Below are 72089 nucleotides of genomic sequence, written 5' to 3'. Positions count from 1 at the left end.
TGTTTGAGGATATTATGTGGGGGAGGGGAAGCTCAGAGTATATATGTGTGAATAATACAACACTTGCAAGACCTTGTTTAATGGAAAGTAATAAACACGGTATAAGAAAAACCGTTGTATTTTGTTTCCAAACAGACAACGGTTTTGTTTGAAACCATAATTGATTAGTACTATCTACAACGGGTTAGAAATAACCGTTGTCTTAAATATTTTCATTTTGTTTGATTTTCCTGCCAAGAAATAAAGCATCATTTTTATATACATAACAATGGCCTGAACCTTATAACTGTAAACGTCCAGAACAACGGTTTAGGTATAACCATTTTTATTTTATATTTCATTTTGTTTTATTTTACCGCCAAGAAATAAAGCATCATTTTTATATACACTACGCCAAATAATCGGTGCAACAACGGTTAAATAAGGTGATATACCGTTGTAGTATAAAATACGGAACCGTTATTACATCGACTGTTGTTATTTCATGACCACGGTTGTTTAAAAGGCGGAACCGTTATGAAATGTAAAAAACGGGTTCAGATAACCGTAATACAATATTAAGAACGGTTCAAAAACCGTTGTCTATAATATTGAAACTGTGGTAGTATTAGTCTGAATGCTCTACGGAAACATATGACAACGGTTTTACTGAAACACAACCGTTGTAAAATAGTAAATATGACAATGGTTTGTGCTTATTAAACCGTTTTAAATGTCATGAATTCGACAACGGTTTGTGATTTTTAAACCGTTATATTATGGATGAATATGTCAACGGGTTTCTATTTAAATGCGACCATTTTCAATAGATTTATTGACAACGGTTTTATTTTTAACCGTGATCGAATTTATAAATATTTTTAAAAAAAATTGTTTTAGCAAGTTCCAGCAGCTGCTGAAATGCTATTTTTTGCAGTAGCAGGTTCCGTTGAATTGCTACTGCACAATAGCATTTCAACAGCTGCGCATTGCAATATTTCAATCCTGCAACATCAGAATACTAGTTTTCTTGCCCGTGCGTTGCACGGATATTAAAATAATGTGTGGTAAATTTTTCAATAAAATGGAATATAGACATATAGTACATCGTTCATGTCTAAGACTTTATGTATGCCGCATGACCAACAAATAATTCCCGTTAACATAATATTGACTTAAGAATAAAAGAGTGTTTTTTTAGGAAAATAACACCAATATGTAATTTAATATATATGATACTTGGACTGATAGTTTTTTGAATTTGTTCATTAATACATGTTGTTTTTCAATTGGTCAAGGAAAACAATAATATCGACTCTACATAATCAACTCAATGATGAAACAAATCTCCTTCTTTCGAATAACAACCATAATTTAATCATTGCTGGATCAAATTGTAATTATGTAAAAACTTTTAGAGGTAGTTAGAATGTTATATCTCCCGGTCAAACTATAGAAGTACGTTTGAATATGAACCAAATTCCGACACAATACTACATGGCTAGAGCTGCTTATGACCCCCCCCCCTCCCCCTGTCTCTAGTAATAGTCTTGGCCCCCATCTTCTCATTTGAAACAAAAATTTTCACGCAGCGCAGACCCCTATTTTTCTTCCCTATTCACACACATGATCTAAAACAATCTCATCCCTTGAAAGATCGATCCTTTTCTCCGAAACTTATCTCAAATTTATCCAACCAAGTGAAAAACAAAACCCCTACTTCTAGAAAAATCCACCATCCAATGGAAACTAACCCTAGCTCTCGACAATGTTGTTTTTTTAGGAAAATAAAACCAATATGAAGTTTATATATATGATACTTGAGACTTAGAGTTTTTAGATTTTGTTCATTAATACCTGTTTGTTTTTCAATTGGTCAAAGAAAACAATAATATCTACTTTGCATAATCAACTCAATGATGCAACAAATCTCCTTCTTTAGAATAACAATCATAATTTAATCATTGTTGGGTCAAATGGTAGTTACGTAAAAACATTTACAGGTAGTTAAATGTTATATCTCCCGGTCAAACTATAGACGCACCTTTGAATGTAAACCAAATTCCAACGCAATACTACATGGTTGGGGCTGCTTATGACACCCCCTATAACAGTAGTCTTGCCCCCATCTTCTCATTTGAAACAAAATCCTTCACGCAGACCCCTATTTTTCTTCCCTATTCACACACATGATCTATAACAATCTCATCCCTTGAAAGATCGATCATTATCTTCGAAACTTCTCTCAAATTTATCCAACCAAGTGAAAAACTAAACCCTTACTTCTAGAAAAATCCACAATCCAATGGAAACTAACCCTTGCTCTCGACAATGTTGTTAGAATTAAGATTTTACTTTAATTTGGATTGATGGGGTCAAGATTAAGTTTATTAGTATGATCTTTTGAGGTTTCTTGTTATTATTCATGTTACTTATATGTTTTAATGCAATGATATTTTGCTGATAAATAACTTTATTTATTATCACTATCCTCGTTAAACTCATCACCCTCCACAAATGCACCCTCCCTCCACCCCACTAATTTACCCGTAAAATAAAACATTAGCCACTGTGATTAGTTATTACTACTTGAAACAACCTCCAATCCACTACCACTATCACTACCTTTCTGCCACGTTTTACATCTAAGAAGTCATAAATCACATTCACCTCCATGAAACACCAATCTTTACTCTAGATGATATGGATCCCCGTCTCCCTTATCGAAGACAATTTATTTCTCCTTCAACAAAGAGAAGTTTAAGAAGCAATCTTCCCTCTTATCTCTCTCTCTCTCTCTCTTTCCCTTCCTAGTCTTTTTCTCGTCCCCTCCCCTACCTTCATTCCAGATACTCAAACAAAGTGTTTGGGTACTATGTTTGTAAACTGAATAAGTTTGAATATTATATATACACAAGAAATTTTCTATTTATTTCATTTTGCATAAATAAATCTTACTACCTTCATCTCATTTTTATTGTCCTTTTTTCTTCAAATTTTATTATCTCATAATTATTATCCCCTTTCTAGATCTAGTAAGGAAAAACTTTAGTCAACCAACTCCTCGCAATCAACCTCATTCTCACTCAAAACAACCTTTAGCCCACTACTTAATCCCTTCGGTTCACACATAAAACGGTCTAAAATGCAAAGCTTTCATCTCTCTCTTGAAAAGTCCATCTAACTAACAGAAAACTAACCGCTACTTTCTGAACTTTATCATTTTTACATCCCGTAAAGATTAAGTTGAACATGACAAAAAAAAATGTAGAAACTTAGGTTTTGTTTGATAACGACAGATTGAACATTTTTTTTAGCATTTTGAGAGTTTTTCACTATTTAAATAACAAATGTGCTATTTTGAGTGTTGATCATCGACATATTGAAATAGTAGATTGTGGTGTAATTTCATGTTTTACATTATAACCTTTAATTAGTATATTATAAGAAAATAAAAATTGAGTTTTTTTTATCTCTGAGGAAATTAAAGATCAAACTTTATCTTTATCATATTTATAATTAATATTCTTCACTTAAAATATATAAATTTAAGCAAGTTCAAATAAGTTAGCTAAAAGTTATAAATCACAAATTGTACGAAGTAGTATAATCATTTTTTTTATTAATATGAAATAAATATCATAAACTTCATGAGAATATTAATGCGGTAGAGAACTATATAAGAGTTGGCAAGTACGTGACCCCCTTTTATATTTTTTTTCATTTATTTTTATATTTTTGCTAAAGGTGGTTAAAGTATCGTATTATGCATGACGAATATTAATTCGTATCTCTCCCTAAATTATAGTGATGATGTGCTCAATTTAAAAAAAAAAAATTATAGCATCAACAATAATTAGTTTGCTTCATATAATTGAATAGTACAGTTTTTTATGCATGTAAATTTGTCAGAAGAAAAGCTTGAGAGAGACGGTCTTCACTATGTTAGGGAAAGACTACTCTTACCCTTTTATGTGTTTTTCATGACTTTTTTTTAATGTTGATCGTTGCTTGAATTTAATCTTAACCTTATACATATTTCTATAATAAGTGTATCTAATTTACCTTTAAGCCTCATTCAAATCTATTTTATTATTCGTGGTACCATTTTTACTTTAAATTGTAAAACAATCGCACAATAAAGTTTTTCAAAACATTTACTCATTTGTCATAATATGATATTTCGATTTGCAAATTAGCAGCAACTTTGTTTATCTTTTAATAGTCCTTGAAAAAAAGATATCAAACTTTGTACTTATCAATAATTTGTGAATATCTTATTTAAATTTTGATTAATATACTTTTATATAATGACAAATGAATGTAAATAATATAATAATAAATTGTCAATAAAAGTTGAAGTGTATTGTGAGTGAAATAACTTTAAAATTAGTAGGAGAAATACTTATGACATTTGAAAAATAAACTTCGTATTATGTATAACTAAATATGACATTAGCAATAACAAAGACGTAGGGGCATATTTCAGCGTTCATTTTACTCTTTGCATGAGTAAATTCCATATAGTACGTATTATGCATGCACATTTGTCACAACCCAGTTAGGCCTAGGGCCTTTTATTTATTTATTTATTTATTTATTTATTTTTTTGGTGATGAGGGGTTGAATCCCCCCGGGCACATGCAATACCCTGCAAACCACGTGTGCCATGTAAGACATCCTTTAGGATGACAGGTAACCGCAGCACTCCCATGTAGGGAGTCGAACCTGGGACCTCTCAATTCGTTGCCATTGCAACGCTTTGAGGCACTCCCAAACTCCACTACACCCGTGTAGGGAGTCGAGCCTAGGGCCTTTTAGCCTCATAATACCTTTTTTTTTTAAAAATTGGAAGTTGTTATAAAATTGGATATTACAAATATATCAAAGGTTTTTTTTCCTTCTAATTTAATAAAAAGTGAACAAATACTAATGAATAATTTTTTAATATTAATAAATTGTAGATAATTAATTTATTTCCTGTTTCTAATAATAAAATTGTAAAATAATTAATTAATTCTCATTTCTAATCGGAAAATCATATTCCTAATTATAATAGAAAAAATTTAAATAATTATTATCTCCTAGTATAATTAGGAAAAAAAAGCCTTAATAAATTGTTAATTTATTTCCTATTTCTAATAGGAAAATTGTAAAATAATTAATTAATTCTCATTTCTAATAGGAAAATTATATTCCTAATTGTAATAGAAAAATTGTAAATAATTAATTATCTCCTAATTCTAATGCTGATAGTATAATTAGAAAAAAAAAAGGCTCTTTTAGTTATATATATTGATTACACAGATTGATCTATTCAACCCAGCATCAAAATATTATAAACAGGGTGACCAAAACTAAATACACATGGCTCTATATACACACATTCATAATGAGCGAACTATTGACACTCCAGTAATGAAAGAAAATAAGTGTCCCACTTATTTCTCATCTCGGCGAGGTCTTCCTTCGAATAGGTTGGGTCTTTGTTGTTGATAGAAGGTGGGAACTACAAATCAAAATATACTTAAATCAAAATAGACAGAATAAGTGAAATATTACACAGAATTAAACTCAAATTACGTTTGAAATAGTTATTAAAACACACTAACCGGTGAGGGTATGTCGATATACTTTCGGGTGATAATCTCCCACATGGACCGACAACGAGAAAAAAAGCGCGATCGTTCTTTGCCTGGTTGTTGTACAGGAAAATATTATATAAATCACATACAAATAAGTTAAATTAGATCAACCTTTGGCATAAACATAAATTAAATTATAGGAGTAATTATTAAGAATACACTTACTTTTATCGTAACAAAAGTTGGACTTGATGCTCCAATTGTTTGAAACACACTAATTCATAAATATATACAGGAAATTATAATTAGCATTTGGCTCAGTAATACTGATGGGACATTAAAAGGATCCTAGTCTTCAAAGGTCATACAATAACAATTGACATTATAATGTAAGGTTGTAAACTTACTCAGTCATCATCTTTACAAATCTCTCAGTGGGACTATGTCCGCAAGAGTCAATCCAGTACACTATGCCTTTTTGCACACCGACACGAATTTAGCGACCAATGCTTGCTATGAAATATTGAAAATTGAATGTTAGTTCATATACATGCATGTAAGCGTGTTAATAAATGAATAGAATCGTGATTCATTATAATAAACTACTATACATACCGATTCTCATTGTATGGGGCAAACCATAGGCTTTTGGGCGTCATCAACCGTTCAACAATTCTCTCGTTGTACTCTCTGTATGTGTATCTAAAGGACTTATGAGAGAACAATTCAGGTGACACGAATCCGTAGTCATGAAAACATAGTTCCTCTTAGCAATGTGTGTACACAGGTACCTATTACGTCAAATAGAACGAAGAATGTTATTTTAATTGATGATTTAAATAAACATCACTATTCGTAAAACCAAATGCCAAGTTTTAATTAAAAAACTTACTTCATCCAAATTCCAATGTGCATAGCATCTAACTCGTCAAAGTCGAGAAACTGACACAGTGATTCCCCATCCATATAAATAGTGAAACCGAAACCCATAACATCCTCTTCGATGTCAATCATGAGTACTTCCCCGACAACTAGCTTCCTTTCAGCCAGCTGGTACAAAGCTACGAATACTGGAGTACTCAATTTTTGCTTATAATCATCGGTCTAATATTTAGCTTTAAGAGGAACACCAACGTTTTATGCAGCAAGAGTAGATTTAACCCCGGTCTACAATTTAGAAAAAAAATTATATACATTACACGAGACGTCATCTATAATTTAAATAACCAAAAAAAAGGAAAAACTCACAATCTATTTTTCAAATTATCACTACCTCTTGAATTTTGGGTTTAGAGGCAGTCGAATCAGTGACTTTGGGTGTTGACGTAGTAGTCCTAATTTCAGCCATAATGGTTTCGTGTAACTCCTGAAAATGTAAAAATCCAAATACTTACTATATGTTAGATAAGGTTACCCTAATAAATTTAAAGGCGTTCATTATATAAAATGCGTTCTCTTTAGCATAACTACCCCGGAGATGTCAACAGTAATGAATTCTTCAGGCCATTGCACAATAGAACCCACGGCATCTTGCAAAAGCCAATTTTCACTACATGGTACTATTAGAATACAATACTTCTCCAGATATAACTCGGTCACTTCCACTTCCCTCCATCCCTCACGGGGGGCAATACCTTCAACCTCAACTTCCCTAGCAACAGCAATTCTGCTCGATGCCACTATAGAGGTTTGGTAGTAAAGAACACAAGGCTTCTTGCAAACGATCTTCACATTTTTAATTAATTAGTATATATACATGCACTACTTTAAATAATAAATTTAATTAATTAGTATATATACAGCAATTATAAACTAGTCGTAGTAGCTAATACCTCGTCAAAACCCGGAATTGGAGATGATAAGAACGTGTCTTTGGCTCCCACCTCCACGTCCTTCTCCCCTGCCTTCATGGCTTCCTCTTCATCTCCCCCATCTTGATCCTTTGCCGTGTCTTTCTCACTTCGCATGCCCGCTTTTTTCTTGTTCTCCCCTACTTCCTTTATGACTTACCGAACCATAACCAACTCTTCTTCAGATGGCTTATCCCCTGTTTCCACCATTTTGAGTATCAACCTAGCCATTGTTTGTAGCTGTGTAGTAGAAATAAATATGATTAAAATTAGTATAATTTCAGAATATATATATATATATATATATATATATATATATATATATATATATATATATATATATATATATATATATATATATATATATATATATTATGTTGAAGAAAATACGTATTTATATACCCTATCATCACCACTCATTGTCCTTCGAGTATTTTTCCCAAAATACTTAGTGATACCAACATGCGTCGATACCCCTCTCACACGACCTGGATGCTCTGTTTTGCCGATTGCCCTAGCAAGAATGTCATCGCGTCCTTCAGGCTTCCATTTTTTTCTTGTACCTCCTTCTCACAGATCCTCTACATGCACATAAAACCATTATGCAACTAAATTTTATTTAAACTCACAATTATATAACCGACCACCAGTGGTAGGAGTAACACATTTATTCAAACTTACAATTTTCTCTTTGACGGCCTTATCATATGGAGTTTCTAACTTTCCATTCTTAGGAGTGTGACCGGCCACCCAAGCGTCGTGACGATTGACAGTTCCAAGCTTCTTCTTAATCAATCTATAACCACCTCTGGAGCCATGAAAGATGCTCTCTTTCTTTGAAATGTTCTCTTGGTTCTGTATACTCATAGTCTTCATAAAATGAATTGTATCGAGTAACGTACGCATATTTCATTACTTATTAAGTGATTACTAATAAAGTGATCCCAATGAGTCGCAGATAAATTACCTTATACTTATCAGACTGCCTATAAACATTAAAGTTAATCCAATCTTGCTGGCTGACAAACTTATACTTCTTCTTTGGTGGTTTCTTGTTTATCTGCCCGGTCTTCTTGTCGAACAAGTGGTTCTGAGCAACCTTTAACTTCCATGCTCTAAAGGAATCCCTTATCTTTCTTTTTAAGTAACCATCATGTTCTTGGGGGACAGTGTAAGTTGCCTGCATATATGGTGAGCATATTTGGTTAGTTTCGGCTAATAGCACATACTCCCTCCGATCCAGACCAAAGGTAACATTGACTTTTTGGCACTATTTATGGTCGTAAGGAATCTTCGATATTATTCTTACTCTATAAGACAAAATATATTCATGTGAGATCTTGTTTGATTCATCGTCATGAATGCTATAAGAATATCAAATTTTTATAATTTTTAATAAGGTGTAACTAAAGATATTTACGTTGTAAAACGTGCCTCGACAAGTGTGAAAAAGTCAATGTTACCTTTGGTCTGGATCGGAGGGAGTATTGAATACTAAGATAATTTCATCTTACTGCATTTATTATTGTATATACATACCTTTATTCTCCCTCATAGCTTTTCCTCCTTGTCTTGACTCAACTGATTGATATGCAGCAAACCGAGAGGCACATACTCTCTTACACAATAACCAATCCAAGTCGCGAAATTTGCAGCAAAATCACCATCTGGCAGCCCCGTTAATGGATCCCATTCAATTTTATTTGGTATCCCTCTTTTTATTGCTTCTAGGGAAACCCTATGGGTCCTTCGCCCAGTATCCGATTCCAAATTATTCTCATCAGTTGAATCTTCTTCGTTCGACCTTTTCCCATCATTTCTTTTCCGCTTTCTACCCATATGTAAACCAGAAATTAACAAACTACTATCTTTAAGCATTAAGTCGACATAGCAGGAGCACCATCTCAAATAAATGATCACATAGTATACCTAAAAATATAGTTTGTTTAACACACAATATACTTAAAATAATAGGTGTTGTTTAACACACAATAAACCTAAGATAATTAGGGGATAATATCACAACTAAGAAAATAAAGACATTAAGTTAATGAGACGAAGAAGTAGGGTTTATTATTACTTCAGGTATGGCGATGACGGAGGGGACGGCGACGGGGATGGCAACGGCATAGGCAATGGGGATGGCAACGGCAGAGACGACGACGACGGCAACGACGACTGCAAAGACGACGGCGACGGAGAATAGTAGTGGTTCTAGGGACACTCAGTGTTCGAGGGTTTTAAGTGGGCGAGGAGAAGGTTTGCATGTGTGTTGTTTGAATATTTTATTGAAACTAGTAAACACGGGTTAAGCGAAACCGTATTCTGTATTTTGCAATATGACCACGGCTGATTATAAACCCGTAATTGTTTTCATTATATTACATCGGTTGGTGCCTAACCGTTGTCATTTATCTTTCATTGTGTCAAGTTTTTCCCTCCAAAAAAAAAGCATCTTCCATATTTGGTAATCCGTATTAAGTTAGTACAAACTTCTTTCCTCAATTAGGCAACTGGGATAGCAAGTGGGGGGAAATGGAAATTTGAGACTAAATTATACACAACCCAATGTAACTTCTTTTCTCAATTGGTTTCCTAAATACAACCCAATGAGCAATTAATAAACACACATTGTTCTTTTAACCTTTCTCGTAATGCATCCATTTTCTTCTCGCTTTCAATATATCTCGGTTGACGCCACAATTCCCTTAATCTTTTATTTTCTACTTCTTTTGACAACTTACGATCCCTCTGCACCCATGAACTCACAATATTTGTACCTTGGTTCAATAAAAAATAACTGAACCGTCTGTGCATTGGTTCAATAAAAAAATAATGAGTCGTATCGTCATATCTTACATTTATTTTTATTTTTTTTAATATATTAAGTCATATGATCAAATAATTAATAAACGGTGCACGTTGAAGTTAGAACGTCACGATTGGCAACAGTTGTAGGTGAACTGTTGTTAATGAATAAATTTACAACGGTTGTTGTTGTAGGCTAACCGTTGTTAATGAACCAATTTACAACGGTTGTAGCAGAACCGTTGTTGATGAACCAATTGAAAACGGTTGCAGGTGAACTGTTGTTGATGAGTATTACGTAGCAGCAATCTGGATCTTAATTATTAATTGATCTATGGAGTTCAAAAAATGGAAGCAAATCAAATAAGCATAACTCAACACTTTCAAAATGATCATTTCATTTAATTTTAAACCAAAGACATTACAACAATTAACAGAAATCAAAAGATGTATAATAAGCCGGAACAACCCCGGTTAAGCATAAAAAGCGCTTCTCAACCTGCCACCAGTCACGCCACTCTGGTATACCGCTAACTTCCGGGTCATTGGCTTCATATTTTGCAATAACAGATTGAATATATGCAAGGACACGAGTTGCATGTGGAGATAAGGTTGGAAGAATACAACTCAACATATCTCTGGCTGCAGCCAAGTTGCGAGTAACAGGCCGACGAGGGTATGAAGATGATGATGATGATGATGAGGCTTTGTTGAAAAGTCGGACTGCTTCACGCCTCTTAATCCAATAATTCCGTTGATGTTCAAGGGATGCTTTGATTAATGGGTGTTGATCGGCGGGAAGCCCGGCGAGAACCTTCACATCATCTTCAATCGTTTGTGTAAGACCATACAAATATTTTAAGAAGGGAATTAATTAGAAGAAAGAGATATTGTAAATTATGAGGAAAACATTTTGAAGATAGTGAATAAACAAAGCTCTCAAAACAGAGAAAACATTTTCCAATAAATTTTAGTGTATATATAGGGGATTTAATATTTTAACAATAGATAATGTTATACGAGTATTTAATAATCAAACTGCTATTAATATAGTCCTAGAATTACCCACGACTTGTCATGTTGCATCCTGCATGAGTGCATTCTTATTACAAATATATGTGGTAAGAAAGTAGTAGTAGTTAGAACAAGGAAATAACAAACGACACCAGAAAAGCTTGGCAAATATATCATGCAATCTTGATTCAACTCTTTGAATTAACTAAATGAATCACCCTATGCCAATATGTCCATTTCACAATTAATATGCTTACCTCTTACCAATTATACCTTTTCTCATATACTATGTATACCAATCATACCACATGTTATAATGTAAATCCAACAACATAAGAGACTAACCAAGATTTCTCCAACATTACCATATAATACAATGCTACTCATAATATGCAAATGATGTAAAACACACACAAATATGCACACATATTATTAAAACCGAGTAGGATTAACCTACCTTTTTGCAATCTTCATAAGCTACTCAAATCCGACCCGATTCCGTCTCATAAAACTGTCTCATCCTATACAAACCATACAATACTATCATAAATACATCCTACACTATTATATACTACAAAACTCCTTATCATCACCCATTAATTACCCATAAAACATACCCTAATTACTAATTAATTAACCACCACAAAATCCCCAAAAGAATAGGGTTTAAACTAATTAAAGAAAAGGGGAAATTAACAATAATAGGGTTGTATTGAAATGGAGAGAGAAAGCTCTTCCTTCTCTCTAGGTTTTCTAGGGTTTTAGGGATTGCTTCCTGCAAATGGCAAGGAAAAAAATCATCAGAAATCCAAGTAAACCAAAGAAATCCAAAGTAAAAACACGACTTTCCTTTAGTAATTGCTCATATTTAAATTTAGATATGGATAACACCAATCCTTCGATTGAATTGGAGAATGTTACTTCTGAAACTGTCCCGCTGATTGAAACTTCAAGTTCTGCTACTGATTCTGCCCCAACTGATGAACATTCGAGTGCTACTACTGCGACTGCTCCGATTGTTGATAACTCGAGTGGTTCTGAATCTAGGGTTCCAACTACTGAAGATGCAAAAACGACCAAATCTGTGGGAGAATTAGTTGGTATGCCGGTTATCAATCTTGATGTCATAGTTAAAAATGCTCAGACTAAATCTGATGAAGAGCCAGAAGCTGATGAAGAAGGTTGGACAAAAGTTGGTAAGTCACGATCCCCTTCCTCCTCCCCTAAATCAGTTGCTGGTATGTTGCAATTAACCCTTGAGGATATTCTCCCTGAGGTGGAATATTGGTCTACGGCCGTAGTATGCTACGTGTTAGGGGGGAATCCTCCTTGGGAATTGCTGTCGGGTTTTGTTAATCGAATTTGGGGACAATATAAGTATGACAAAGTATCCTTCTTGCCCAATGGTGCTTTTTTGGTCCATTTCCCTACTTTGGAATGTTGGAATCTGGTTCTACAACAAGGATTCCCCATGTTTGACAATAAACCTCTTATTGTCAAACCGTGGCCTGAGAATTGCAGTTTGGCCAAGGAGAAAGTGAAATTTGTTCCTATTTGGATTAGGCTATGCGGATTGGGTTTAAAATTCTGGAGTGCCTCTAGTCTGGGTAAATTAGCTTCTTTGATAGGTACATTTAAGAGGTGTGATAAAGCTACCATTGAGAAAACCAGACTGGGGTATGCTAGAATAATGGTAGAAGTTGAGGTTGGCCAATTGTTTCCTGAGAGAATTTTTTCAAAGATGAAAAAGGAGCTGAAGTTTGTGTCCCTGTAGAGTATGAATGGAAACCAGATATTTGCTCTCTGTGTAAAGGAATTGGGCATGACAAGGTTGCTTGCAAGAAGAAACAAGAGGTTAAAGCTATGCCTAAGAAGATTAGACAAGAATGGAGACCTGATGCTAAGCCAACTAGTGGGGTGCAAGCTCAGGCTACTGCTGCAGTTGTTACCACTGCTAGTACTAGCACTGGTCCTCCTACCTCTTTAACTCCAATCACTGGGGTGACTAGGCTGGTTAGGCAAGAGCATCAATCTCCTACATCTCAGGTAGCTCCTTCATCCCCTACTTATGCTGAAGTCCTTAATAGTCCTACTAAACAATTGGAAGGGAGACTGGATAAGCCACCTGGGATTATTAATGGATAACATTGGAAGCTGGAATGTGAGGGGTATGAATAAGCTTACTAAGCATCTAGAAATAAGAAGGTTTCTTCATCAAAATAATGTAGGGTTATTTGGCTTAGTAAAGACTGAAATAAAAACTCATGATTGTACTGGAGTGTTGAATACTCTAGGTCAGCATTGGAATGGAGTATCTAACTTTCAGTATCATCCTGGTGGTAGGATTATGCTTATTTGGATTCCTAAGGTTTTTACTGTAGTTATTAATACAATGTCTGATCAACTCATATCAGCTACTGTTACTGAGGTTGCCTCTGGACATCATTTCATGTTTGCAGTAGTTTATGGTTCAAATGAGGAGGATGAAAGGATATCCTTGTGGGATGATCTTATGAAGATTAAGGATAATTGGAATGGCCCTTGGAGCATTTGTGGTGACTTTAACAACCTCTTGGACTTTAATGAGAGATTAGAAAGGCCTGTTCATTGGAATGGCATTGCTGATTTCAGGGCTTGTGTGGATTATTATGAGATTCTGGACATTCAGGCTCAAGGTGCTTATTTTACATGGAATCATAAGCAGGAACCTTCATCCAGAGTGTTCTCTCGTCTTGATAGATTTATGATTAATGCTGATTGGATGCAGTTGTACCCTGATTCTTATGGTTTCTTCCTGCTTGAAGGCTTATTTAACCATAACCCTTGCATCTGCTATAGAAGAGTGGTTAGGCAGAAACGTCCACATTTCAAATACTTTAATATGTGAGGGAGTTATCCACATTTTAAAGACATCATTCTACACCACTGGAGTAAGAAGATCACAGGTTCTTGGATGCTTCAAGTTGCTACCAAGCTCAAGAACCTGAAGAGACCTCTGAAAGAACTTAATAGGAATAGGTATTCAGATATTGAAAAGGCAGTGGGCATTGCTAAAATCCAGCTTGATGACATTCAATCTCAGATGCACAAATATCCTGGTAATACAAGGCTTATGGAAGAGGAGTCTGCAGCTGCTACTACTTACAGACAGTTGGCTACTGCTCATTTTAGTTTTCTTAGTCAGAAAGCTAAGGTAGACTGGGTGAGTGAGGGTGATGAAAATACCAGATTCTTCCATAATCAAATTAGAGCTCGTCAAATCCAAAACAAAATTCTTCAAATTAATGACAAGGAGGGGCAACTGCACACTGATCCCCAAGGTATTGAGAATGCTTTCTTACTTTATTACACTGATCTTCTGGGTACTACTAGAACTACCTTGCCTGTACATAAACCTACTGTCAGACTTGGGCCTGTAATCATCACGACCTTAAAGTGTTCTTCTAAAACATGTCACCCCGATGAGATTAGGTCTACTATGTTCTCTATTCCTGCTTCTAAGTCCCCTGGCCCTGATGGATTTACTAGTCAATTCTTCAGGGATTCTTGGAAAATTATTGGTAAAGATATTATTGGTGCTGTTACTGATTTTTTTACCTCTGGCAATTTATTGAAGCAGTTGAACACTACTACATTGACCCTTATTCCAAAAACTAAGAATCCTGTTAGTGTTTTGGAATACAGACCTATAGCCTGCTGCAACACTTTGTATAAATGCATAGCTAAAATTCTGTGTTCTAGACTTAGTGAGGTGCTTTCCCATATTGTTGATAGGAGTCAAGGAGGATTTATCAAAGGTAGAAACATTGTGGAAAATGTTTTAATTTGTCAAGATTTGGTCAGACTTTATAATAGAAAAGCTGCATCTCCTAGATGTTTGATTAAAATTGACCTTAGGAAAGCTTATGATACAGTGGAGTGGGATTTTATTCATCAAATATTGACTGCCTTGAAATTTCCTGCTGACTTCACTAAACTGATAATGCTCTGTGTTACTACACCTACTTACACTCTCAATGTCAATGGACAATCCTTTGGTTTTTTCCATGGCAAAAGAGGTTTAAGACAAGGGGATCCCATATCTCCCCTCCTCTTTACCCTTGCATGGAATATCTTTCTAGAATACTTAATGTGGTGGCTCAGCAAGAAGGGTTTCATTTTCATCCCATGTGTGGTAAAATGCATCTCAACCATCTCCTTTTTGCGGATGACCTACTTATGTTTTGTAAAGGATCTTCTTCATCTATCATGTGGCTTCTTAAAAGCTTCTCTACTTTCTCTGCTGCTTCTGGTTTAAACCTCAACAAGGACAAAACCAATATATATTTCAATGGTTTTAAAGGTGAGCTCATCTCTGATATTGTTAACATCTCTGGCTTCAAAGTTGGGTCCCTTCCTTTTAAATACCTTGGAGTTCCCATTTCCTCTAAAAAAATAACCAAGTTTGAAGGCAACAAGCTCATTGAACGAATTGTGGCCAGAATCAGATCCCTTAGGGCTAGACAACTTTCTTATGCTGGCAGTTTGATCTTAGTGAATTCTGTATTGGCTACTATGCAATCTTATTGGGCCTCCATCTTCCTCCTACCCTCTGGCATTATTAACAAAGTTGAAGCTATCTACAGGAATTTCCTTTGGGGGGTAAGGATGCCTACCTACGTGCTCCTAATGTCTCTTGGGAGAAATGTTGCACCCCTAAGGAGGTAGGGGGTTGGGAATCAAGAATGCTAAGCTTTGGAATAAAGCTCTTTTGGGTAAGTATACTGCTTGGTTGGCTACTAAGAAAGATCATTTATGGGTTAAATGGGTTAACCATGTGTATATGAAAGGTAGTGACTGGGCAAAGTATAAAGCACCCCTAGACTGCAGCTGGGCTTGGAAAAAAATAGTTCAAATCAAGGATGTTTTCAAAGCTGGGTACATCAACAATACCTGGCAAAATAATGCAACTAAGTATACTCTTGACTCTGGTTATCAATGGCTTCAGCCTCCTGAGCCAAAAGTTCCATGGAGATTTATTTGTTGGAGTTCTCTTAATGTGCCCAAAACCTCCTTCATTTTCTGGGCTAGATCACATAATAGACTTCTTACACGAGACAGATTGATTCATATGGGCATTTGTCAAGAGGGATCTTGCTGTTTATGTGAAGCTGAGCCTGAATACCTTGATGCAACAGAAGATCAGAATCTCCTTCCCTGCCAATGATATGATCAGATGGTTCTCTTCTAGGGTGAGACTGAGTGTACTGCAGAAGATCATTGTTGGTGCCTGTTATGTCGGACTCATCTATGCTGTTTGGGCTGCTAGGAACAAGGCAAGAATGCAACAACAAATACTTCATCCAAGAGTGATTGTTCAGCAGGTCTGGAAAAAAGTCTTAGAGCGTTGGAAAAAACGGAACAAAAAGCCTCTCAAACAGTCAGATCAACAATGGTTGGATACTATTTTGTAGTTAGCTGAGGTTTTGCTTCTTGTTTCAGTTGGTTGTATATGGATTGATCAGAAACATTGTATACTTTGATTTTTTGATTAATATACTTACCCTTCACCAAAAAAAAAAAAAAAAAAAAAAAAAAAAAAAAAAAACTAATTAAAGAAGGGTAGATCTTAACTTACAAAGTAGAGTAAGGAAGGAAGAGGATGAACAGTCCACCAAAACAAGCTTGAATCCCATGAGAGTGTGTTTGTGAGAGTTTTAGAGAGAAGGGGAGATTTTACAGTAAGAAGGAAGAAGGAGTAAATGATTTGGATAAGATAAGGTGTAATCCCGAAAATGGTGTTTATCGGGTGTAACAACCCGGATTTTTAAAGACTTAATTAAGAGATAAAAGCGGAAATAAACTAAGTCGTTTCTATAAAAATGAATCCAGATCGTCATGGATCACTTACACATGACTAAATAATTTAGTCGAGAGGTTTAATTACAAAATTTAAACCATCATTTAAAGCTCCTAACAACCCGGATTGCCCTTTAAGGGTGTCTCCATCTAACTCGTGCTTGGTACCTGAAAAACATTTAAACAAAAGTCGCTGAGCGACAGTAACCTAACCATTCTCCTATCATCACCTTAATCATCCAAAAGCAGGCATGCGAATGGAAATGAAATGCATAAATAAGAATCACGTAAAGCATACATCACATAGGTTCTCTTATCACAACATTCTTGATATTCAATGGTACCTCAATATTACTCAATTATATTAAGAAACCGTTTTAGTCATACCATAACACTTATAGAAAGTGAATACGAGTTAAGCACATGTGAGCACGACAAGTTCAATCATCAAACATGTGACATTGTTACCTTGATATTTCTTTATCATACAGTAACATTATCCACCATATAAAAATTACAACGGTAAATCCAACATGCATCATGTGAGTAAAAACTGTAGTCATTTCTTTAAAAACATTTGTTTTCTAACAATTAAGCACGGGACGTGACTACTAATGTCACACGCATACTCACGGCTTGCATCTCACCTTAAGTACGAATGTGAACATCAATCCCGCCAATCATACCGATTCTAGGAGGTTTACATCTCACCCCTAGTGCTCAGTAGGACCGGACGACTAAATTGACTTGGTTTAACAACCAGAACCGTGGGGAAGAACAGACTGCTAATGGATGGTCTCAGAGGTCCCATTTAAGTGACATGTCCCATACACTTCGAGGCACCAAGACAATCGCAACCGTCAAGGTCTGCACACGATCGCAACCGTGAAATAATAATTGCCAAGATATCTGAAAGGTAGTAAAGCTGATCAAGCTCCTGTCAATATATGCGCATATACCCACTCCACAACTTCTTGGAACACGCAGCTCCTCAGTGGCAGCTGGTCGACTACTATCCTAACGACAATCCCTCCACACGCAGCTTCGGGATGTGCTATCCATACTTGTATAGCATAAGCTCTCTAAGCATTCTTCCGTCACGTCGATCCCTAAACCTTACCAAGGTAGCGCCCAACATGTAACACGAAAGACTCACAAGTGTCTCATAGAGACGATGATACGTCGATATGCGGACCATCCCGACATACCGACAAAACAACGGCACTTGGCTCAGAGGTCCCATTCAAGGGGCATACCCAAGTAAACCGGGGAAAGATTCCATGGCTCAGAGGTCCCATTTAAGAGGCATAGCCAGGTTACCGTTTACTGATATTCTGGTCTCAACGGTCCCATTCAAGGGACATGTCCCAGAGTGCTAGAAACTTTTGAATAAGAACGTAAACATACATAAATTCATCTTGCTTTATCTTTTCTGAAATCTTTAGGATTTGGCAAATCTTATTTGGAATTTATTATTTCTAAATTCGTTATTTGAGGAAGGTATTTAGATTTTTACTATCGTAAGCTTAAGTTTAAGCTTCGTTTTTAAAGAGCTTATTCAAACTTCTTTTTAATAAAAAAAATTTGTTATTTAATAAACATTTTATGTAAAACATTTGAAAATATTATCAAATCATTTTAAATATTTTTACCAACTATAGGTGTAAAACTTTTATAGAAGATATGAATTAAGACACTTATTTATTAAGTAACTTTCCTTGTAATTGGAGAAACGTTTAAATCATGTAAACCATTTTGGTTTTGGAAAACACTATCGAATGTTTTTAATTTTCAAACATTCAAAAGAGTTGTTATTAAACTTTAATATTTAATAAAATTTAAACTTATCAATTCTAGCCTTAATCGTATTTAAAGAGTAAAGGTAAAGTTCTTTTAGGCTAGTAGTTAAGAGCTAAAATGCTTTTACTCATATAAAAGTTAACATCTCAATAGACTGCGTACTTGCAAAAATCATAAGGTAATCATATCGGAACATGCATCACACGACAGTAAATAAATATAGCCAATTAAGATATTATTCATTTACATTTCCTAATCATGTTTCTAGGTGAGAAAATAGGACAACGATAAATCATTTGTTATCATGAAATTTTAACATACAAATCCGACTAACTGAGTAATTAACTAGCGCATATGTATATTTCATGCCATTGTTAATAATTTAGCGGTCTAGTATTTCTACTCAATATTTAATTGTCAACAAGTTACATAACTCATATTTAAACATATTCATTCACATTAGCATATCGAGTTTTGTAAAATTAAGGAGGGATAGAAGAAGGTCGGGTTACCGAAGTTAGTGAAATAAAAGGATGTGTTTATTAATCCGATTTATTAATAAATAATCGTTATTAATAAAGTCACAAGTCCGTCTTGAATCCGTCATTAAAGCAAGAAAAGTCCAAGTCCGAATCCCGTCAAGCAAACCTTGCATAACGAAAGTTTAAGTTAGTGAATCGGGTCAGGCCCGAATCTTTATTAATTGCGTAAACATAAACGGAGTTCAACGTTTTCCCCCAAATTGATTTGGGTTTTACGCAAACCAAACTCACCCCTCACACTACCAGCGTGAAGCGGAGAAGACGGCGACAGAACATCAGGCAAGGCGGCAGCGGTGGCTCTGCAGCACGGTTGAAGAACAGAACAGGGTGAGGCAGATCAGAGGACGGAACAAAAGAAAGATCGAAAAAGAGAAGGAGGCTCACGGCGGTGGTGCTGTTCTGATGATAACAGAAAGTGACGGCGGCAGCAAGGGAAATGTCCTCTCGGTGGTTTGAAAGGAGTTAGAACGGAATGGGAGGGGAGCAGCGACCCTATTGAACAAAGTCGAGGAGGACAGGGAGGCACACAAGGAAGTTGGTGATGGTCAGAGCTCGGGTGACCCGAGTCTGGTGTTCCGGTGATGGTGAATGCCGAGGTGATGCACGAGTGAAATATCAGGTACGATTATTGAATCTGATGGTGTAACGAATGGTGGTCGTGGGGTGCGGGGATGCGGCATTGGTGTCGATCTGTGGTAAGAGGAGTGGAGGGTGATATGCAGGTTAAAGATGAGTCGTGGTGACAGAGGCGATAGGCCATTGTTTCGGTTTCTGAAACAGGGGAAAGCAGAGGAACAAAAGGTGGCATAGGTGGTGGTCCGGGCCGTACTCAAAGTGGTGAGGGTGAGTGGCGGCGGTGGTGAAGGCGGGTTGGTGTCGGGTTGATGTTCTGTTACACGAACAGGCGTGAGTGTTGGTTGGTAACGGAATTGGTGTTGACTCGGATTTGGCCGAGTGCATTGCAAAAGTTGAATGGGTGATTTGATGATGTTCATTACCAAAACGAAGATAAGTTGATGATAGTTATAAGGTAGATGATGACGGTAATGAAATGGTGAAGGAGATGGTAAGGACAAGATATAAGCAAGGGAAACAGATACATGTGAAGTTATACAGGAGACATGTGAAACTATAGAAGGCATGTGAAGGTGTACAGTGGGAATGACAAAACTACATGCAGGGGAAACAAGAGGAGCGAGGTTGACAAAGCCAAATGTATGATACACTACAAAGTGAGTAATGTAAAAGTTTGGAGTGATGTGAAGAAACATTATTGAATAGGGCAACGATTGTCATCGTATTTTTATTTAAGACAAGCTTTCGATTATAATAAAAATTAACGAAATAATTTATAAAAACGTGTGTTCATAAATTTAAATTGAGAACGAATTGAGATAAACGTAACTTAATATAATTGGGAAATTATAAAAGTAGTTTTTATTGTAATTAAATCAAATTAATTTGTAGCAGTTTAACACGGGTGTTACATTATGTAAATCTTTTAGATCAAAGGTAAAATTAACAAAATTGTTTGTACGATGAATGAATAATTTAAATTAAAATGGAAATGTGACGAAAACAATTTTAAAATATGTGTGGAAAATTATAAAAGCAGATCTATATATAATTAAGTCAATTAATTAGTAGTGGTTTAACACGGGGTGTTACAGTAGTACCCCCTTAAAGAAGTTTCGTCCTCAAAACTTGAAAAAGAAAGTCGAACTTTAAAACAATCAACATTTTAAACGAGATTCAAGTATGGCACCCATTTTGAACAATCTAAATTTACTACACTGTGAGAGTGGAGCAATGAAATATAATTTGAAATATTTTTATTTGATCATGAAAAAACTTCATTTTTGAAATTGATATTCCAAATAGTAAGAAGGTACTTGAAATTGTTTGAAAAACTATAAAGGGTTTGAAAAGATTGTCAAATAACACCTGAACAAAATTATTAAATTCCAATCAGAAGAAAATGAAGGTTAACGACTCTCAAGGTTTTCGAAAATTCGATGACAGAGAGACCTATTAGGAGGAAAGGTATGCAACATACACTGCACGGAAAAAGGTTCAACCAAAAGAAGAGGAGATGTATGAAGGATAGGTGTAAACAAAAGCGGATATGAAAAGCGGCTGAAAGAAAACAATATATATACGTATATATACACATGTCAGAGATTTAGAAGAGGGGGGAGGGTAAAGAGAAGTTAAAGGAAGTATCGACGATTTCATAAATAGGACAAGTTACGGTTCTATCATCGTTCATTCTTCTCTCTTTACTATTCCCAACGGATCCCTACATCACTCTACTCCTTCTTTTTCCAACTAAGACCGCCACAAAGAACCCCTCCTCTACAAAACACTCAAATTCAAACATCTTACTCACTTAATTCCTTCTTTCCATAAACATCTTTCAAGTCCCAAAAATTCATAATCATTAATCATGGCTACTCCATACGACGAGCTCCATGAGTCAGTTAAGAAGTCTCTCGATGAAGTGAAGACTCTGCTTAGTTGGTTAATGGTCCTCTTTGTTGTAATGGTTGCTTTCTTTGTAATGCTTGTGGTAAACCTATGTTAAGAAATTGGGTAATAACCCGATCCAATAAAACGATGCTTTTAATACAGTGAAATCTTTCCTATCTCCAAATTACAATATTCCTTACACTCGAATCCATATATTCATATGAGCAATTACTCCTTAAAGTCGTAAAGTAACACCTCGAATTCCCATCAAATAAACTGATTATAACATAATTCCTTTAGTAAAGAAATTAAGTGGAAGGGAGTCATATTCTTAACCCAATTAATCATCACTTTAACTTGTCCTCTATTATGGGATTTATACCAATACCCGAAGTGGTTACTACGGAAGCCATTATATCCCAAAAATTTCGTACACTAAAATCAATTAATTGTGTACAATCATACTTCTCTTAAGAAAACTTCTTTAACATGTTAGTCCCACAATAAAAGTTGTCCTGACATTTTTGGACATATACCTATTCAATTGTCGCCAAGTTGAAACTTGAATTTCGACCACAAAATTTTCCACAAGTTCAAACAAACTCTTATTCAGACGTATGTTTTCTAAGTCATTAGTTCCATTATAAATAGGTGGTAATCGTGTCATATATCACACCACTCTCTCTTTTTATAATTCTCCTTCAAATCCATCATCTTTACACGAAATGTCTTTTACCACTGATGTCAATATAGTTAGGCACTATGAGAGTAAGATTGGGGACATAGTTCAACAAATCCCCCTCTTTTTCATCAGACTGAAGGTAGTTCTTACAGAAGAAACTATTTGGAATCTCCTAAACCATGCTCCGGCATTAAGTCTCTTGGGAAACATTCTATGGGAGGGTCCCGATCCACATCTCTCTCCAATAACTCCGGCCGAGGAGGTTACCAGGGGTAAGTCTGACTTTATCATACTCCGTGCGTACAATCGCTTATTCCCACAAATTAGTTATAATGAACTCAACCTTCTTGTCCTGTTACAGAAATTATTCGGAAGAAAAGTGAAGAGTTAAAACAGCTAGAAGATGAGGTTGTGGAGATATGCAAGCGACTTCAAAAGATTATGGTGTGGAAAACAGTGGTTGATTTGTGCACTGGATGGGGAAGGATCTTTGTCGGTCCATATGAGGATACTAAGCTTCTCGATATATACACCGACCGAATGATGGAGGAGGCTGAGGAAGAAGCGATGCAAGCTGCCTCGTCATCTTCAGAAGACAGTTGTAACATTGGGGCTACATTCTATTAGGGTTAAGATCTTAATAAGGCAACCTGCTAAAAAGTAGAATAACACTTGTATTCCTTCCAATGTTATGAATCATCAGGTCCATTACTGCAGTATTACCATGATATCCCAAATCAAAACTTCTAATTCTCGCATATCCACTAGTACTGAAACTTGTGTCCTATAAATCCTTTACACACTCAGTTGAGTCCTAAATCTTTATACATATATCTCCAATAGGTCATATACGTCCACAATAATAGTGAGTCACTACATCCTACAACCTCAATTAAACCATTGTGGTAGGTATATCCTCAAAGTAGTTACTCCTTAAATATAACACAACTTTAAACGGTTACTCTTAAATAATTATACTTTACTGTAAGGGGTCTTGTCAGCCGAATTCTGACTTTCCTACTACCAAGGTTGATTTCTTACTGACTTAACCGACTAACAATCCACCTTCATGACAATCGTGACGCTATTCGTTCCACTGGTCACTCAACTGTATGGTTCACCTCACTAACTTCTGAACAAGCTACCGCACACGAGCCAGTAGTAATATATCTTCATACTGTGTCATTCTGACTCCCTAAGAACATCGATTATCGCTAAGGCTAAAAGAAGCATTGATTTGCTCATATAAAGGTCTTAGATCACTCCACGATTTGGCACTACTCCATTTTCTCTCCCTACTATAGACATTTAACCCTAAGAAAATATGCCCCGTAGAACTGCCATTGAAAAGGTTAGGTCTTATGAAAAGAAGATTGATGATATTGTGAGTGAACTTCCGGAGTTCTTTTCTCGCCTAAAAGTGGTTCTCGTTGATGTCATACTCGGCAGGCTGTTGAGCTTGGATCCTGCATTAACCCTCATCGAAAGTATCTTAAGGGGTGGTATTGATCTTCGCTTGACTCCGGTGGTCTTGGCTAACGAAATCACGAGAGGTAAGCTATTATGTAAAATACTTAGCAGCATATTACGCCAGGGTATGACCTGACGCTCGTCCTTTTTGAACTTGTTTCAGCAACCGTTCGTATGAAGCGTGAAGAGCTGAAGAAACTGGAGGGCGAAGTAGTGGAGTTCTTCAAGCGTCTGGAGAGGGTGCTTAGATGGACTGCTTTGGTCGATTTGTGTCAAGGCAACGGAAGAGTCTTCGTGGGTCCTTATGAAGAAACCATACTCTTGGACGTGTATATTGACCACTTTTTAGAAGAGGCCTATGCGAGCACGGCATCATCGTCTTCTCTTGAGGATTAGTAACAAAGTAGTACTATGGCTAACTCTTGTAGGAGAGTTAGTCTTCTTGATGTTCTGTACGAACTTACTAGTATTATCGTTATTAAGTTAGTTGTTTAAAGGCTTGTTTGCTTTTGAAAGCATGTTTTAGAACAGATGTGAAAACAGGTAAGTTGGATGGTTAGCAAAACCTATTGTTATGATTAGCAACAATATCGCACATAACAAACAACATGCAAATACAAAATCAAGGGTAACGCAAATAGCATATCACAATTACCTTGCAATAACATCAAATATGACGTGCTAGGTCTGGAGCTGGTCACTAGACATATTTACCCATGCTAATCATTCTACCCCAATAATTTATTTAAACGAATCCTACGTGTTTCTAAGTGAATCTCTCATTTTAGTGATCTAAATAATTCTACTCATTTTAATAAGTCTTACCCAGGCGCGCTCCTCGTTAGGTAAACGAAGTTTAGTCCTCATTTACGGTCACAAGGTCGCTCTGATACCAACTGTAACAACCCGGATTTTTAAAGACTTAATTAAGAGATAAAAGCGGAAATAAACTAAGTCGTTTCTATAAAAATGAATCCAGATCGTCATGGATCACTTACACATGACTAAATAATTTAGTCGAGAGGTTTAATTACAAAATTTAAACCATCATTTAAAGCTCCTAACAACCCGGATTGCCCTTTAAGGGTGTCTCCATCTAACTCGTGCTTGGTACCTGAAAAACATTTAAACAAAAGTCGCTGAGCGACAGTAACCTAACCATTCTCCTATCATCACCTTAATCATCCAAAAGCAGGCATGCGAATGGAAATGAAATGCATAAATAAGAATCACGTAAAGCATACATCACATAGGTTCTCTTATCACAACATTCTTGATATTCAATGGTACCTCAATATTACTCAATTATATTAAGAAACCGTTTTAGTCATACCATAACACTTATAGAAAGTGAATACGAGTTAAGCACATGTGAGCACGACAAGTTCAATCATCAAACATGTGACATTGTTACCTTGATATTTCTTTATCATACAGTAACATTATCCACCATATAAAAATTACAACGGTAAATCCAACATGCATCATGTGAGTAAAAACTGTAGTCATTTCTTTAAAAACATTTGTTTTCTAACAATTAAGCACGGGACGTGACTACTAATGTCACACGCATACTCACGGCTTGCATCTCACCTTAAGTACGAATGTGAACATCAATCCCGCCAATCATACCGATTCTAGGAGGTTTACATCTCACCCCTAGTGCTCAGTAGGACCGGACGACTAAATTGACTTGGTTTAACAACGTAACCGTGGGGAAGAAAGATCGCTAATGGATGGTCTCAGAGGTCCCATTTAAGTGACATGTCCCATACACTTCGAGGCACCAAGACAATCGCAACCGTCAAGGTCTGCACACGATCGCAACCGTGAAATAATAATTGCCAAGATATCTGAAAGGTAGTAAAGCTGATCAAGCTCCTGTCAATATATGCGCATATACCCACTCCACAACTTCTTGGAACACGCAGCTCCTCAGTGGCAGCTGGTCGACTACTATCCTAACGACAATCCCTCCACACGCAGCTTCGGGATGTGCTGTCCATACTTGTATAGCATAAGCTCTCTAAGCATTCTTCCGTCACGTCGATCCCTAAACCTTACCAAGGTAGCGCCCAACATGTAACACGAAAGACTCACAGTGTCTCATAGAGACGATGATACGTCGATATGCGGACCATCCCGACATACCGACAAAACAACGGCACTTGGCTCAGAGGTCCCATTCAAGGGGCATACCCAAGTAAACCGGGGAAAGATTCCATGGCTCAGAGGTCCCATTTAAGAGGCATAGCCAGGTTACCGTTTACTGATATTCTGGTCTCAACGGTCCCATTCAAGGGACATGTCCCAGAGTGCTAGAAACTTTTGAATAAGAACGTAAACATACATAAATTCATCTTGCTTTATCTTTTCTGAAATCTTTAGGATTTGGCAAATCTTATTTGGAATTTATTATTTCTAAATTCGTTATTTGAGGAAGGTATTTAGATTTTTACTATCGTAAGCTTAAGTTTAAGCTTCGTTTTTAAAGAGCTTATTCAAACTTCTTTTTAATAAAAAAAATTTGTTATTTAATAAACATTTTATGTAAAACATTTGAAAATATTATCAAATCATTTTAAATATTTTTACCAACTATAGGTGTAAAACTTTTATAGAAGATATGAATTAAGACACTTATTTATTAAGTAACTTTCCTTGTAATTGGAGAAACGTTTAAATCATGTAAACCATTTTGGTTTTGGAAAACACTATCGAATGTTTTTAATTTTCAAACATTCAAAAGAGTTGTTATTAAACTTTAATATTTAATAAAATTTAAACTTATCAATTCTAGCCTTAACTGTATTTAAAGAGTAAAGGTAAAGTTCTTTTAGGCTAGTAGTTAAGAGCTAAAATGCTTTTACTCATATAAAAGTTAACATCTCAATAGACTGCGTACTTGCAAAAATCATAAGGTAATCATATCGGAACATGCATCACACGACAGTAAATAAATATAGCCAATTAAGATATTATTCATTTACATTTCCTAATCATGTTTCTAGGTGAGAAAATAGGACAACGATAAATCATTTGTTATCATGAAATTTTAACATACAAATCCGACTAACTGAGTAATTAACTAGCGCATATGTATATTTCATGCCATTGTTAATAATTTAGCGGTCTAGTATTTCTACTCAATATTTAATTGTCAACAAGTTACATAACTCATATTTAAACATATTCATTCACATTAGCATATCGAGTTTTGTAAAATTAAGGAGGGATAGAAGAAGGTCGGGTTACCGAAGTTAGTGAAATAAAAGGATGTGTTTATTAATCCGATTTATTAATAAATAATCGTTATTAATAAAGTCACAAGTCCGTCTTGAATCCGTCATTAAAGCAAGAAAAGTCCAAGTCCGAATCCCGTCAAGCAAACCTTGCATAACGAAAGTTTAAGTTAGTGAATCGGGTCAGGCCCGAATCTTTATTAATTGCGTAAACATAAACGGAGTTCAACGTTTTCCCCCAAATTGATTTGGGTTTTACGCAGACCAAACTCACCCCTCACACTACCAGCGTGAAGCGGAGAAGACGCGACAGTAACATCGTGCAAGGCGGCAGCGGTGGCTCTGCAGCACGGTTGAAGAACAGAACAGGGTGAGGCAGATCAGAGGACGGAACAAAAGAAAGATCGAAAAAGAGAAGGAGGCTCACGGCGGTGGTGCTGTTCTGATGATAACAGAAAGTGACGGCGGCAGCAAGGGAAATGTCCTCTCGGTGGTTTGAAAGGAGTTAGAACGGAATGGGAGGGGAGCAGCGACCCTATTGAACAAAGTCGAGGAGGACAGGGAGGCACACAAGGAAGTTGGTGATGGTCAGAGCTCGGGTGACCCGAGTCTGGTGTTCCGGTGATGGTGAATGCCGAGGTGATGCACGAGTGAAATATCAGGTACGATTATTGAATCTGATGGTGTAACGAATGGTGGTCGTGGCAGTGCAGGGATGCGGCATTGGTGTCGATCTGTGGTAAGAGGAGTGGAGGGTGATATGCAGGTTAAAGATGAGTCGTGGTGACAGAGGCGATAGGCCATTGTTTCGGTTTCTGAAACAGGGGAAAGCAGAGGAACAAAAGGTGGCATAGGTGGTGGTCTGGGCTTCGTACTCCAGTGGTGAGGGTGAGTGGCAGCGGTGGTGAAGGCGGGTTGGTGTCGGGTTGATGTTCTGTTACACGAACAGGCGTGAGTGTTGGTTGGTAACGGAATTGGTGTTGACTCGGATTTGGCCGAGTGCATTGCAAAAGTTGAATGGGTGATTTGATGATGTTCATTACCAAAACGAAGATAAGTTGATGATAGTTATAAGGTAGATGATGACGGTAATGAAATGGTGAAGGAGATGGTAAGGACAAGATATAAGCAAGGGAAACAGATACATGTGAAGTTATACAGGAGACATGTGAAACTATAGAAGGCATGTGAAGGTGTACAGTGGGAATGACAAAACTACATGCAGGGGAAACAAGAGGAGCGAGGTTGACAAAGCCAAATGTATGATACACTACAAAGTGAGTAATGTAAAAGTTTGGAGTGATGTGAAGAAACATTATTGAATAGGGCAACGATTGTCATCGTATTTTTATTTAAGACAAGCTTTCGATTATAATAAAAATTAACGAAATAATTTATAAAAACGTGTGTTCATAAATTTAAATTGAGAACGAATTGAGATAAACGTAACTTAATATAATTGGGAAATTATAAAAGTAGTTTTTATTGTAATTAAATCAAATTAATTTGTAGCAGTTTAACACGGGTGTTACATTATGTAAATCTTTTAGATCAAAGGTAAAATTAACAAAATTGTTTGTACGATGAATGAATAATTTAAATTAAAATGGAAATGTGACGAAAACAATTTTAAAATATGTGTGGAAAATTATAAAAGCAGATCTATATATAATTAAGTCAATTAATTAGTAGTGGTTTAACACGGGGTGTTACATCGGGTGCTGCACAGTGGCACTCGATCAAGTGCCACTCACACACTCGATCAAGTAAACACCCTACTCGGTCTACTGCAACCCCACTAGGACTAGTCTAGGTCACACTAGGTCTAGTGTACGGTCATTTCTTCCTTCCGAGTAGTTCCAACCAACTTTGAGGCCTCCTCACGCATCCCAAGGTACTTTCGCGGGTCAGAAAGAATCTGGATATGTAACACCCCCACTTAGTTAGGAGCCTTTAGCTAGACATTCCCAAATAAATAGGACTGTTACCATCTCGGTTTCCCGAGGTAGTGAATAACAAAGACCAACTCACCAAAGTACTTTAAATTAAAACTTAATGATTACATGTTTATTACAACTTAACCAACTAAAACTTAATATAAAATAATTACAACTCGCAGCGGAAATAAATAAAGTGATTAACTAATCCAAGTGATCTAGACAACAACTATGGTCCAAGTCAAGCTCACGTCCCAAATGCTCCCAAGTCAGCTAATCTTTAGTACCCGTCAAATCTGCTCCCCATTATGGTTCACCGCAGGTGTTCACGAATACACTGTCAACCACGAGGTTGAGTAGGAATAAATACTAACAACAAAACATACGATAACAATCCAATTACGAGCTCCTCCATTTTACTTAGCACACTCCAGCCAAGCTCTACTTGTTACACTAATCTCCCGCCAATCCTTGGTCGGGACAGCCTCAACCCGAAGGTGAGTAAACACACACTACATTACCAACAGGTAATGTCTGCCTCAACATATAGTTGAGTAATATCCACCAGATGGCCTGCAGACCAATCTGGGGCCTGCCTCGAGTAAACACGATAAATATCGTCTGCCAGAATAAATCTGTTCAACCACTCCACATTACTATAAGTAATGTCTGCCAGAATAAATCTGTTAATACTACAACAATTCACCACCACGATATAACCAACATATACAAGATAATTCTCCCTTCCAACAACTTCAATAATATCAACCAACAAAATTCTCATATGCTCAATTCATTTTAATATAAGCCATCCAATAAACCAAATATTATCGAGTAAGAGTTGAGTAAGATTTATCCCTACCTGATAAGCAATTCCAATTAAGCAGCTCAAGCAATCCAATAAATAAAGCAATCCGAGTAAAGAAAAATCCAATTAACACGGCTTCTCACAACTCCGTCACCTAGACAAGTAATAATTATAACTACTAATTATTTACTTTATTAAAATAATTCAATCAATTATAAATTAATTACGTTAATTATATTCTCGTATAAATTATTACGTAAAACTTGTCTTAAATATTAATTACAGACAATTAACCAAATACCCCATCCAATTCATCATGACCCTCTTAATAAACTACTATCTACCAATTGTAAAAACACCCAAATACGTATTCTATTACTACATTCCTAACAATACTAAAATTTTCAAGTTTGGAGGATTATCAATATAACAAGTTTAGAATTAGCCAAACTCTACAACTAATGTCACATGATAATCTATACGACTATACATAATCATCAAATTCTCTTATTATCTTTTATAAATTATAATCAAATTATTAGTGTATATAAACTGTCTGACCATTAAACTTTGAACGTCCCCCATCCCTAAAACTTGAGCATGACCCTAATTTTTAATGTAATGCATCACGTTAATTATATCACACAAAATATATTCTACAATGAGATCTAATTTCTGTTTTTTTTTTTTTTTTTTTTTTTTTTGCTTTTTCAGGAAATAATGAAGGTAATCATTTGAACATCGAAATTGAATCAATGCGACAACGTTAACAATAAAATTAGTATTTTTTTTCCTCTCTATTACCATGTTGATATTATTATTGAAGGTAAGTCGATAATAGATATTTACGCTGTGTCACTGCATATTCACAACTATCCATAGAATTAAATAACGCCAAACGCTCATTATAATGCTACGTAATGATTTCCTTACAAATCTTATAGAGTAACAAAGTATTTATTGCTGCGTAATGTTTTCGTGATTAATCTTAAAAAGTCAAAAGTGAAATTGTGGGTTATTAGTGTATGGTTTATTAAATTAATATGTTAATAATAGTAGGACGGTTTAAGCCGAATCTTATTTATTTATAACACAAACCTATTTTCATAATAACGAGTTTTAATATAATGTTTTATGAGACGGGTAGACTACACTTGACCGGGTAGCTTAATTATTAATGGAGTAATCGGTTCGTATAATATAGAACACGTATTGGTTAAAGGAAGTTTCTTTCGAGGGATTATAGAGAGTTTAATTTTTTAAACGACTTCGAGCAATATTAATAATAAGAGATTAATAAAAATATGCAGCTTGAGATACAATTAATAATATTAGAGTTCCACTCTATCAAAAAATCCCGTACCTTATTAATCCTATTCATATACAAACATGAATAGGTAGAGATTGTATCGCAGTGGCGTAGCTACTGCTAGGCCAGGACCCTGGTTGGTATGTTAAAATTTTGTAGTCATTACTATAATCGATTCTACAGATGGTGTAGTGGTTGCAATCTTGGCTTTCATCTGCACTGTCCGTGATCGATTCCTACTGGGAACAATTTTGTTTTATTTGTTTTTCCAAAAATTTCCCTTACCATCTTATCTATTGGGTTTTTGAGTTCACTAATTATTTCAGCTATAATTAGACGTCCTTTTTTTTAAAACCAATTGGACTAATTTTTTTCCCCTAATAAGACTTGATATTTTGTGCATAATGACTTTATACAATAATAACTAACTTTCACTTAAAGAGTCTTAAAATTGGCGTAATTATACTCATTTCACACATTTTAGTTTAAGACGACCTTACATAACTAACATGATATTACAAATTGATATTTAAGATAATGATAAAAATATATACTTGAATCCTTAAAAAAAAAAAAAAAATAAATAAAAAAAAAAAAAAAAATACATAGATGAAAATCACTTAACCCCATGTGTATCTTTAGTTTTACAAAATAACAAGTTATCAAAATAAAAGACCTTATATTTCTCGAAAATTAATTTTAAAATTCGGCCTCATATGTTATTTTATCCTGGCTACGTCCCTGATTGTATGGTTGGTACTTCCATATAGATGTATACTATGTGTATTAATCAAATTCCTAATAACACGAGGGCAACTGCAAATCAATAGAATGTTCGTATTATTCATATTTTCACTGTTCAGTAAATATGACTCTAATATGTGTTTTTTGGTTGTAGGTTTTCCATATGGCATGCTTCGTAATTTCGTATATTAACAAAAAAAAACAAATTTGATTTATTTGTAGAGATGTATATACATTCTATACTGAGTATATGTTATTGAAAGCATTTTATTTCAAATCAAATCTGTATTACCTAAGCTTAACAAAACGTTATTATTAAAGGAATTTTTTTCGAGCGATTATAGAGACTCCAATTTTCACGAAACTCTTACGAGCAATAAAGATAGATATCCAGCTATTTAAATTAACAACTAACAAAGAGATAATGAAGGACCGTATGATTAATACTTTAATAGACTACTATCAAGAACATACTTATTAGTTATTATAGCTATAGAGTTACAGTTGCATTGTTGTGTCAGTCTTATATAAATGGAATTGTCATCAGCTCCACAAATCGCAACTCTTTGTTTAGTTTGTATGATTGTGGTTTTACCTAAAAAAAATTCTCATATCATAAATTTATACTACTATTGTGTAGATAATTATAATGTTTAGTTTTGTGTATGATTCATATCATATTGTATTTGGTGAATCGAGTCATACTATGATTACAAATTTATTCTATCAAAATTGTTTAAAATTATTAAAGAGAGTCATATTTCACCGAGCTACTTAAATAAATTACATTAAAATAAACTATTAAAACATGCAATTGATTAAATCTATTTGACAATGATCGACTAAAGTACAATATGGTATTCCTCTCGAAACAATTATATTATTTAAATTGTAATTGAGTTTCATACAACAACTATTACAATTTGTTATATTAATCTCTATAATATAGATCTAAATTAGGTATATAATACAAAATTTCAACTAGGTAAGCTATATATGTAAGTTCTTGATGACGATTTTGGAAATTTGTTGCCAAGCATATTAAAGAATACAAATTATTAGAAGTTTTAGTATATAAAAAAGTACCGTTAACTTATTTTTACCCAAGTAATTCTCCGTAGAGACCAACTTACACCAAAATTGCGTGAGATTTACTATTAAACACGCTAAAAACTAACTAAAAACAAATTAAAGATAAAAGTAACCATCCGTTATACGATAGGTCTCACAGTAGAATTACTGTAAAACCGTCCCATATTAGAATTAGTGTATTATTCGACTCCTTTCATCTTCCTAACATCAACCTCTTAGTAATGGATTGTGAACATTATTTTTTTATTTATTTAATTGAGAATCATATAGATCCTTAATAAAGCACGGATAGATTGAAAGCCATTACTAACAGGCCCGTGCATTAAATCTGTAATCACAATTTTACGCAAAGACATAAACTCAACCAAGTAGTCAAGCACCACACATATACACACAACCAGCAGAACGTCGAACAACCCGTCACACTCAGTAGCCCCGATCATGACACACAACATGCCCAACACCTTACACCACCACCTAATACCTCCCCGGACTGCTCCCTCTGCCGCCAACACCACCACGCCACTGCCACCATCACTAACCGCCACACACAACCGCTACACCACGCCCTAACACCCCTCAACAACTAGCAATACCCAACAACAACTCAACATACAACATTAACCCACACCACCAACACGACAACACCATCCCAATTGACAACCACCACACGCGCCACCAGTAACCACCCTCTATCAGCCACACTAACCTCCCTAACCACGGCCTCACCATTACAAGCTACACACACACCCGACACACTCCCCTGTTTTTCCCCTGTTTTAACGCAACTCCAGTCAACCACCACGCTAACCACCACCCCAGACCAGCCTACGACCACCACTATCACCGACTAACCCCCACGAACCCAACCAACCGAGGCTCGAGTCAAATAAGTCACGGGTAGGTGTATAAAACCGGTTTTAGGCGTAAACGACAACCACCCTTTTCCCGCAACTCCGGCCAAGTCACCGCCAATACACATCCCTGACCACCCACAGTGGTCGACAAAACCTTAGTTTCTACCCTAACCTACACCCAGGTCAAGACGAGTCAATACGGGTTCAAAAATCATATAAAACGCATAAGCCAACCACCAACCAAAACCCCCTTCGAACTCCCCTTTCCCGCCGGTCAAAGGTGGTCAACGGCGGGTCCGGTCACTCCCTGGTATCCCACGGTCAAGGTCACGGTCTCGGGTCAGTCCACGGTTCTCTAATTAACGAGTTATATTGCTAGTTCTTCCTTCTCTTTTCACCTTTTCTCTTACGTGAATCACTTGTGTTTTTATGATGAATATGTAATTCCCATATTATTATTATTATTATATTGTTGTAGGTTTGTCATCTATTTATATAGGTAGGTTAAGGTTATATGGAAAGGAAATCAATTAGGAAAAATATGTAATTCCCATATTATTATTATTATTATTATTATTATTATTATTATTATTATTATTATTATTATATTGCTATTACTATACTAATGTTATTCGAGTAGTTCCCGAGCACACCACCCAGAAAGACACGGTCCAATACTCAAGCCCAACTCCGTCTTTGCTTTCTTATTTTATTCACTTAATTACCGTCTCAACACAACTATTATTATAAATACGATTATTACTAATTAATTAATTATTTGAATTACATAAATTATTCACTTATCAACCTTTATAATTACGGGTATTACAGGATATTCTGATTCAAAGATAGTTTTACTACTATTTAATCAATTTAGGTATATATTTTGTCGATGATACTAATGGGAGGATGCACGGGCTTTCCAACTAGTATTTTAACAATAGAGAATGTTATATTTAATAATCAAACTGCCATCGATATAGTCCTAGAATTGCCCACGACTTGTCATGCTGCATAGATGCACGGGCTTTCCAACTAGTTATTTAACAATAGAGAATGTTATATTTAACAATCAAACGGCTATCGATATAGTCCTAAAATTACTCACGACTTGTCATGCTGCATCCTGCATGAGTGCATTCTTATTACAAATATATATGGTAAGAAACTAGTAGTACTTAGAACAAGGAAATAACAAACGACACCAGAAAAGCTTGGCAAATACACCATGTCACTATCGATTCCTTAGAATAATAATCTAAGTCTATCTGCTAGTTCTTCTATCATCATGCAATCTTGATTCAACTCTTTGAATTAACATCATCACTTCTAAATATCTCAACTAGTTCATCCCACTCACTACTATCCTCTTCTAGCGGGGTTTCGACTACGCTCCTCGATGCAGCTTCGTTTTCTTGACTGCAACTTAAGTATTGATCACTTACCCTACTAGGACTAGGACTGCCATTTTGAGCTCCCATTTCATTCTCATTCTCTAACACACCAATTTCCTGAAGAAATTCAAACAAATCAATCTGAGGCCTCTGGTTACGGCTATCACCTTCCGAATCAACCTTCTTGGAAACTATCTCGACTTTGCTACCGATATTATTAGTTTCGGATTTCCTACCTATGCCGATATTCTTGATTTCTTGGAGCCTTTGATGGATAACTTGAACATTAGGGTGGACATTTATGTTGAGCAGACCAGTAGAAGATGGCGACATTGACACAAAATTGTTTGAAGGAAAAAACTTGAACTTTTGGGATTTGTTGAGAGGGTTGAAGCTGCACCTTAAATGAGGTAGATTCAGATACGTATCGGGTCCGTAAAGTCTTCTGGCAGCTTCATCATAAGCCATGGCAGCTTCTTCAGCAGTGGAGAAAGACCCGAGCCAAAGACGAGTTCTTTTCTTGGGTTCACGGATCTCGGCAACCCATTTCCCCCAAGTCCTCTGTCGTACTCCTCGATAGGTGCAGGCGGCATTTTGAGGGCCGCCTTTGCCTCTTGTTGGACCCTTTTTCCATGGCGATTTCCTCGGATTTTCCATTCTGAGTGTTATGGACAAGATTTTAGAGTGAAAACGTAGTAGTGTGTTGTACGTGAATATGGAGAACTCTCTCTAAAAGGCGCGGGGTATATATAATATATACAATACAAAGTTTGATTTTAATGCTATCACATTTCCAGAATTTGAATCCAGACCATGTGACTTTCAAAAATTCACAATGTCTAAGTAATAGAGTAGAGCTATCACGTATATATATACAAGTACAATACAAAGGTATTGTAGTGTAAATGTAATACAAAGTTTCACGAGTGGTAAATTCACATGATTTCCTGCAAATCTTGTCCTGAAATCCGCGGTACATTATTCACCAACTCACCATTATCCCATGTTTCCCAATTCCCCAAGGAGCCAAAACATCATTTTGCCTCCCTTCAAATTTCTAACTTCACAGATTAAAATTCACAAGCCTCTTGCAGGTTGCACTACCTTATTATTGTCTCACCACCTATTTAATAAGGTGCTACAATTGAGAATCCAAGAAACCCTCTGACTCATGCTAGGTTATATTCCAATTAACTCGGTACATTTGATCAAAATTCCCCTTCAAAACCTTTCAAAGCACGATAAGCATTGTGATCTAATGGACAATTAAGTAATGTAACAAATAAATCACACTACGATACCCCAATCAACGGAAATTCAGAAATGGACATGGTATGTGAGATTTCAAACACAGTGCATTATTTGTACCCGCATAAAAAGATTATAAAGCATTATTTATATAATGATCTGATACGGTCATACAAGTACTCGTTCATTACAGGCACCAACAAATAAAGCTAAACTAGCAGAGACATATCTAAGATAATCTGAAACTTACCTCAATCACATCGACCATGCTCTTATATCTCCTTCGACAGCCACATGCTCCTAATGTGGCGACATTAGAACATCAACACCAGCATTGTTGCTTGATCCCAAGCCCACATTAACCACACCGGATTCGTTTGATTCCAAGTCAACATTAATCCAACGGCATTTTTTGTAAGAGTAACTCAAGTTTCCCGACATATGTTTCCAGGCCAACGCAATCGCTTTGTTGAGTTCGGGAAGGATCAGAGTCGACACTATTGCTCTGCTCTCCAGATTTCTCTCTCTTGATTTTATCATAGTAGAGTTTAAGTGCATCATCTGTAGCTATGGCATCCACTTGATCATGTAAGTTCAGGAACTCTTTTCTTACTTCCTCCTCTTCAACAAGCTTTTTCTTAACCTCATCTGGTAAATGGGCTAAAGCGCTTCACCCAGGCACAGTCAAAAGATAAAAAGTGAGATAGTCTTATATGCAACACCCACACATTATTGATTAATCCCATAAATAATAAATCCATTATTGAACACATAAACTTCTACGTGACAATGTTGAAATCTGAAATCAACTTGTTAAGGCACTAACCGATTAACCCTAGAATCAAATGAATACATAATTATATACGTATTTAAGTTGGTCTCCCATATTAAATTGTTTGTACAAGACACGCACAGATAATTAAATGAGGAACCCATAGGGGATTGGTATGTCTCACATGGAGAGACTGTCTCATACAAGACTCATGAATAGATAGATTAGGTAACTAAATCAAAATTTTGAAGGCAAGCACAACAAAATTGATATTGGCATATCAGACCAGACCTCCATTACCTGGTGACCCCCCTAACAATGCCCCACTTGTAGCCAACCATCACGGAATCCTTGAATCCTAGATTAAAGCCCTCTTGTGCAGAATCCTTTTGCCCCTCAATTATACCTTCCCGATATCCATCCTACAATTACAACATAGAAGAGCATGAGTGTATATGAGAAGTTGAGCAAAGGAAAGTACACTATAACCAAATGATTGCAGCAAGTGCACATATTTGAAGCATACAGTATAGAACTTGTCTCGTCGTAGCTTCCATTCATTATGTAGCTCAAGGTCATTATCGCAGTTGTCATCAAACCAAGCCTCTTCTGATGAGCCATCAGCATGTGATACTGGCAAGCAAGATAGCAAGTTTTCCTGAGCTTCAAATATACATGTTTAATTCTAGAATGAGACAAAGATGTTCTACACATAACACAAGAGATACATGCAATCAGACTGAGAGTCTTGACTTTATCTTTTTAGGCACTCGGGATGAAATCAACTTTAGGTTCTTTTTAAAACAGAGCTGGTTTCTAGCCGTTAGCATTCTCATGGAGAACATAGAGATTTCATTATCTCCATTCTCAAGCCCTCCTCTATAAGGAGACCACCACCTTACTATTCCCTATAAATGAACAATCATCTTATATGCCCAAATGACTCCGATAGAAATTATTCTGGTTTTGGACGTTTCGGTTCTATCCCACATTTTAGAATAAACTTGCGACATTGAGCGACTGGAAAAAAATGCCAATTCACCCTCAAACCATCATTTTTCATCAATAATGAGTCTATGACAATATCAATTGGAACTAGAAATACACATGAGACTAGTCCCAAGCAATAATATATAGATACGCTCAGACTAAAGAATCTCAGTAGAAGACTGAACTTAGTTTTAAGAGACGTGAGGCGCATTGAGGTGAAAGGGGACCACTGACCAGGTGACAAAGCACTAGGCGCTCGCCTTATAGACACTATGAACAGTTTCTAGGAACAAATTGGTATTTTCGAGATAAAGTTTTGTGCAAAATTTCCTTCATAAATGTTAGGGATAATGTGCAAAAGAGAAGGGCATAATAAATGAAGGTGAAGGAAAAAAAACTACTGAAATTGTACAATAGTACATCTTATTGGTTGTGGCTTATCTATAAGGCACACCGAGGTGTTTTGGTAAGTGCCTCACTGAGCCTTGGGATTAAGCACGTCCAAGGCGCGCTTTTTTAAACTAAGGGGCTGACTATTGTACATGGCAGGGTTACCAGATTCGTAATACGAATTCGCGATTCGCTCTATTTAGCGTATCCGATACGTTGAGCGTATTATAAATAACACAATTCGCTAATATGTATCGATTCGCTTAATGTACTGAACAAATAATAAAAATTAAAAAACACTTAATTAATAATAAAAATACTCAAGAACCATATTGATTACCTAGAAAAGGGACAAATTACAATATTAGAAAATGGTCTCTCTTATGAAAGTTCTAGACTTTTACGACTCTACTTGACTACTTTATGTCATTATGTCTATTTACTATCTCTAGAGCCAACATTAATTTGCCTTACCGATCTAATCTAACGGCTCATATCATATAATCAAACCCAAGAAAACCATTTAACTTATCTTCATCTTATTCACAAATCGAACAATTTAAAATATTAAAAAGAAATTCATCTCTTCTTCAACTTAGCATTAACAACTACAAGTCTTCTTGTTTGATACTCCATCCTTGCCCTTCATCTCAATTTTCCTTTGAATCATTTCCACCATTAAAATCTCAAAAATCCCATACTTTATGTCAGAAATTAAGATGAAATTAAAGCTAAATCTACTAATTTCACATCAAAATGGGTAAATAATTGTAAGTATCTCTCATATACTTTACTTTTTTCTTCGATTTTCCTTGTTTTATTAATGTAATTCAGTTCGCTCTTTATGGGCGTATTCATAACGAATTGGACCGTACTGATTCGCTTTTGTATCACGAATTGATACGATCGTATCGACTCGCGATACGGTTGGGGGTGGAGCGTATCCGGTAACCCTGGTACATGGTACATGGTACATGCAAAAACAAATTAAGGGTAAGCGTGTAGACACATTTTAGCCAACTTAATTTAGATAGAAATCCATGCTTCTACGGACCATGTCTACACATGCTACCAAGTTCGGCAGGCAATATCCAAAATCAGCATTCATGTTTGTGTTCAGCAAGCTATTATTCAAAAGGCAAAGGTATCACCATAAGAATATTTGCAACGATGGAAGGTTAACATACTATCTGTAGGTAAAGATGTATCTCCATCTCCATGACCAATTGCAGAACTGTCTTCTATATGTGAAGATGAACATGCGATAGCTTGAGTATCCTCCATGTCTGTTATGCAAAAAGAAGACAGAGCCTGATGGTGCTGCACGTCTGAACGGTACAAAAGTTCTTAGAATTTATCTCAAAATGCAGGAAGAAAAACAACCAAAAGTATTCCATAGCACTAAAAAGGATTATCACACAGCATATAGTTCAAAACTATAGATCACGCCTCCCAGTTTACTGGGACTACCATTATTTCTCAGACTTAGCTTGAAACTTGAGACTCTTCTACATCACATTTTTCACTCATTGTTATTCGTTAAATCCATAGTCTAACATGAGGTGGACATGGATACGCGAGTCTAAAAATTTGAGCTCTATTTGGATTAATTTGATGCATCTTTATTGTCTTAAGCAACGCAGCTGATGGGATGCACATTACAGAATCCAGTGGAGTATTAGAAGCACAAATGCTAGTAAATCAGCAACTTTGCAGCTTAAGTAACGTTATGAACGTTTTCGGGGATCAGCATCCTAAGCTCTGTGGCATGTCTGTATGGTCAGCTCACCTACGCATGTTTTTATAGTTCCAGAATCGTTTGCCAACTATATATAACCTAGCAATACGAGGGACACTAAGCCTAACCATACCTACTGTGTGATAGAATAGCGAGAATTAAGAGAAAGATTATTATTATTATTATTGAGAACTTCATAACATTACATTCATGAGCCGAGTACATTATATACTAACATTAAAAAAGGTAAACTAACCTAATTTGCTATAACTAGCCGTCATATATGCAAGTAAATATGGAGGGAATAATTACAATGATACATTGACTATAACTAAAAGATACATAAAAGATATGATTGTAAATATTGATTCTAGGCAGTATTCTCTACACTGTGTTGTTGTGCTCTCAGGCCCGGTTCTGAGGGTCGTCTAGAGGGGCGGCGGCCTAGGGCCCAAGCTAGAAAGGGGCCTATTGTTCATAGTTTTAAAATAATAATAGTGGTAGGAAAAGAAAAAAAATCTAATTTAGTAAAAACGAAGCAATGCTTTTCTAATTTCTCACCCTGACTCTCTACCCTCCTTTTTTTTTCGAAGACCCGAATTCCCAACTCTTTTCTTCTTTAATTGGAAATTTAGAATTAAAAAACTCATCTTCTAATTCCTAAGCAACGGTTTCTTAATTTCAATGGCCCAAGATATAAGATATATGATCACTGATTAACTGATTTAGTCGATCATAACCTCAAAGCTTTGATTGAGATGGTCTTCAAATGTGGTAGGGTGAGGCTCTTGATAAAAGTTAACGCCTTAATTAAGAGTTAATCTTCTTCCACTACCATCACCCTTAATCCACCTTACACAACCCCAAGAACTGCAGCAAACCCACTATTAATGTTTTGCCGCAACTCCTTTGATCAACCACCGCCAAAATTATTGGCCACCAGCCTCTTGGCCAAATTACCACCAAAATTGCATTATCTCACTACTAAAATTCGACCACCACTCCTTTGGTCACTGTTAAAATTCGGCCACAACCCCTCATGGTAGATATTATTTTTAAGCGAAAGCAGCAAACCACTTGCCCAAAACCCGGCATGGCTCATCCCAAAATCCACAAAGCCTCTTCCGCTACACGAAAGAATTGCATTATACCCACTCCAAATTATGACACTATCCTTCTCTCACTACCAATTTCGGCCACCATCTTCTTATTCTTCTACTGGATTTACCCCAAAAGAATAAGAGGACAATTATCTAGAGTAATTAATGCATTTTTTTGTAATTGGAAAGGTATACGCAAAAATAAAATTCAAACACCACTGATTTCAGTTGCATTAACTAGCACATGTACATTATCCCTGATTTCAGTTGCATTAACTAGCACACTCTTGGACAAATCATCATCAGTAAAATCAGATGAAACATATGAAATTAAGAGCAAATTAATATCAATTGAATAGCAAATTAATACAGTACTAATTTAAGGGCAAATTCGTTTGAATAGAGAAAACTGAATAGCAAATTCGTATGAGATTCAATTCAATTAAAAACAATAAAAAGATTAAAATCATACTTACTAAATAATTGATGGATTTATCCTTCTTGCTGGTCGTCGTCTTCGCCGGTCACTATCGTCGTCGGCTGCCGTTTAATCTCAGTTTATGGTTAGAGGTGCGTTTAGGGTTAGAGCCTAGAGGTTGGTTTTAGGCTCAAGGAGAGAATTGGGATTTTGGTAAAGAAACAGTGAAATATGAGAACATTATCGATTAGGTGTTTCGAAATTCAAATCTGGGTATCCGATAATTCTTAAAAAAATGAAATATCCTAATTTTTTATGGTCTTTTGATACGTACTTGATTCTAAGCATTAAGTAGTATCTAAAGTTTTGTTATCTCGAATTCTAATTTATTAAGGCAAATTTAACAAAAATAATCCAACCTTTAATATGTCTCCCAGAAATAACCCAACCTTTTAACTTAAACAATAATAATCCAACCTTTGTGTTTTTGTCACAAAAATATCGTCCCAAAATCTCACCTAAAGTAATTTCTACCTAATATTGAGAAATGATATTTTGTAACGGTTTGGGTTTTTCTAACGTGTGCCCTTAGGGCACACATTAATAACCCAGATATGGCAAGATTATCAACATATTCACATGAGATACTCAAGTATATTCTCATTTTTACCATATTTAATGAGAATATGTTGATAATCTTGCCATATCTGGGTTATTAATGTGTGCCCTAAGGGCACACGTTAGAAAAACCCGGTTTGTAAAATAGTTTCATAAATCTTTATATAAAATTTATTTTGCGATATCATACTTAAAAAAAATCATAACCAAAAAATTTGAAACATTATAATTTCCTTAGTTATAAATGGAAAATTAATAAATAAAAATTTTTATATAAATAAATCGGGTTCTAAGGTTTTGAGGCAAGCAGACAGACTACAGCTTGTGTTAGAAAGTGTGCATTTACAATATATAATTTTTTGAAAAAAAAAATAGTTTGGAAAAGATTGCAAGTTTCAAACTTTTTTAATGTTATCGAAAATTTGTAGAGTTGATAAGCCATGTTTGTGATTTCTCAATGAATAAAAAGTTTGGTGAAGATGAAAGTTTGGATCTTTTTAATTTTCTACTTGATTATTTGATTTTATGTAGTGTTAATAAACTTTATATAAAGATTTATGAAACTATTTTACAAAATGTCATTTCTCAATATTAGGTAGAAATTAGTTTAGGTGAGATTTTGGGATATTTTTGTGACAAAAATACAAAGGTTGGATTATTATTGTTTAAGTTAAAAGGTTGGGTTATTTCTGGAAGACATATCAAAGGTTGGGTTATTTTTGTTAAATTTGCCATTTATTAAATACTAATCATAATAAGTGTAATGCAATATGGACGCTTTGATAACCCTTATGATTAATATAAAGATAGGTGTTTCGAAGTTCAAATTCGGGTGTCACATAATTCTAAATAAAATGAAATATCCTAATCCTTTATGGTATCTTGATACGTACTTGATTCTAAGCATTAAGTAGTCTCTAAAGCTTTGTTATCTCGAATTCTAACAAAATTTATTAAGTACTAATCATCGTAAGTGTAAGCCAATGAGGGCGTTTTGATAACCCTTATGATTAATACAAAGATAAGTGTGAAATAAATGAATAGTTTACATTTGCTATATTTTGGTTGGGAGAATAAACCAAATGTAAACTATTGACGGAGACGGAGGGAATATATATATATATATATATATATATATATATATATATATATATATATATATATATATATATATATATATATATATATATATATATATATATATTTTGTTTGAACCATATACCTACCCTTCAAATACGGACAATTTACTTACACATGTCATTCTTATAAGTTAGTCATTTCAAAATTTTTTTGTTCAATTAATAAGACCGTCTTACATAAAAATAATAATTAATTTTCTAATTACTTATACATAAAGTTCATTTTTATGTTGTTTCTTTCACAAAGCACATGTAATGTATACTCCTATGATCATCTTATTGCTATCATTCCACCGTAAAGGCGTAAAAGATAAATCCGTCTATGTTTTTTGCCACTATAAGCAAATGTACAATTTAGTGACAATCAAATTATAGTTTGTTAAATTTTAATTTTAACCATTAATAATAAAAACTCTTAAGAGCTATCTTTCACAATACTTAAGTGACTCAAAAGATTTGGGTTGATTCCCATGTTTTAAGGATGGCTTCTATTTATAATCAAAAGATCACCCTACCTTAGCTTATGCATGCTAATCTTTCAATGTGAGACAAATCTACTATTTACACGTCGTATATTCACAACACCTGAATTATTTTTCAATGTGGGACAAATAACATACTAATAAATACACCATCTTTTTCACACCTAGCTCGATATCCAACCCGAATCCCGAAATACGGACAATTTGCTACTCATATATCTAATAGTAGTTATATTTAATATTTAATAATATGAGCAAATACTATATGTTAATATTCGTACATTCAACATCCAATCCAATTAATAAAGAGCAAATACTATATGTTAATATTCGTACATTCAACATCCAATCCAATTAATAAAGAGCAAATACTAACAAACTAATCTTATCTAGAGTCTAAAGTTTTTCGCACATATATAGGTAACATTTGTGCAATTTTATCTTATTGCTAACAAACTAATCTTATCTAAAAACCAAAGTTTTTCTTATGTAAAAAATTAACATTTTTTTCTTATAAATATTAAGTAGTTTTTAAGATTTGGACTCTCTGGATAAAAAAAATGTTAAAACTTGAAAAATTAATATTATTTAGCGTTACTTTTAAAGTCTCTTATATAATAAGAATACTACTGGTGTATGTTCGTTATTTAAAAAATCAGCTTAAAAATTAAAAAATAAATAACTTATTGCTAAACTACTAAATTTGAGTAGAAAAGGAGATGATATAACAATATATAATTATATAATTGTGAAACCACCAAAATCAAAACTATAATACAAATAAATTTCACTATTGTGGAGGTAATAATACAAACTCTTATAAGAGCTATCTAAGACAATATTTAAGAGATTCAAAAGATTTTGGGTTGATATTTAAGTTCCAATGATAACTCATATTTATAATCATAGGATCACCCCAAATTATGTTAGTGTTCGATGTGAGACAATTCTACTATTTATAATAATAGGATCAGCACACTTTATGTTAATCTTTCGACGTGGGACAATTCTACTATTTATAATAGAATGGCCACACCTTATGGTAATTTTTCGATGTAGGATAATTCTACTATTTATACGTAGTATGTTCACCACATCTTATTCTTTTACAATGTGACACATAATATACTAAGAATTACATCATTTTTTTCGCCCCTAGTTCGACATCCAACTCGATTTAATAAAGTTTTGTTCTTTGGATTTTTCCCTCTTACTTAACTGATGTATGGACTCTTTTTGTAAGTCTTTTAATTTAAGTACATATTTAAACAAAAAAAAGTTGAAGACGGATAATTCCGTCTTAAATAAAAATTCGTGGATAATAAAATACAAATAAATTTGGTATTAAGACTACATAAGCTGTTATGGCCTATGTATTTTTTAAGAAAATATTTTTGTAGCATTTTATTATGAGTGTGTTGTCAGTTGCTAGAGCTAATATGGTAGCTAAACCTTGAGCTCTTTGCTATACTTGGATTTCTTCAACTTGTTGTCCGCTTAATTGTTTGACTAATATTCAGTGAGTTGGTCCAATTGTAATGAAATCATACCTAACTCATTTTTATATTCTCATTCTCATTAAATTGAGTTAATCAATATTAATCGCTTTTAAGACTTATTAATTATGGAGATCATGCATACTTATTGTTACATTTGTTAGTTAGTCTAATCGGTGTTCGATTGTTAGATTAGAGTATAATATAATTAGATAATTGAATCAAGAAAATCAAGGTCACTTGTATCAATTTAACTGTTAAAGCACAACAAATATAACATATAAAACAATTGTAACATATAAGAGCTCTTTAAGACAGTACTTAAGAGACTCAAAAGATTTTGGGTTGATATTTAAGTTCAAATGATGACTCATATATATAATCATAGGATCATCACACCTTATGTTAATCTTTCGATGGGATAATTATATTATTTATAATTGGATGACCCCACCTTATGGTAATTTTCCGACGTGGGACGATTTTACTATTTATACGTAGTATGTTCATCACACTTACATTATTTTTGAATGCATGACATACATTATTTACTTTAATTGCAAATGTAAATTGTAACTTAAAAAAAAAAAAAAAAAAAAAAAAAAAAAAACTTAAATATGACTTTAGAACTCAGATATTACAATTGTAAGTTAAAATTATTGAACAAAAAGTAAAAACATTTATTACTTTATTTTAGAAATTTCTTTTTAAGATAATTAACTTTAAAAGGAGATAATTAACTATTATATATTACTTGTCGGTATTAATTGTCGGGCGGTTAATTTTATTTAACTAATTTTGTTACCCGTAAAAATCAAAGGTCCATTTCTATCTTGCTTATCGATTCCCATTTGTTGTGCATATGGTTAATATCGCCCTTAGTTATGTAATGTGGAAGTATTGATTGATACACTAAGTCATTACCCTTATTTCCTCAAGGTAACAAAGCAGGCAAGTGCCCTTTATTTTGTTCCCTCATTATTAAGTCGCACTTTTTTTCTTCTTCTTTCTAGCTATGAAAGGTAACCTTTAATTCTTAATCCAACTTTGTGAAAAAATTTGTCAAATTCTATGAGCCTCACTACTCTCTTTTTTGGTTGTTACATGTTGGAAAGATTTTATTTACTTTTATTGTTTTTTGTATTGCATGCTTTTACTCGATATTTTCATGAGAATACAATTAAAACACACAATAATTATTTAGTGGGAGCCATAAAATTATCGTGCATTTTAAGATTTTAAGATAGGGGAGGTGTTAGCTTTATATTGCATTGGTAATGCTTTTATAGGTTAGTCTTTTGGTTATGGATTGACCATGCAAAGCGGAAATGTTCTAACAAATACTCCGTAGACCGTAGTTCTCATTGTCAATTCAGAATATATCTCGTACACTTGGGCTTGATCAACTTTGCTCGCTTAAGCAACCTATATCTTAATTTAACGACTTGTATCTTGAACCTTTAAAATCAACCCAAATTTTTATAGTTCTTCAAGATTGAAAGGAAATGCATCATCTTATTAATATTAACATATATATGATCTGAATTATTAAATGTAAGCTATATATAAAGAGATGTTTCAATATGAAAAGAGGTATGCAATACAAGGTAGTGACGACCCAATCTCCAGAAGCTCATAACCAGCAAAACCACATAGGGAGATAAAATAGTAGGGGATCGTTTAATTTCGACGCAATATGCAAGTTGAATATATCATCTATTTTACATCACAAGCCCGATCAAGTACTTACAATTCATGTTCCATCATATAGCGGAAAAGCCAGACATACACAAAAGTAATACGAAATACGGAGTAGTATATAATCCACTTCTGGTGGTGATGTTGCACGCAAATTCCTTTGCATCTAAATCTCTAATTATTATTAGTCCAAGTAATCCAATCCAAACTCTTTGAAATCAATTACCTACTCCATTAACAACCTGAAATAACAACAAAAAAGCTATCTTTAAAAAAATACAATTTTAAATCAAGGGTGATACCCTACACAATTTTCAGTTCATTTTCGTAGGTGATGTCGAAGATTTCAGGGGTTTATTGCTATGAATAACCATCAAATCTAAAATAGAAGGAAGCTGCCAATCCCACCGCTCCATCTCTTGCTTCAATTTTACTTTTCTGTTTCATATTAAATATAATCATATAAACATAATGTTAATGGGCAAATAATTACAAACTTACAGTAGTAACTTTACAATAATGATAATGACTAACAACAAATAAATAAGAACATCACACATGCACAGATGCACTCATGTAATATCATATAATAAAATTAAGAATTAGGTGCCAGTTGCTTACTATAGACTGGGCATGTTTCATCATGTTATTGGTGACGATGCAAAACAATTCTTTCGCATTTCAACAATGTCGATGAAGAACATTTATAGTAATTTTACGTAAGGCATTGGAGCAATAATGCAAGAAGTTATAATGTTTATGCGAATACGGTCAACTATTTACAATATCAGGACCTTTTAGTTTCCAGCACCATTATTGGCAACAACGCATAGGAGTAATTAAATGGTGTTAAGGTAAATTAATTGAGGTGACCATTAAGGATGCAGTGTGTGATTTAGATGCTTAGCTTTGTATATTTATATAAGAGTAGAAGGATATACATTATGTTTGGCTTGCTTTATTATTTTGCTCTTTTGTCTTCTTAATTGTTCATGTTCTAATTCAATAAATACAGTGTTAAGAGACTTACGTTTCCTCTTTCAACCGTGTTTAATTAGGAAATCTTATCTTCATTAACGTAAAATGGTGAGAGTTGTAGTATAGATTTAATTCGGAATGAGGATTGAGGAGCCAAGGAGGTGAGAATGTGTAAAGACAATTTAATTTAATTTATTGGGTTAATTTTTTTATGAGCCGTTGACATGGGGTTTTGAGGGTGCTAGGCGGCGTTTAATAATTCAATGTGGCATTTTCTATATGGTCTACGTGGCTTTTAGGTGGCGTTTTAGCTTAGCCTTTTAATAAGATTTTATAGATAATCAACTTTAAAAAGAGATAATTAAAAAAATTAAAAATATTTATTATTATATACTACTTGTTGGTTTTAATTGTCGGGCAGTTAATTTTATTAAGAGAGAAAGGATATTGAGCTTTTATGTTTATATGATTGTATCGAAGATAACATAAAATATACGAGTAATCTGTGATTTTTTTTTCTAATTTTTAGAATATAACATAAATATAGACAAAACTTTCGTATATAAATTGTATACTTTTTTTATCAATAAATTTTGATAAAACATTATTCAGTCAGAACTTTATGCATTTTTTGTAAAAATCTTCATTCATTATTTAGATTTTACAAATAAAATGAATGAGTAGATCCGTGTAATTTTTGCACGGGTTTAAAGTTAGTAAAAGGTAAACAAATGACCGGAACGGAGGGAGTATAATAAATAAAGACAAAATTTACCTATCCAGCTTAGTTTAAAATTAATTTAGGTCGGTCATTTTCAGCTTGAAGGTTGCGGATCGGGTGGTTTAGGAAGAGTCAGATATAAATAAAAATACGGGACATGTTTAAGCTGGATAGGGTTAAGTGGGGTTTCGGTATATCTGGCAAAATTAACCCGATTTGATTAACCCGGTCTGAATGGTTGACCTGAGATCCGAACTGCAACCCTCGACTTGGACTCGAAATTCGAATTGACCAGATACGGCCCGGACTTTGTTGACTCGGAATTGCCCCGATATGAAACCACCCGACCGTAAAACGACCTGACAAAACACGACTCTAATTGAACAAAAACTTAGAATGACTAATTTAAAAGAGCACTTAAGATTGTTAATGTTAAAAAATAAAAAAATCAATTATCAAAAATGACCTAAAAATAGGTCATAGTACTAAACATACTTTTTACTGTCATAATCTTTGAGCCAAAAATGACCTGAATCCGAAATAACCCGACCCACTTAACCCGAAAAGACCCGACCAATATACCCGAAAAACACCTGAAACCTGAAACGACCCGATCTAGCCCGAAATTACCCAATAGCATGAGACCCATACTAACCCGATCCGAATTGGCCCGACCAAAACGCGGCCCAGTGACCCGTTTTACCAAGTCTAGATTTCGGGGCCACATCTTTGATATGGACCAATTTTAGATCCAAGGTCAACTTCTTCGCGGTCGGATTGGTTTAACTAGATCACAAATTCTCATTGAAGACGGCGATATCCATCACAAGCTTGTGACAAATACCGTTTCCTCTCACAAAATACCCATGAGGGGTGAGTGGGTAAGCACATGGGGGGTGTCCCACCTTGTCCTCTCTCCATTTTTATGAGAGGTATTCAGCTTGTGACGGGATTAGCCCGTCACAAACAAGACGCTGTGTAACTAGATATATCCATGACTCCATCAACATAGTTATCATTCTTTCATCGTTAATAATTTATGGGAGGGGTTAATTCACGTTAAAAAAAATTTAATCATATACTTTTCTATGCAGCTGTCAATTTCGCTGATGTGGCAACTCAATTTTAATTATAGGGATATTTTACATGGTACCCGTCAATTTTTCGACTTTCTACTTAGTACCCCTACACTTTTCAAAACATACATGGTACCCCCTAATTGTTGTCATTATCACTAAGTGTACCCCTATACTTTATTTTCCGTCAATTAAACTCAGTTTTAGGCATTAAGTGATGACTTGGACGCGTAACCAAGCTTGTCATTTATTATCCTATGACATATAGAATCTATTAGGCTCAATATCCATCTCGATCCTAATATTTATTGATATATATGGGCTAAAAAACTTTTGACGGAAAATTTATTGATCCCATGCCAAATTATCACGTCCAAAGATGGATATTAAGCCTAATAGAGTCCTTATGTCATGAGATGATAAATGACAAGCTTGGTTACGTTCCAAGTAAACACTTAACGTCTAAAACTGAGTTTAATTGACGAAAAATAAAGTTTATTAGGGGTACACTTTGTGATAATGACAACAATTAGGGGTACCATGTATGTTTTAAAAAGTGTAGGGGTACTATGTATAAAGTCAAAAAATTGAGGGGTACCATGTAGAATATCCCATAATTTAATGTAAAAATTGACTTATTAACAAATATTTTAAACCTACGTAACTTGCAATAAATAACTAGACAATAAAATACACTCACGCATATATTATTCAAGAAAAACACATACATAACAAGAAATTAAAAGACGCGCGGTTTTAAAACCATTAATTAGAATAATAATAATAATTAATTAACATAATCATCTTGTAATTTCCCTGCAATTGCGATAAAATTGGGAATTCAATATGTGGATTATTAAGAGGCACTTGTTCTTCCTCCCATGAATGAGACACAGTGTCAATATAGTGCCGATATGTTCTTAATAGATTAATGTCACAATCGGTTGCAATCCATAAATATTGCGCTTGTAACACATCATCCATATAATAATTTTTCTTCCCAGCATCATGATCCTCGTATCTTGCCTGAAGTTTTCTCGCTTGACGAAAAGATTCTATCTTCTTCCCAAAACCTTCAAACTCGATCATTGTGTAACCAAGAAAACCATGAACTTTAGTCCAAGTTGGGTGGACCTTTTTAACGTTCGTATAGCCACCTTGACGAAGCATATCTCTCATCCAAGTAAAACTTCTCGAAAAAACCTTACCATTGTTATCAGATTTGATTGGAAGGTTCTGTATAATACACGTAATAGGATGGACATAGCGCGTATTTGATTGTGATTTGGCGGGTGTAGAAGACGACGACGACATGGTGATCGAAGTGTAATTTTTTTAATTAAATTATAGGCTATGATTAATTGAACGTTGAATTGGTGAATATGGTTAATTGATCACATTATAAGTGATATATTTATAGGAAAATATGTAATGTGTGGATATAATAATGGACGGATAGTAAATAATGGTCAAACAAAACAATGCATGCAACGGTTCATTATTTATCATACATGCATCGGTTGAATATTTTACATTGAAAAAAGTATATAACGGTTATTTTTCACCCATAAATGATAAATGACAACGGGTACAGAGGGACTGTTATATCATAATAACAAATGATAACAGTTACAAGAAACCCGTAGCTATAACATAACAACGGGTACCAAAAACCGTTGCTAGTGTTAATTTAGTAACCGTTTTTGAAACGCCGTTTTCTTAAACTTGTAACGGTTGTCTAACAACTTTTGATAATGGTGATTATATAACGATTTTATGGAAATCGTTAAACGTTTTTGATAACGGTTTGTTATACAACCGTTGTCACATTATAATAAGAACGGTTTTCGACGGAAACCGTTATTCTTATTAGCGAGGTCTAGGTTTCCGCCAATATTTTGAAAACGGTAATCTAAGTGTCGTTATTAAATGCATTAAACCGTTGTGATACGCTCCTTATTGATGGTCCGATTTGGCGTAGTGTATAGATAACAACGGCGTGAACCGTTATAACTGTACACGTCCTGAACAACGGTTTAGGTATAACCGTTGTATTTAATAATTCATTTTGTTTGATTTTAATGCCAAGAAATAAAGCATCATTTGGTACAATTTTTCCCTAACCCGCCCGTTGCAACAGCAAAAAAAGTTTACAACAACAATTTGATATATAACAGCAAGACAATAATTACACATGACGTAAGATATCTTGATTTGATTGATGATATTTTTACGGCTGCCGGGAACGTTTTTTGGATTTTCTAGTCTCTTCATTAATCCAAATACCTTCATCATGATCATCTCGTGTATATATGTTTGGAATGTAAACATTTTCAACATCATTACCAAACTACGATATATCACTATGAATCAAGTCCTTCAAATTCGACGTCTTCATCATCTGGAATTCGGCAATGGCAAGATAGAACAACTGACCACTTCTTATCCATAGGATCGGTAACATAAAACACTTGTTTTGCTTGTGAAGCTAATATAAAAGGATCGTCCTTGTTTCCAACCTTGTCAAAATTTACTAATGTGAGTCCTAAATCATCCTTTCTAACACCATTGTTGTTGTCAACCCACTTGTACCGAAATAGAGGTATTTCAAAATCCTTGTTGTCTAAAACCAATATCTCTTGAATAATTCCATAATATTGCATTGTACCCAAAATAGGATTTTTATCCTTTGAACTAGCAAAGAATATTGCCTCGGAATCTACGCAAACTCCACTGTTTTGCATTATGCTCGCCTCATCTTGAATGCGAGTGTAGAAAGTGTACCCATTGATCGCATACCCGCTACAAAAAGTTGCACGAGCATCAGGACCGAAAGCGAGATGTCGTAGGCTGGTTGAGCAATCATCAATTGGGTTGTCATCATCGTAAATAGTATCTTTAAACCAGTCACTAAATTGCTTGTAATGCTCATTTGTATACCACCTTTCGTTCTTACGAGGGTGTTTTCCCTTAAGGTAACGTTGTTGTTTCATACTGTAAGGCTGGACATGATCATCATTAAAAAGAACGTATGCATAAGCTCTATATCACATGTCAGATGACATATCCTTGGAAACACAACCCCTTACACCTTTTCCATTCATCCAGTCACTATGACGATTTGTAGGAGCTTCAATTAACTCATCCAAGGAGAGGTACGCGTAACAATATGAAAGAGCTTCATCGATAATTGCTCGCTCAGCAATACACCCCTCTAGACGATACCTATTAGATGTGTAATCCTTGTAAACATTCATCAATCGTTCGAATAGGTACTGATATCTCAAATACACTGGTCCGAGATACAAAACATCCCGGACTAGGTGGAGAGTCAAATGAACCATGATAGTGAAAAATGAGGGAGGAAAATACATTTCAAACTGACAAAGACTGGTGACGAGGATGTCCTGCAAAATTTCCGCTTCATCGGGATCAATGACTTTACTGTTGATTGATTTGAAGAAATAGCAAAATCTAATTATAGCATGTCGAAGCTTTGGAGGTAGAATGGAACGAACGGCCACAGCTAGTAAGTGTTGCATCAATGTATGACAGTCATGTGACTTTAAACCAGTAAGTTTTAGGTTATGCAACGAAATAAGGCTTCTAATATTCTTAATACCATGCAAGCATTCGCAAAACTCTTTTTTCTCCTTTTTTGAAAGAGTATGAGCTGCAGGCGGCAAAAAATTCCGATTTTCTTTTGTTTTAGCTGCCAACTCGGGCCTAATACCCATCTCAACCATATCATCCCTAGTTGCCTTGTTGTCTTTTGTCCTACCCGGAACATTCAGCAGAGTATTGATTATATTATCACAAACGTTCTTTTCAATGTGCATAAAATCTAGGCAATGTCTAACCGGGAGGTCACGCCAGTACGGAAGTTTGGCAAAAAAATATGGTTTTTTTTTTATAACCACGAGTAGAAAACTTAGGTCCCTTCTTCCCATACATTATCTCAATATCTTTCACTTTTTCATACACTTCATGACCATTCAAAATCTGAGGACTCTCACGTTGCTCAGGACACCCATTAAACGCCTTGTGAAACTTACGATAATGATGATCAGAGCATAACCATCTACTCTGATTCAACACCCCTACCCCCACCCAATGGGCAAGCCTCTTTCCCATGTACAATATGTCCAGAAAGATCGTCGTACGCCGGAAAGTCAGTTATTGTACACAATAACATAGCTTTCAGATTGAAAGTTTCCTTCTTATAACCATCAAACACTGGTATCCCACTTTCCCACAGAATCTTCAGATCATCTAGAAGTGGTTCCAAATACACGTCTATGTCATTTCCAGGTTGTCGAGGGCCAGATATCAACAAAGACAACATCAGATACTTCCGTTTCATGCAAACCCAGGGGAGCAAATTATAGATGGCCAACACAACTGGCCAAGTACTGTGTTGGGTACTCATGTTTCCATGAGGGTTCATTCCATCTATGGAGAGCGCTAGACGCAAGTCCCTTACTTCTTTGGCGAAGTCAGGATATTTAGCATCAAATTCTTTCCACTGTTGACCATCCGCTGGGTGTCTTAACTTTCCATCTTTAATCCTTCCACTATTATGCCAAGTCAACATTCTTGCAACTTCTTCATTCAAATAAATCCTTATGAATCTTGGTATTATTGGAAAATACCACAACACCTTAGCTGGGGTCCCTTCCTTAGTCTTATAACGCCATACAGAGCAGCACGGACAATATGATAATTTCTCATAATCTTTACGGTAAAATATGCAGTCATTGGGACAAGCATGTATTTTCTCATATTCCATGCCCAATTCTCTAATCATTTTTTTAGCCTCATATGCCCGACTCGGAAGAAAATTACCGTCGGGAAGCATGTCACATAGCAAAGCTAGAAGATCCATAAAACTCTTATCACTCCACCCATTTGCCCCCTTCAAGTTATATAACTTTACCACCGCGGACAATTTGGTATACTTCTTACAACCAGTAAATAAAGGCATTTCAGATTGACTCAACTTCTCAATTAAATCATCAACATTTATTTCTCCATCACCGGTAGCTTCAAAATCATCGAATCCATCATCTTCGGCAAACTTCTCACCTAAAACAACTTCAGGTGTAGGTGAACGATTTTTTACACATACATCATATCCCATATCCCCTATATATAAACCAGCAGCTTCAGGTGTATAATTATTTACCTTTACATCAGATTCCCCATCCCCATCCTCTAATTCTCCATGAAAAATCCAACGCCTATAATCTCTACTGAAACTATTCTTTTCTAAGTGTATTTTGACATCTGGGATAGGCAAAACTCTAATATTACTACATCTATTACAAGGGCAGGGGATTGATGAGTGGAGATGAAAATTTTCACTAACGAAATTGTAAAATTTAGCAATTCCATTATTATAAATGGGATCACCATGAATCATCCAAGTACGACCCGTATATAAGCCAGTAGCTATGAAAATGAGATTACCTTTTTTAAGCTATAAAGATTAATGACGGCGACGACGGCAAAGATGACTTGTTCACCATCAGTCATTCTATTATTAATACCTTTGAAATTTCATTTATTTTTAGAGTTGCATAATCTAAGACGGATCTTATAAGAACCGTTGTAATTGTGCATGCATATATGAGGTGAATAATGGTCAAACAACCAATAATAATAGGGCATGCATTGGTAAACTAAAATCACAAACTTTTCAGTTTTCACAGTGGATTTGTTTTTACAACGGTTTTAAAAAACACCGTTGTTAATTGGTGTAATATGACAACGGCTTTAAAATAACCGTTGTTGATATATATAATATGATAACGGCTTAACAACGAACCGTTATTATTTTGTCTTATTATTATTATTATAACGGTTCCAATTCTTATTATCTTATTATGTCGTTTCCATTCTTTTTTATTATTATATACAAAAATGGACTAAAGTTATACAAAAATGGACTAAAGTTATACAAGAATGGACTAAAGTTATACAAATATGGACTAAAGTTATACAAAAATAGACTAAAGTTATACAAATATGGACTAAAGTTATACAAAAATTGGACTAAAGTTATACAAAAAATTGACTAAAGTTATACAAAAATTACACACATTCCTACTGGAGTATAACTTTAGTCCATTTTTGTATAACTTTAGTCCATTTTTGTATAACTTTAGTCAGTTTTTGTATAATTTTAGTCATTATTTGTATAACTTTGGTCAGTTTTTTTATAACTTTAGTCCTTATTTGTATAACTTTAGTCCTTATTTGTATAACTTTAGTCAGTTTTTGTATAACTTTAGTCCTTGTTTGTATAACTTTAATCCTTATTTGTATAACTTCAGTCATTTTTTGTATAACCTTAGTCCCATTTTGTGTAATTTTAGTCCAAAATTGTATAACTTTATTACATAAGAGTATAACTTCAATCATTTTTTGAATAATTGTAGTCCAAATTTGTATAACTGTAGTCCAAAATTGTATAACTTTAGTCCTTATTTGTATAACTTTAGTCCTTATTTGTATAACTTCAGACCAAATTTGTGTAATTTTAGTCCAAAATTGTATAACTTTATTCCATAAGAGTATAACTTCAGTCATTTTTTGTATAACTTTAGTCCAAATTTGTATAACTTTAGTTCAAAATTGTATAACTTTAGAACTATAAATTCAGATTTGAAACAACACATAAGAAGATGATATTAAAAAAACCAATAAGTAAAAAAAGTACAATAAAAAAACTTCAATAACAGTAATAAAAAATTAACCAATAAGTAAAAAAAAAAAAAAATAACAAAAAAAAAATCAAATAACAAAAAAAAACCAAAACCAAACCAAACAAAAAAACCAACAAAACAAACTTGAATGGTTGTATAACTTCAATTTATACAATGTATAACTTTAGATGTTAATAGTGTAACTTTAATGTAAAAAGTGTATAACTTTAGTCATAAATAGTATAACTTTAATGTTTTAAGGGTATAACTTTAGTCGTAAATAGTATAACTTTAATGTTTTAAGTGTTAGAAAGTTAGTCATTATAATATTTTATTTGGTGGATTGTGTAACACCCCCTCATACCAAGGTACCTTACCAAGGACTACCCTGTCTTGGGGCATCAGGAGCAGGTACCTCGGGTGGTGGTGGAGATGAGATGATGGATGAGCAGTGGCAGCAGGAGTGATACTCCTTTTCTTTCTCTTTGTCTATGGTTTGGTTGTGTTGGATAGTGGTAGTCTTTTTCAGTTCGTACTTCTTACATTTGGTTTGTATGGATGGCCATAAGGCCGTATTTGCTTAGATTAAACTTGTTTGCAGGATTCTGGGGGTCGAGTTGTCGTCCCGACTCGCGTTGTGTGACCTTCTATATATATATTGTGTTATGACAGGAAGATTTCGAGGATTTTGACCTGTGGCCACTCGACAGAGTGCCCCTCACTTGATCAAGTAGCTGCAGGTGTAACAGGTAAAGAGTATTCTGATTTGAGGCTACTCGATCGAGTAGCTAAGACACTAGATCGAGTAGGGCCAGCTCGATCGAGTACCCTATATACTCGATCGAGTGGCACTGTTACAGGAACATTTCGTTAATCAAAATTGTTTTAATGCTTATATCATTGCATGTCTTGATGTTTAACATGGTTGTTTACGATTAGTAACATGTTTGGACCGTTAATTTCATATGTTGGAAGTCGTGTTTGGGTTTTGAATGCGGATCTGTAACGAGTAATGCAACTAGTAGTTGGTTCTTATTGCATTCATTTTACATCCTCAATGTAGAACCAGCCTATGTGCACCAAATCACAGATGAAGAATAAAACCCAGGAGAGCCTTGGTTTCAAGCGATTCTAAACTTCAAGCTCAATGGCACCTACGCGCCAGATATGGATAAGAGAGGACAACGTGCTATATGCCTACTCGCCTCTCAATACGTCCTTATGCAAGGAGAATTGTATAAAAGAACCCCTCTTAGTGTAGTCTTGTGTTGCCTTGATCATTCACAGGCACTGAAGGTAATGGAAGAAGTCCATGATGGAGAATGTGACCCTCACATGAGTGGACCAATGATGGCAAAGAAAATCACGCGTTTGGGATATTACTGGACCACAATGGAATCCAATTGCATCAAATATGTCAGACATTGTCACAACTGCCAAGTCTTTGGGAATGTGCAACACATCCCTCCTTCACTACTCTACACCATGACATCTCCTTGGCCTTTTTTTGCTTGGGGAATCGACATCATCGGGAAGATCACCCCAGCCGGAACAGGAGGCACTGTTTCATTTTAGTGGCTATCGACTATTTCACCAAATGGATAGAAGCAGCGTCTTACACTAGTCTTACAGCCAAGAACGTGGCAAAGTTCATACAAACCAATATCATCTGTCGATATGGTTGCCCACGTGAGATCATTAGTGACAACGGGTCACATTTCCAGGCTGAGACCGAACAATTGCTAGCCAAGTACAAAATCAAGCACCACCATTCCTCACCATACAGACCATAAACTAATGGCGCAGTAGAGGCAGCCAACAAGAATGTTATCACCATCCTCAAGAAACTTATCGATAATTATCGAGATTGGCCAATCAAGATACCATTCGCCTTATGGGGATATCGCACATCCGTTAGAACGCCCACTGGGGCTACTCCTTTCTATTTGACTTACGACATGGAAGCTGTGCAACCAGTTGAACTAGAAACCCCATCCTTACACATCCTACTCGAAAGTCAAATTCCAGAAGCCGATTGGAAGAGAGATAGATATGAAGAACTCATCCTCTTGGATGAGCGAAGATTGCGCGCATTACGTAATGTGCAAACATATCAGGGACATATCAAACGAGCCTTCAACAAAAGGGTTAAGCCTAGAAACATCAAGGAAGGAGATTTAGTCCTCAAATCAGTTAGAGCTCTTTTACCTGTCGATCCACGAGGAAAGTTCAAACCCAAATGGGCCTGACCATCCTTGGTCAAGTCCATACTCCCGGGGGGTGCGGTTAGAATCACAGACCTAAATGGAAATGAATTTACCAACCCGACTAACCTCGACCAATTAAAACGATACTATGCCTAGGATAGGACAGAAACGCGCCTCGCGTGACCCCACGTGTCGCTCATGCGACACGAAATAAAAAAACGCCCCCTGGCCCATTTGAAATAAAGTTCATGTCACTTATCTCTTGCGTTTTGACAATTCGTCATCCTCATATCATCAAATAAACTGAATTGTGTTTTAGGAGTAAGTAAAGCTCATGCTCATGTTCTAGTTCGCTACAAGCTCTTGCTTAGAACAATTGTTCTTTTACATTTACTTGAACTACGCGCAAGGGTTTGATTTCATTTTTAATGAACACGTAGGCAATCCTTCACAAGATACAACCCATTACTTTTAAATGTAAATAGAAAGACATTTGCATTTGCATTTGAAATTCGACAAGAATAATAAAAGAAAAATCACAATAGTTTCATAACTAATAATCTTTTATTCATTTTCCTCAATAATAATAATAGTACGCCACATAATATAAATAATAAAAAATAACAAATAGGCTAGGATTCTAAAACCCCACCATTTATTACAAATAATAATAATAATAATAATAATAATAATAATAATAATAATAATAATAATAATAATAATAAATAATACTACGACTTAGGCTATTCTTCCATCTTTCCCTTGCCTTTGTCATTTTTGTCATACTTCTTATCTCGACCACGAGCCGGGCGCTCCTGTGCTATCTCGGACCTGATCACCAACGGTCTCTCTCGCGGTCTAGCTCTACCATTTCGATCAACCACCATCTCTACGGCAGGAGAAGTCTTCGATTTCTTCGATGGATGAACGACTCGCAATCCGGCTTCCTCTTCCTCTTCAGTCAAGTACTTCTGATTCTCCTTTGCTACCTCACGGATTTTGTAGTCAACAGGCTCACGTTTCCTCAACTTCTCGCGTTCCTCAGGAGTATTAGCCTTCCTCCACTGCAAATAGGAATCTGATACCCATAATGAACTAACAGAATAATGTAGGAACCATATGTTTCTCTGAGCCCATTTGAGAGCCCACTCTCTATGACTCTCGGCAGTATGTGCCACCGTAGTCTGAGGAACGGTATCAAGCTTAGGAATCTTCTGTTTTAGACCCACCTGCCTCATCAGTCTCTCCGGGAAGATGCATACCATCAATTCCAAGCCAGGGATGCGCACCGATCGAGTAGGATCCAAAGACGACACTCCAATAATTGACTTGAGATGCCACCATGGCACAACCCATCTGATCAAGGGACCATCCTCATTTTTGAGCTTGTTCTCCCAATAGTTGCAAACCCGAGTGAAGTCTACCATATAGAGTCTGGTCCTCATCGCAATCGACCGAGCATGGTATGCAGGTGCATTAGCTGGGGGCTCGATCAACAACAGACGCTCCATGAGCCAAACCTACCAAGACAGAATTAATGTCCAACCAAAAAAAACAAAAACAAAAAAACAAAAAAACGAAAAAACAAAAAAAAACGAAAAGACAAAAAAAAATGAATGAAAAAAAGAACGAAAAAAAAAGGTTGCGTTCTTACCTGCAGAATGATAGGACTTCCTAAATAAGGGAGCTCGCGGTTGGCTTTCTTGTTATCCAATCCCAATATAATCTGTCCTAGACACAGACAAGCGGGGCTCCTGCGCAGCTCCATTTGCTCAATCAAGCTCAAGTAACGAGGATCACCTCTCATCTCCTTATCCACATGCCCTTGGAGGACATAACCATGCAATAGGCAAAACCCGAACGCCCTATGCCTCACCACATAGGAGATCGAAGGGTCTTCCCTATTTATAAATCGATCAATGAAATCAATCATGCGGACTCCTTTTGAGGTTACAAGACGGTCAACCTCAGCCTTAGTCAGTCCAAGCAAATCTCTAAACTTGTTTTTATACCCTTGAGAGCTAGAAGGTATAGCAGGCATATTTTCTGGGTCCCATCCACCAATTGCAGCGGTTTCTTCAGGAAAAGGATAGATGTCACCTCCAGGAAAGGCAAAAACGTGGAAATTAGGGTCCCAATATTCGAGACAAGCATCCAAGAACGGTTTAACAACCTTCACCAGTTTCAAGCTCAAAATTGACCCCAAATTGAAAGCACCCATATCATGCTTCTCGACATTTGTAAATTCGTTTGTCCATTCTTTGAGACGATTTTCCAAGGCGTCAATGTTTTGAATTTTTTTTCTATATAGTAGGAGAATTTATATTATAGACGGAAGAAGGACGGAAGAATTATGTGAATAAAAGCTCCCTCGATGTCTATATTTATACTAAAAGTTGTTTCCTAAAATCCGTCAGAACGGGCAAGCTGAGGAAATGGCGCAGCACTTGCTGCGCCTCTTCGAAGGATTGCAGCTCGTGCTGCGCCTCTTCCTCAGAGGATTTCTGTGATTTTTCCGCGTTGGATCTTTCCTAATTCCTTTGGGCATAATTTCCTATTCGTATAGGTTATTATTTTTGTAATTCCGTCGAATTACCATATTCTGTATTTCCTAATCTTCCGGGCACGCTTTTCTAGACGAAATCGACATTTTCGTCGAATAAGCACACTTACCCATTTCATTTTATTTTCTTTTTTGGGGGAATCATTTCACTCCCGTTTCACATTTTACTTCCAACTTACCCATTTCATTTCATTTTCTTTTTCGAGGGAATCATTTCACTCCCGTTTTACATTTCATTTCAAACTTATACGTTTCTTTTTTTCGTTTTTTTAGGGAGTAGCCCTCCCTACTGTCCGGTCATTTTCGGCAATTTTTGCACTCATTTCTAGGCAATTTTTCGCATTTTTTAGGTCTTTTCTTTGTTTTGCGCTAGTTTAGGCCTTATGTACAATATGTGTTTTATGTGTAATTTCTATGTAAATTTCGGCAGCATGACGGCGTAAACTGTCATCTACCAAACCTGTTCAAAGCTATCCTCAGCAACAAACAAGACAACCCAACAGCAAAGGCACTCAGGCCATCATATATACAATCAAAATGTTGTATGTACATCAAACTGGGGGCTCTTGCCCGAAACAAGTTCAAAGTCCAAAATGAAGTCCTAAAATGTACAAAATGTGTGCGGTACAGACAACAGAAGCAACAAAAAACAGAGACAACTACTCCTGGTCACCCCACTCAGTGACCCTGGCCTCAAGAGCAGCGATCTCGGCGTCTCGGACCTCCAACTCCCTCAGCAGACGAGCCGTCTCCTCCTCGGACTGCGCTAGCTCACGCTCCAGGTCGCGCTCCCTCTGCAAATGACAAAGAAATGCCTCATTTCAATCATTTCAGATGCAAATTACAAAGATTCAAAATGAAGTAAATGAAAGGTTCATACCTGTCATCCTCGACCACCAGCAAGTGCCTCGATGGCAGTAGCCCGTAGCCGGTTGGCTACCCTCCACAAAGCCACGTACCGAGACGGCGTCACCTGCATTTCAATAAACAAAGATTCTCAATAAAATAGATAAATGTATTCTTATACAACAGAAAAAGCTAACTGAGTCAGGATCTTACCCTCGGAACCAAGTGCTGCCACTCATCCAGGCCAGCATCTGTCACCGCCTTGCCAAAGTCGCGAAGCTCGGAGATCATCGTCATCCCCGCTGCGTCAGTGTACTCGAGGGTCTCGGGGTACGCTGGGGGTTCGACGCCCGCCTCCTCAACCTCCTGCAAAATTCAAATGAATTCTTTACTCGATGATCATTCATCGTTTTATCAAGTCAAGTAAAAAAGGAAAAGCGAAGCACGTACCACGACCAGCCAGTACGCCAGCCTCTGGCGAATGAACGCAGAGTAATCCTCGCCAGGAAGAAGAAGAGCGTCGCCACCAACGTCTGCTAAGTCAGCCTCCCTCTCAGCATCGGAAGACTCCCTAAACATCCTCCGAGGAGGATCGCTGGGAACCGTGAACGCATCACGAGAGCACTGAGGAGTCAAGCGCTCGCCCATATACCATACCGGACCCATCGACGTCCTCAACAGCAACCGACTCGAGCTCCTAGGCCGAAGGACCTCAGTCACGAAAGGAGGGGCGTCAAGGTAATCCACCCAAGGCCTAGGCACCCACTAAGACAAGCAAACAAGAGGTCATTTCTATGATCGTTTCTAAAGAAGGTAATGAATAAGCAAAGGAAGGAAAGGGATTAAGAAATACTCACGTCACTCAGCTTCAGGGCATTCACGCCCCATCGACAGACATCGTAAGAAGAGCGCTGGCTCTTCCTACGACACATCACCTAATCCCTCACAACAAGATAAGCTCGCGGTCCAGGCTCCGTCCTCTTGGGCACAAAATCCGGAAAGTAGGAGTACACCCATGCCTGCAAAACAAGATAATCAATGACGATCTTTCATGATTCGATAAGAAAAAGAAATGATCTTTCATGGTACGAAATAAAGGTTCATACCTCCAACAGCAGTCCAGGGCTAACAGTAGCTGGAGAAGTCCCCTTCTCTAGCAGCTCGGAACGAACCATAGCCCTCATATAGCGAGTGAGGACCGCAAAGCCAGGAGTGACCCAGTCCCAACGACCTAGGTCACTCAAGTCAGAAAGTAAGGGAAGAAGCTTCGTCGACAGCCTCTCCCCCTTGTCTCCAAGGTACAGTGAAGACAAGAACCACCAGAGCCACAGACGAGCTCTTTGCTCCGCAGTACAAGGAGGAGGAGCCTCCTCCCTCCCATCTACCGTCACTACAGACGGGATCTTACCAGCAAAGTAATCCCTGACGTGAGAGCTCGGCACTAACCTAGGAACCGTAGCAGCGCTCGCCACTAGGTTCCCGCCGATCAGCCTCCTGGCCTCGGCCGAGTCCACCCTCATAGCCGTCGACGGCCACACCACATCAACCTCTTCAAACGGCAGACCAGAAATCATGTCGTAGTCCTCCAACGTGACCCCGACCTCGCCAAAAGGCATGTGAAAGGTCGAGGTCATGTCCCAGAACCGATCAAGAAAAGCTCGAATCAGACAAAGGTTAGCCCGAAGCTTCCTTTCCTTGATCTCTCTCCACGCTCGCACCAAGGCTCCGAAAGCTCCAAGCTCGATGACGGCCTGCTCCTCCTCCGACAGTGTCCCGTAAGCCTCCAACATCGTCGTGTAGCCAGAAAAGGACCTCATGTTCCCGGCCTCCTATATTGATTCGACGCAAAGCTATCTTTAGCTCGAGTTGAAAGAGAGAGGAAATGACAAATAAATGAGTTAAGAAAGATGATAAGAGAATGATGAGTTTAAGATTTACCATTCTCTTCACCGTCCTATAAGACAGGTGACTCTCCGCTGCCCAGATGAGATATCGACTATCCCATCTCTCAGCCCACTCAGGTGCCCCTCTCAGCTGACGACTACCTCGTCCGACGTTGGCCCGCCTCGGGGCCTCCTCCTCAGTAGCCTTCTCTTCAGCAACCTCCTCCTCGGCAGCCACCGCAGCGAAAGCGTCCTCTAACACCTCCTCAAACGTAAGAGAAGGGTCGAAGCCATCATCCATGTCCATGGGAGCCCTCCCTGACGTAGAAGCCTCGTCACCTGCAAAATTAGAGTGGATTAGGCCGCGTCAAGTGACGACGAGCCTCAGTTAAGGTATTTTCAAACTTTCAAGATCCAAAAATAGTTCTTTTCTCGCCATCCTTGGCCATTTCTCTCGAAACCCGACCGCTCATGTGGTGAGATGGGTCAAGTCAAGTCTAAGGTCAATCCTAATCATGGGTTTAAGTCGAAATTTCGGCAGCATTTCGTTATAACGGCGATTATGCCATAGAAAAGTGTCCTGAAAAAGCCGTCGCAAATCAAAAATACGAGATGGTAGGAAGTTTACCCATCACACAAGGATTCCAAATATCAATTTTCGTCACAAATGGGCAATCCTAAGGCTATTTTCGAAGCAATTTACGACACAGTTGTGAAACCGTCACAATTCTACTCAAATGCTCAATACTCAATGAAAATTTGAAAAGAACGCATGGTTATGTTCCTTACACTACCAATTATCCATTTCTAAGGTCAATTTCACAAGGAAAATTCATTTGGGGGAAAAGCCCCAAATGTTCGACATATTAGGGTTGAAAACCCTAATTTTGTCGACTCAAATCAAGCAAAATATGGATGTTAATGCAAGAATAAGACACATACCTCGATTAGTCATGGCAAATGCAAGCTTTTGATCAAATTTTGGCGGAATGTCGATGGAATTTGAGAGAGTTTTGAAAGATTTTGTGTTTTTTTTTTAATAATGAATAAACACGGGTTTCTGTCGAGTTTTACTCAGACAGGGACGAACCCTGTAAAAGACGCAGCAGGTGTTGCGCCTCTTCCAAGAGTCGCAGCTCTTGCTGCGCCTCTTCCTCAGCTTCCCTCCACTTCGATTTTCAAAAATTCATTATAAGTTCTTTATTTGTGGGCCCATCTTTGGTGCGCCTTTTCTCCAACACCATACATCGTATATTTGGTCCGTTTGATATTTGTTCTTCGTCCGGACCCGTATTTCCGAGTAGACTGTGAATTGTCACAGTACTTTTTCAAGACTTCGCTTGCAACAATGAGCGGATTTTCTCTGACGGTGTTTCGATACGCCTCAATTATTTCCCCAACGAGAGTTCATGACAACCGATTGTTCTTCTCGAGACATGAAGTTCGCTTGAGACCGACGTAAGCAGATTCAACCTCAAGTTTTTGCCGGAGTTCGCTTGAGACCGACGCGAGCAGATTCCCCCAGCAGTTTCTACTGACGTCCTGCTGCCCTCCAATATCACGTTTTATTTCCCCTCAATGAAAAAAGTCTCAGGTATGATCTATTCTTATGGCTGGCGAGCTTCCTTACGTAGTCAAATGGGCTTTAAACGACCCTCCCCGATAGTCGACAGACTCTAAAATGTTCCCGACGACAGGTCCTTGGCTCAGACCCCTTGAGCTGCCTCGCGTCGCCATAGTCGTCAGGTTGTAATCTTCGATTGACATGATGGCTATACTTTGACTTTTGCCATTTCCAAGCCTCAGACAAAGTGGGGGCTCTGTAGATACCTCATTTCTGCACCTCCCGCAAACCACTCGATGATGATTGGGCCGAATGTTTGGTACACGGAGCGATTTATGACAATTCGTAAGTGTATCGTCAAGTGATAGCTCAAATACTTGTGTTAACCCTTTGGTCGTCATCTACGCGCCATTACGGTCATTTTGACAGTAATTGGAGTTCATTTGGAGTCCGGGTAAAAAACCATCTTCATTTTCTAATAAACCGTCTAAAATTCCGAGTCAGAATGTTCTGGAATGTTCCGGATATTTCTATTCCATATTTCAATCTTTTAATATTTTGGCAAAATATATCCTGGAATTATATTTTAAACAATAAGGAAGTTGAGATCTACCGCAATTCCATAACAAAAACGCGGAAAATCTTTCTTCCGCAGGAGGAAACTCCTGGGGAAAGGACGCAGCACCTGCTGTGCCTTTTCCAAGAGCCGCAGTGGTTGTTGCGCCTCTTCTCCAGCTCCTTTCTGCATGTTTTAAGATCTTTTCGAGATTTGTTTCCAAAGTTTTACCGAAACCCTAATTCCTCCGTGTGATTAGTATAAATAGGGACCTTCGTTCCTCATATTTCTCACGCGAGTGTCCGCCCTTCTCTTCTCCCTTTGCATTCTAAGTCCGTGCTCTTTGCTTATTGGCGTCTACGTGCTTGAACTTTCGACCACGTAAGCTCGGATCCTTCTGAGTACCAGCCTCGTTTTGCATGACCGACCAATATGACCAACTCCACTCAATCAACTTAATCAATTTAGTTTAATTCCTCTTAAGTGGGCACTTTCGTCGTACAATCGAGTCGAGCAATCACTAATCGTTAACTTAGTCAATCTCGTTTCGTCAAACATGTAAGTCTGAGGGTGTAAATCCCATGTTTTATTATTGTACCTTTTTATTGCATAAATAATTATAATATTTACGTCGAAAACATATTTAAAACCGATATATAAGACCTTTTATCAAACCCTTTTTTCGGATTAACAGAGATCAGACGTCGAGAAGAAACACAGCAATTGTTGCGCCTCTTCGAAGAGTCGCAACATCTGCTGCGCCTCTTCCTGAGGTTGCCGCTGTTTCTGCTTTTCTTCTTCTTCCTTTGTTCTTCGTTAATTCGTCCTGTTCATTCCGATTTCTTTATTTTTTTCTTCATCTTTCATTCGTATAATAATTTTAACATATAATTAGTAATTTATCACTTTCAATTTCCGACATAAATCCCAAATAACCAATATATGCAGGTTTTCGTCATTAAAATCAAATCCGGGTTTTAGAAATTCGATTCGTCCATATTGAGTTTCTGAAATTCATCTTTTGTATATTTTCGTCTGTTCGTTATCACTTAATCTAATTTAATTTGTGTTAATAAACCTAATTAAATCATATTAATAAACCTAATTAAAATAATTCATTTGTAATTAGTCTTTTATTCATTCTAATTAATTTGAGTCTGTTCTTTATTGCTTTTATGACCCGCTCAGGTGTAAATAATCTGTTAAATCACTTTCATCCGAGTTTAATATCAATAATCGATCATTAAATTACTAACGAACATTAACGATATGCAGTTCCGGCTTCACAGCCAGAACTCACCTCAGGAACAGACGCAGTGACCACTGCGCCTCTTGCAAGGGACGCAGCTCTGCTGCGCCTCTTCCGGTTTGAGTTCTGCCTCTGAACTTCCGTTGTTGCTCTGACCTAGTTTATTAGTTTACGTATTAATCGAATATTACCCGTATTATCACTACTAATCTGTTCGTTTTCTAACCTTAATTTATTTTCCTTTTTTTTTTTCTCAAATTATCCATTTTAAGTGTATTCTCGACCTAAATCAATAAAAACATTGTAATTATTGTATTTATTGTATCTTTATTATCGTATTGCTTGTTTTCACATGTTATCAACATTAAATCCCTACTTCGACCCAATTGTATGCTAAATTACGTGTTCACCGACTTAGTTAATTCTCACATGCTAGGATTAATTTATTGGATGTTGTATTGCATGCATATATAATCGACAACATATCAATTATAGATGATTTTCCCTAATCATTAGTAGAGGCCGCTATCGAGGCGGGCGGGATTAGGTGTTCGATCAAAAGAGCTTCCTAATATGTACCCTCATCCCTTACTCCAGATCTCTGTGAACATCCGTGTTCATTGGCATCCACGAGAGTCATTCTAGACATAGAATGCTAAGGGTAACGAGTGCTTAGTGTCTATGTCATTACTTTGTGTCTTGACATGACGCGAAGTATTTGAACGGTTTCCAATTTTCCACAATAAATTGGTGGCGACTCCACAAATGCAAACGCTTGTCTTCCCAAGCGCCCCCGTGGGCCCCCCGTGTCCACACTCCCTCGCAGCCACGTCACCAGCAAGTGCCTCCACCGGTTAGCCATCCGCCACAAAGCCTGATGACTAGCGGTCGACACCTACAACTACAAAAGCTTTTCAATATAACAAAAATGCAAGGCAAAACACAAACGGGGATGAGTATTCAAATAAAAAACTCACCCTCAAAACAGTTAACCTCCACTCCATGCCAGCGTCGGTCACCTCAACGCCTGCAGGCTCTGACAGGTACAGCTGTACCTCCTCACCACTCGACCCCTGAAAGGTGGTCTGTGTCGGGAAAACTGAGAGCTGGGTCCTCATCAGCGCATCGACCCCCTACAAAATAGATACACATCGAAGGTAACAAACCCTTCTATCAAAAGGCAATGAAAACAAAGAGTAGAGGAAAGCATACCTCAATCGGGTACCAGGCAAGCCTCGACAAACGGAAGGTGTCGTAGTCGGCCTCCCGTAATAATAACTCCTCACTTCCGTGACCATGAAGATGCTCCTCAACCTCCTCGGGTGTCGATTCCTAGAACAACACCCTAGGCAGATCGACCGGTACCACGAAGGTCTCGCTAAAGCACTGATGAGCTAAACGCTCGCCCAGGTACCAAACCGGTTGGATCGCCGTCTCAAGGTACAAACGCTGGGATCTGCAGGGTCGCAGATGCTCCCTAACGGCGGCCGGTACACCTGTGTAATGCTCCCAAGGCCACCCAACAAACTTCACTCAAGGCAAAGCTAATCAACTAACTGGGGGCCTTTCTAGGCTACCTAGTCATCCTATCTCTATCCGTTTCTACAAAAACAAAAGAGGTAAGAAGCAACGACTTATGTCACCAACTTGGTCGACTTATTCCGAGCCACCGTCCAAGCCCTCACGGCAGGGTAAGTCAAAGGAACGCCGTCAATCGTCCCCGGACGTAGAGGGACGAAGTAAGCGTAAAGCCTGTAACAAAACACAGCAAACACAAATCAGCTAATTTTTCAAAAATTGCCAAAATGGACCACAAATCAAAATCAAACTCAACAAAAAACCACGAAAATGCTCGTACCTCCAAGATGAGGTCGGGACCAACCAAAGTGGGGGAACTACCATCCCCCATCACCTCCGGACGCACTGCAGCGTGCAAGTACCGGGTAAAACTCACCAAAGCTGGCATAACCCAGTCAAACTGAACTAAAGTGTCCAGGTCATCAAGGAGGGGAAGCACCTTGGTCGATAAGCGCTCACCCTTGTCACCAAAGTACGTGGTACCCAAGAAGTACCACAACCACAACCGCACCTCATGCGCGTCAGCCTCGGCCTCCGGACTCGCCAACGGCGCCGGAGCGTAGCCCACCGCTCTCCCCTTGAAGTGATCCCTCACATACGTAGTCGCGATCAAGTAACGAGTGATGTCAGAGGGTGCGGGCAAAACATTGCCGATTAAATCCGTAATGGGAGGGGAAGACACTCTCTCCGGCGTCTCCGTGAACTCAACAGGCGTCTCACCACAGGGGAGGCTCGATATCATAGCAAAGTCCTCTAAGGTCACACCGACCTCCCCGAACTCCATGTGGAACGACGACATCGTGTCCCAGTAACGGTCCAACATGGCGCGGATGAGACACATGTTTGACCTAATCGTAGCCCTGTGAATATCCCGCCAAGCGGCCACCAACGGCCTCATAGCCGACCTCTCTATCAACGCCCTCGTACCGGCCCAGAGAACGTCGTAGAAACTTAAGCAGGTCGAGAAGCCTGAGAAAGTCCTCATGGTAGCAATCTCCTGAAATTGGGAAACAAACAGCGTCAGAATACCTATTTAGGTCCGAAACGACGAAAACAGCAAGAGCTCGACAGAGCAGTATACTTACCAAACCCTCGTGTGCACGGTAGGAGAGGTGAGTGTCTAGCCGCAGCAGCAGGTGGCTACCGTCAAAACCCTCAGCCCAAACAGGCGTCGCCCGGAGGTTCAGCCCCCGCGGAGCTGTAGCCCATGTGGCCTCCCAGCCTGCGACGTAAGCGTCATCCACTTACGTCTCTGCTCTCCGTCTCTTTAGCCCGTGAGACTCCACGCGACGGGGAAGAGGCCTCTCAACGACCCTAACGACGTTCTGAAGCTCCCGTCTAGTCGGTACTAACCTCCTCCCGGAGGTACCAGCCTCAGACCCTGTTTGAGCTCTCTCAACCCCAGCAGCCAGAACAACAGGCTCCTTCTGAGCCCTAGTGGCTCCCTTAGTACCAACAGCCCCAACAACAGGCTCCTCACGAACCTCATTGGCTCCCTCAGCCCTGGCAGCCTCCACGGCGGGCGCCTCCTCCTCAGAAGCGTCCTCTACTACCACCTCAGGTGCACTAGCCAGAGTACCAACCTGCCTGGTCCCAAACAAGACCTCTAAGGTCTCAGCAACGGACCCGGTATGCCCCGAACACTCCCCTATAGTCGAAACTAAACAAAAACGTCAGCCGAAATTTTGGCATTACGACGGCACAAAATGGGCAAATCCAAAAAAAACACCTGCAAATGCAAAACAGAACTAGGGCAATCCCGCCCAAACCCAACCAACAGAAACAACAAAACAATTTTCAAAAACTGCACAAAAAACGACTCGCCCATCTTTTCAAGCAAAAGACGAGTCAAAACAACAACAAAATTTTCATAAAATCACCTAACACTTCAAGACCCACACAAGGTCCGCCAACAACCAAAAATTCCTGACACAATTAGGTATTTTTCACAGCCCAAAAAGGCAGTTTTACGCCAATTCGGACACAAACAGGTTAAAATTTCAAAATACGACCACGACAAAGCAACGTGATTTAATCACGTCTCAAAACGACCTAAACTACCAATAAGGGCCATCTCAAAACTAACTGACTCAATTTGAGCTCAAACAGGTGCCTATTTCGACAGACATAAGACCGTCGCAAAAGGCAAAAATTCCAATTTTGCCCACAATACCGAACAAAGGTTCAACATGTGAAACACGGTCTTCGCCGACTACAATACAACCTAGTGGGGCACACAACTCAAGCAAACAAACTTGGCATTGTGAAATAAGACGGTTTCCTCGTCTCATTCATGTTTTTCGAGCATCGGGAGCGGGAACGGGGACCAAAATACAAACTAAAAGCACCCTTATACTCCTAAACAGGTTTCTAGTCTAATGCAATCATCAATTTCACTAGAAAAAGGCCTAATCAAAAACGCCCAATTCGATTTTTGAAGGTTTAGGATTTCGCCCTAATTCAATTAACAAAAAGACAAACAAATTCAAATGGATTCAAGAGGATTTACATACCTTGAGATGACATAATGGCAATAGCACGAAGTCAAGCAAGAAAAGAAACCCAAAAATGGCGATTTTTTTGTTTGTCGCGTGTTTGATTGAACAATACGAAGTAAGAATAAGAGCAGCCACTTCTCGCGTCTTTTTACGA

The 72089-nt window shown here is 36.8% G+C and overlaps 3 protein-coding genes and 1 long non-coding RNA gene across 9 annotated transcripts; 1 reads left to right on the top strand and 3 right to left on the bottom strand.

Moving 5' to 3' along the window:
- Positions 1-19311: 19311 nt before the first annotated feature.
- On the bottom strand, positions 19312-19981 carry LOC141591239 (uncharacterized). Its single transcript, XR_012520752.1, has 3 exons — positions 19801-19981; positions 19648-19715; positions 19312-19522 (listed from the first exon to the last, which is right to left on the bottom strand). It is a non-coding gene; the product is annotated as an uncharacterized LOC141591239 (long non-coding RNA).
- A 2534-nt stretch (positions 19982-22515) lies between these two features.
- On the top strand, positions 22516-23194 carry LOC141590523 (uncharacterized). The gene is made up of 2 exons (XM_074411111.1): positions 22516-22839; positions 22929-23194. Exons 1-2 carry the CDS (start codon positions 22611-22613, stop codon positions 23192-23194), a joined length of 495 nt encoding a protein of 164 aa, XP_074267212.1. The 5' UTR covers positions 22516-22610.
- Positions 23195-35051: 11857 nt separating this feature from the next.
- On the bottom strand, positions 35052-36077 carry LOC141592541 (dehydration-responsive element-binding protein 2F-like). The gene has a single exon (XM_074413264.1). The coding sequence runs from the start codon at positions 36075-36077 to the stop codon at positions 35328-35330; it is 750 nt and encodes a 249-aa protein (XP_074269365.1). The 3' UTR covers positions 35052-35327.
- Positions 35092-42340, bottom strand: LOC141592542 (uncharacterized). Of its 6 annotated transcripts, none has more exons than XR_012521174.1 (6): positions 42135-42340; positions 40008-40148; positions 37967-38073; positions 37741-37862; positions 36919-37336; positions 35092-36078 (listed from the first exon to the last, which is right to left on the bottom strand). XR_012521174.1 is itself a non-coding variant. In XM_074413267.1 (5 exons), the coding sequence occupies exons 2-5, from the start codon at positions 40102-40104 to the stop codon at positions 37063-37065; spliced, it is 600 nt and encodes a 199-aa protein (XP_074269368.1). In that variant the 5' UTR covers positions 40105-40148; positions 42135-42315; the 3' UTR covers positions 36800-37062. The 6 variants fall into 6 exon arrangements, 4 of the variants coding, with proteins under 4 accessions (XP_074269368.1, XP_074269367.1, XP_074269366.1 ...); XR_012521173.1 differs by having other exon boundaries at positions 37967-38103; positions 42135-42309; XM_074413267.1 differs by lacking the exon at positions 35092-36078 and having other exon boundaries at positions 36800-37336; positions 42135-42315.
- Positions 42341-72089: the final 29749 nt, after the last annotated feature.

This window comes from Silene latifolia, chromosome 7, assembly GCF_048544455.1.
Source record: "Silene latifolia isolate original U9 population chromosome 7, ASM4854445v1, whole genome shotgun sequence".
NCBI lineage: Eukaryota > Viridiplantae > Streptophyta > Magnoliopsida > Caryophyllales > Caryophyllaceae > Silene > Silene latifolia.
The sequence above is the reverse complement of the archived record's forward strand: the minus strand, read 5'-3'. Positions and strand labels throughout refer to the sequence as shown.

Excerpts from the sequence above, each read along its gene's own strand:
- LOC141590523 (XM_074411111.1), top strand. The coding sequence starts at position 22,611 with ATGTCTTTTACCACTGATGTCAATATAGTTAGGCACTATGAGAGTAAG. Across the intron at positions 22,840-22,928 it reads GGCCGAGGAGGTTACCAGGG|AAATTATTCGGAAGAAAAGT; the intron begins GTAAGTCTGACT and ends GTCCTGTTACAG.
- LOC141592541 (XM_074413264.1), bottom strand. The coding sequence starts at position 36,077 with ATGGAAAATCCGAGGAAATCGCCATGGAAAAAGGGTCCAACAAGAGGC.
- LOC141592542 (XM_074413266.1), bottom strand. The coding sequence starts at position 40,104 with ATGGAGGATACTCAAGCTATCGCATGTTCATCTTCACATATAGAAGAC. Across the intron at positions 38,104-40,007 it reads TACATCTTTACCTACAGATA|CTCAGGAAAACTTGCTATCT; the intron begins GTATGTTAACCT and ends GTATATTTGAAG. Across the intron at positions 37,863-37,966 it reads GACGAGACAAGTTCTATACT|GATGGATATCGGGAAGGTAT; the intron begins GTATGCTTCAAA and ends TTGTAATTGTAG.